Raw genomic sequence first — 61,023 nt, forward strand, 5'->3', positions numbered from 1 at the left:
TGTAAAGGCATATGTTACACCCAGGACGCTGCGCTCATCCAGTGAGCGTCGTCTGGCACTGCCCCCGGTGCAAGCAAGGCAATCCAGACTATTCTCAGTTGTAGTTCCACGTTGGTGGAACGACCTGCCTAGCACTACCAGAGCAGGAGCATCACTCTCTACCTTTAAGAAGCGCTTGAAGACCCAACTCTTCAAAGAGCACCTCCCTTCCTAACTGGCACCTTGGCTTAACCTGCACTTAAGCAGTAACAGGCCCACACTTCTTTTTTATTCTTTATATGTCGTTTTATAAGCAGTATTTTATTGTTACACCAGGTTTTTAATGCTCTTAGCTTTATTGTTCTCTCCCTTGTATGTCGCTTTGGACAAAAGCGTCTGCTAAATGAATAAATGTAAATGTAAATGCAAAAGAAATCTTCACTTAACAAAAGTCGCACTCAAAAACAGGAGTGGAACAAGGAAGGACAGGAAACAACTTACAGGGAACCGTGGCAAGAGGTGACGGGACACATGAACACGACTAAGGTATCTGATGACGAACAGGACATGACAAGAATTGACAACGTACCAACAATCACATGGGGGGAACACAAAGACTTAAATACACACTTGAACTAATGAGTAACTGGGGACAGGTGGCACAAGACAAACAGGTGAACATGATGAGGGCAGGAAGTCGAAGGGGGAAAACACACCGGGAGCAGGGACTACAAAATAAAACAGGAAACAGAGGAACACTGAACAAACTTAAAACATGAGTACAAAACGTAACAAAAACACTGTTGAGACATGAACTGAAAACTCTCTTCATAAACGAGAACAAAATACGATAACAAGACAGGGATGAACACAGGAGAAGCACAGGGTGAAACATACAGGAACACAGAAGGGAACATGAGAGAACACAGGATGAACATAGCGAGGGACAAGGAGAGGAACACAGGAGAGGGACACAGAGAACAACACAGGATGGAGCACAGAGGAGAGCAGAAGGGAACATGAGCGAGGGACACAGAGGGGACACAGAACAAACATGAATTCTAAACGTAACAATAATGCAATTTAAACTAGAATTGAAAACACTCTTTCTAAAAGAGGACAAAATACGATAGCCCGTGACAGAAAACAATACCAGTGACAGAAAACACCATACCGTGACAGAATACAATATCAGTGACAGAAAACACCAAAACGTGACAGAATACACTACCAGTGACAAAAACTCCGTAACCATGACAAAATAATACCATAACCGTGGTAGTATCGGAGTAAAAGTACACATTTTATTTAGGAAATGTAGTGGAGTAAAAGTGAAAGTTGTCTGAAATAAAAAATAACAAAGTAAAGTGAAATTTCTACTCAAGTAGAAATGTAAAGAAGTATTTGTACTTGGTTACATTACAACACTGGGTAAGGTCAGCTCAGGTGCTGTTGGATGGGCGCTGCTGACTACTTCCAACGCTGTGGCTTTCTCAACCCCAGAGCGTGGCGGATTCTCTTCCAGAGTGAAGTCTTCTTTGGTTTCTCAGGGAGAACACTGGAGAGAGACTTCTCCTCAGTGACATCATCCTTACTCTCTCCATTGAGCTCCCGACTGGAAACATCAGCTTCATGACAGTGGCAGACCACATTGTAAGAAGCTTTGAGCTTCATCAGCTCTTCTTGGAGAACCTTCTTCTCCTGGAGCTCAGTGTTGAACTTCTTCTGGTTGGTAGTCTGATTTTGACAGACCTCATGATAAGAAGCTCTGAGCTTCATCAGCTCTTCCTGGAGCGTTATTCTCATCAGAAGCTCATCGTTCTGTTTGAGCTTCTCTTTCAGAGCCTTAAACTCAGACTGCATTGTTCCACATGTCTGAAAAATAGAAACATGGAATTCATTATTAAAAGTCCACTCAACACAACCTGAACATACATTTCTAAAAAAAAATTATTCTTACCAGAATGTTCATTTTGGTAAAGGGGGATTTGTAGTTAAGAGAGCAGTGTCTTCTTGATGAATTTTTACTGAACAAATCAGCGGTTGTCTCAGTAGGCAGGATTGTTGTCTTCACTAATGAGGACTGTGGTCTTCTCAGTTGACAGTCTGTTATTTTCACAAGCTAATAACTTGAAGCAAGGGAACTTGTTATTTATACGTTTGGTAGTTCAGAGGACCAAAGAAATATCCTTTAATGTCTAGAGTTTTTGGTTCTTTGATTGGATTTGATAAGGATTTGCAGGCCAGCAATCCCTTTGATGGTTGCCCCCACATCAATCATCAAAGAAGATTTTAAGAAGCAACCGTTTCCATAGCGATTTTTATAACTGCACAACCTGGGGGTTTATCAGGTTGACTTCTATATGATGCACATCATTGCGGAGCATACACAAATCCTGAGCTAGGCAGCTACTATACACATGTTGCACTGATAGCTACAGTGATATGTGATATGCTTGAGGGAATTAATGAAATATGCTATGAAGTGTTGAATTAAGTATGTAGATCCTTTAAATTAGTAAAAGTACATAAGCATCAACAAAATATAAGTCTATGTGTCAGTAAGTACATAGTGTGAAATCTTAACAGCACAAGCATTATAAAATAAATGTAGTTGGATGAAAATAAAATCATGAAAATGGAAAACACTGTAATGCAACTGTAGTCAACTACTTTACCATCAGCAGGAAGTGGGTACATTTTTGCAAACTAATTGTTGCATTGTGTGTCACTGAGAGCATGGGGAATTGTGTGTTTGTGTAGCAAGTTTGGATTCATGTTTGTAAAAAATGTCTGTGTGTGTGTGAGGACCTTGATGCTGGCTGGATTCTAAAAGTGATGTGAAATAATTGAGAGGATGTGTATTTACATGTTGATCTATGTGATTTTAGTCTGTGAGAGCTATCGATGCACTGAGTTGATAACACAGGCACCGACATGTGCGACAATGTTGGTCAAATACGGTCTCTACAATTGTCAGTGCATCTACAGATGTGTTTGACTGTTTCCATTTCATTTCATTTACTATGTTCCACTTAATACTGGGCTCAAAGGATTGGTTTATGTAATATTTATGTCTTTGTTAAGCACATTATTGTCACGGTTATGGTTTTATTTGGTCATGGTTATGGTGTTTTCTGTCACTGGTATTGTATTCTGTCACGTTATGGTGTATTTTGTCACGGTTATGTATTTTACGTCCCTCTCTGTGTCCCTCTCCTGTGTTCCCCTCAATGTCCCTCGCCACGTTTCCTCTCATGCTCCCTCCTGTGTTCCTCTCATGTTCCCTTCTGCCTTCCCCTGCGATTCTCCTGTGTTCCCCTCAATGTCCCTCGCCACGTTTCCTCTCATGTTCCCTTCTGCCTTCCTCTGTGCTCCACCCTGTGATTCTCCTGTGTTGTTCTCTGTGTCCCTCTCCTGTGTTCCCCTCCTTGTAAATGGTAAATGGTTGTATTTATATAGCGCTTTTCTAGTCTTGAAGACCACTCAAAGCACTTTACACTACAGTTTTCCATTCACCCATTCACACACACATTCATACAGTGCTTCTATAGCTAGCACTTTTTTTGATGTTCTATTGGGCAGTTTTGGGGTTCAGTATCTTGCCCAAGGACACTTTGTGTGTGTGTGTGTGTGTTTCACCCTGTGCCTATCCCGTGTTCATCCCTGTCTTGGTTATTGTATTTTGTTCGCGTTGTTAAGTTTGTTCAGTGTTTCCTGTTTTATTTTGTAGTCCTTGCTCCCTGTGTGTTTTTACCTTTTGACTTCCTTCCCTCATCAGGTTCACCTGTTTGTCTTGTGCCACCTGTCCCCCGTTACTCATTAGTTCAAGTGTGTATTTAAGTCTTTGTGTTCCCCCCATGTGATTGTTGGTACGTCGTCTTTTCTTGTCATGTTCATGTGTCCCGTCACCTCTCGTCACGTTCCCCGTAAGTAGTTTCCTGTCCTTACTTGTTCCACTCCTGTTTTTTTGAGTGCGACTTTTGTTTGTTGAAGATTCCTTTCGTTACTTTTACCTTTTTTAAATAAAAGACACTTTATGTTAAACAATATTTAGTTTCTGCGTTTTGGTCCTTCCCTTCCCTTTTTCCTACCACGTTCGTTCCCTCCCCACACCCTCCAGCCTTGACAGTACCAACCAGATATGGACCAAGCAGAGCTTTATCTTTTTTGTAGCAAGGTTTTTTATTTAGACTCCTTAGTTGACGAGCTGAGCACCGCAGGCACAAAGCAGCGTTCAAAGCTCCTGGAGAGGATGGCACCTGTGCGGGATTGGCTTGAGGACAGACCCTGGGTCAGCCACTTTGTCCCACACCTGGTGACCTTAGAGAAGAGACTCAAGGACATCCTCTCACCCCCAACTCCCCCCGCTGATCACTACCTCGGCACCCGCCTGGCTTTTGGATTCTGTGTAGAATCGCTACGGTGCGGGGCGGACACCGGAGGGGAGCCCCCTCACTCTGTTTCCATCCATCTCCACCAGCTCACAAGCGGCAACCTCAAGTCAGGATATCATGGATTCTAGCAGAAGCCCCCCACGTTCCAGCGCCGGGGGTCCCGGCTGATGTCACTCACGTTCCGGCGTCGGGGGTCTCAGCAGACGCTACTCAAGTTCCAGTATCGGAGGTCCCGGCTGACGTCACTCACGTTCCGTCGTCAGGGATCCCGGCAGATGCTACTCACGTTCCAGCGTCGGGGGTCCCGGCTGACGTCACTCATGTTCCAGCGTTGGAGATCCCGGCAGATGCTACTCACGTTTCGGTCTCGGAGGTCGCCGCTCCAGTTCCTGCCCCACGGTCAGGGGTTCAAGCAGTCGTCTCACAAGTTCCTGCCCATCGGCTGGGGGTTTCGGCAGACGTCTCTCCAGTTCCTGTTCCTGCCCCACGGTCGGGGGTTCAAGCAGTTGTCTCGCCAGTTCCTGCCTGAAAGTGACAGAGTGGTGGTCAGACACAGTGAGTGGGGTAACAGAGAGTGCCGAGGTACTACAGGACCTTGTGAAGACAAGATCGTCAGGGGAGCATCTCAGGAGGGCATCCACCTCATCAAAGAAGTCACAGAGAGGACAAGGAGGGCGATAGATCACCACAATGTTCAGTTTGAAAGTGGGAAGTGTGACAGAGACAGCGTGGCAGAGACAGCAGATCTGGGAAGGTGGTCCAGGGGAAGGACCTGGTAGGACTACATGGGGGAGAAAAGGAAACCAGTTCCTCCTCTTCGATCGGTTTGTCTCAGGGGGTGTGAAAAGGAGTAGGCAGATGAGAAGGCAGCTGGAGTGGCAGTGTTTTCTGGAGTGATCCAGGTCTCAGTAAGGGCCAGGAAGTGGAGAGTCTGCAGGGAGGCATAGTAACATAATTGACAGATATGTATGTCTTAGGGAAAGTCTTTGCATTTTATATAGAATAACATCGATATCTGTGTTTTTCTGTTCCTGCTGCATACACAGTATAAAGTAGCGTGAGTTTAACTTAGCAACACCACGAAAAAACTTTACGGAAAGGTTATACAGTTAATGTTATTTCCATGGGACGTGAATGAAAGAACGAATGTAATAAACAAATGAATGAAATAATTAATAACAACTTAATAACAACACGGGGACACTTAATATGGTGATCTACAATGAGTTGTGCAAAGACAGTCCGTAGTAGCAGCAGATGATTGTTTCTGTGTGATATAAGTGAGCAAATGGCATAGTAGTGCAAAGACAGTCAGTATGTGGATCGTAGGCTTCAGAGTCCAGAGTGTGTGTGTTTGTGGGGGGGTTAGCTTCCTGACAGCCTGGTGGATAAAGCTGTTGGTGAGTCTGGTGGTGCGGGAACGGAGGCTCCTATACCTTCTCCGGGAGGGCAGGAGGCTGAACAGGTTGTGTGTGGGGTGGCTTGCATCGCTCACAATTGTGTTCGCTTTGCGGGTCAGGCGGGTGGTGTATATGTCTTGTAGGGAGGAGAGTGGGGCACCAATGATCCTTCCAGCTGTGTTTACTATGAGCTGCAGGGCTTTTTTTGTTGTAGTCAGTGCAGCTCCTGCCCCACACCGTGAAGCAACTGGAAAGGATGCTCTCAATGGTGCCCCGGTAGAATGTGCACATGATGGGTTGTGGTGCACTTGCTCGCTTCAGTTTGCGCAGGAAGTAGAGGCGCCGCTGGGCTTTCTTCGCCAGTGATGCGGTGTTGGTGGTCCAGGAGAGGTCCTCACTGATGTGCACCCCCAGGAATTTGGTGCTGCTCACTCTCTCCACAGCAGCACCATCGATGGTCAGTGGCAGGTGTTTGGTGTGGCCTCTCTGGAAGTTGACAACAATCTCCTTCGTCTTTCTGACATTTGCAACAGATAGCGTGGGCCAGAGTGTGCCACTATTATAAAATTAACATGACTTGATCAGGAGCAGTTTGTAGGTATTACTGGTCACACAGGCAGCCTGCATGAATGTAAAATAAAGATGAGGCAAACATGATGTTTCAGTTATTTTTTGAACATTTATTTAAATAAAATACTTGTTCATATTTCACCTTAGATAAAAATAAATGCAAATCATTCTCTTCCACACATCAAAACCAATCAGATATACTCAAAAGTTCACCGTCATAAAATTGAAATAAACACTATTTTAGCATAAATCATTAAATATATATAATATGATGATTGAACATCATCATTCAAATTATTCAACAAAACAATATGTAACAAAACAACAATATTTAGTTAACAATGAAAAATATGCATTTACAACACATTAACAGTGATATACTCTGTCACTGTTATCTGTGACTGTTGTGTTATTAACTGTATGTGAACAGTGTTGTGATACTTTCATTGTTTTTTAAAACGTGTTTTACTTCACTCCAGGTCAAGAAAAAGTAACAATCCTCATTTGATTTACCAATATTTTAACAAATATTTCATCAGAGGAAGGATCACATTTCTTATTTTTAACTAAAAGATCATATTTAACCAATGCCACCATTTATATTTCATATTTGTCAGTAGTTTTGATTTGAGTGATGAATAATCAGGGAACTCCCAGTGTAAGGGGGAGAATGTGGTGACACTGCTTCTTGTTCCAGTGCAAACGTCCATAAACCTAAAGTGAAAAAAAGAAAATGAAAGATTAAATGTTCAGTTCCACAAAGCCACGTATTTTATGTATTTACAGTATTGAGACCTAATATTTCCACGATTCCCTCATTTAACAGTGAAACCAAATTTTACTCAGAAAAAAAATTGTTTTATCAACATTTGAATTGTTGTGTCACTGCGTATATTTGAGTTTTAATTTCAACATTGAATCTGTTAACGTGAAATCTCAAATGATTGTTTTCTTTCTAATTAAAACAGAGGTTTTACACATGATCACACGTGTTACTTTGCACTTACTTTAAGTTTTGTTGAACATATGGAGCAACTCACTGTGTTCAGGAGGACGTCTCACTTGGAGGATTAGAAACTTGTCCATCTGGGTTCAGAGGGTTTAAGACGTTTGGATCATTTCCAGCTGTGAGGTCAGAAACACATCATGAGACTATCCTCCTCTGAACAGACACTTTTATTACAAACAACCAACACTGCAGGGAACATTCCTGAAAACTCTCTTCAGCAAAAAATGAAGCCTATTTAATCTAGGGAGCTTTTTCTAGAGTCCTGCACTGGGTCAGTTTCCTGTGGGGACCCTCAAATCCATTGAAATAAATAATGGCAGTAGTGTGGACAAGGCCTAAGTGAACATTTGTGGCAAATTTGAAGAAATTCCCTCAAAGCATTCTTGAGATATCGTGTTCACAAGATGGGGACGAACAGATGAACGGCCTGAAAAAATAACGCCTCCCTGACTGGCGCCGGTGTGGACCAATAAAAAGTGGAGCAAATAGGAGTTGGTGGTGTTTTATTAAACTGGACATGTTCGTACTTTCAGCTGCTCTGAAAACAGAGTAGAAATAGAAGTTTTACTTACGAGATGGGGGACTTTTGGCTGAAATAAAAAGAAAATACAAATAATTTCAGTTCTTACAGTTAAAAAAACAGCGCGTCCGGCAGGTAAAGCTTTTTCCCCTGCTTAGCCTCTTGGCGACTATACTGTTGTGAATTAGATAGTCGCTCTACAACAGTCTATGGTGCAGAATGAAGTTAGAAAACTTTGTGTGAACCCTTTGTGTGCAGCTCTTGAAACAGACGTTGGTGTGTGAGGAACTGAAGTTTGATCGGACGAAGCATTCGTTAAAAAAGTCTGAAATAAAAACACCAGAAAAATATTGGACAAAGCTTCTGTGTTGGTCTCTCACCATACTTCTTCCTGTACACGATGTATCCAATGACAGCGAGGACGACAGCGAGAGCGACCACTGCAGCGATGATGATGATGGTGGTCACGTCAGTGGGCTTCTCTGTTGAGTGGAATAAAAAAACAAAGCATCACAACCTGAACAGATGAAGCAGGTTAGATGACAATCTCCCTGAACCAGAATCCTGTACAATAGACACAACAAACACACACAGACAATCAACCTGTTTCTTTGTCCGGCTGTTGTTTTTAACACTGATCTAAATTTATTGATAAAGACTGATGAAAGAAAATGACCGAAAACCAACAGAGAGTAAACTTCTCCTGCTACACGTCAGCATACATGACCTGCAGGACTGTTAGTGGAAATGAAATGTGTGTTTCCCACAACATCACTGATTCAAGTTTCACCTCTGTTGGACTCCACTGAGTCTTTGTCCAGTCTTTTGACGATGTCCTCCTTCACACCAGAGATCTGGAACACACAGTCGTACCTCCTCCAGTCTTCAGGTGGGATTGATGAAACCTGCAGGTCAGTGCTCATCTGGAAGGTCCAGTCATGGTTGGGGAGGACCTCTCCAACGTACACGTCCTCATGAAGCTCCTCTCCGTCTTTCCTCCAGAACAACATGGCTGCGTCGGGGTAGAAACCTGTAGCGTGGCAGCTGACTGGAGAGGAGGGAGACTTCTGGAGGAGAGACATCAAGGGAAGCTCTGGGGAGAAAGAAGAAAGACAGTTTATGGGTTATTCTAATGTATTGTATACTAATAATACCATTCCTGTTTGATTCCATTGATTTAGCATTAGTCATGTCTGTTAATATACGAGACAAGTGAAGAACTGTGAGATGTGAGTGAGACAGAGGCTGAAGTGATGCAAAGACACTGGGGGGGACTATATGACGTCAGAGTAATATCACAGTATTTTTTGAAAGGTGACAGTTTTATATCAGGATATTTATTTTCTTTATACAAACAAAGTAAATCTCATGAACTGAACAGGTCTGATAACTTCTGGTTCATGTTGGTATTTTTTGTTAAAGTGCAAAGTGAGCGCAGGTCAGTCGGGGGGTGAGGAGGGAGGACACTCTGGCTGTGTCTCAATTCAGGGGCAATCTAACACATTCACAGTAACATGAGGTCACTGTGACCTTGACCTTTGACCTCCAGGCTCCAAAATCTAATCAATAACGAATCGATCTCTGAGTCCAAGTGAAAGTTTGTACCAAATCTGAAGTTGATCTGATGACATCATGTTCAAGAAAAACATAAACATACTTTGTGAGGCCACAGTGACCTTGACCTTTGACCTTTGACCACAAAAATGTAATCAGTTCATCTTTGACTCAAAGTGAATGTTTTTACTAAATCTGAAGAAGTTCCCTCAAGTTGATGTTAAGATATCATGTTCAAGAAAAATATATTTGTTTAGTCCACTGTGACCTTGACCTTTGACCTTTGTGAGTTAATCCTTGAGTCAAAGTGAATGTTTGCACCAAATGTGAGGAAATTCTCTAAAGACATTCTGGAGATATCATGTTCACAGTGATGGGACGGACAGACGACCCCAGAACATAATGCCAGTGGCCACTAGGTGTCGCCAGAGCAGAGGCATAAAAAGAGCAGAGAGAGAGAGAGAGAAAGGAGAGGGAGAGAGAGAGAAAGGAGGGAAAGAGAAGGAGAGGGAGCGAGAGCGATGATGATAGAAAGTGAACAAACTGAGTCACAGCAGGTGTCTGTGTATCTGCTCTCGTTCACTGTGATGCCACAGAGTAAGAAATGAAAGAGGAACATCATGTACATGGAGGTTATGTGATTTCACCTGTTCTCTGCAGAGAGCTTTTCCCATGCTCTATGAACTCTTTCAGCCAGTAAGGACACTCCTGGGTGTAGTAGTTCTTAAGATATGCAAGATCAGCTTTATCATTATCCCACTTCAGTTTGGTGATAACAGCCTGTGGTGTTGGAGCGATCCACGTCTCTGTCTCCAGGTCCAATGATATGAAGTCTTCTCCATCATAACCAAACTGACGATAACCTTTAACTTTTCCAGTCTCATCGTCCCATTCACAACCATACATCCGCTGGACAATGTGGACACCTGAGAGAGAGACAGAGATCTGAACCGTTATTATCACATCTTCATCACTCACAAACACACACACAGACACACACTCTCTCACACACACACTCACTCACACACACTCACAGACACACACTGTCACACACACACACTGTGGTCAGCACAGTGACATGAATCTGTTGCTCTACTGTTGATTTGATATATTTAAGGTTCAAACTAATCATTCTGCTTGTTGTTGATTCTGTATTTTGTTATGGCCCTGCTAGCATAGACAAGACCTTGCTCCCAGGTAAATTGAAACTGTGGTGCCTGCAGTTTGGATTACTCCCCCCGCCTGATGTCTACGAGATCCCCGTGACCAAAGTTGAGAAGCTGGAGAGAACAGTCAGCTCTTACATCAAGAGGTGGCTTGTTCTTCCTCGTTGCCTCAGCAATATCAGCCTGTATGGCCATGGGGCCCTGGAACTGCCTGTCTCTAGCCTGAGTATAAATGCACCAAATTGAGGCTGAACATGACCCTGACCGAGTCTCAGGACGAGGTGATCCGAGCGGCTGCTCCCAGACTGGCAACTGGGAGGAAATGGACCCCATCTGAGGCCATACAGCAAACAAAATCTGCTCTCAGACATGGAGACATTGTAGGACAGGTGTAGCATGGAAGATGTGGGTTTGGACTTGGAACAAGTTGACCCACATGGCACAAGGCAACATCAACCCAGAGGAGAAAACTAGTGGTTGCAGAGGTTCGACTGCAGGAAAAATGCACAAAGGCAGTCTCACAGTCCAAACAGGGCCAATGGACTAGCTGGGAAAACATGGAGCATCGTAAACTCACATCTTTGGGAGATGGAAGGAAGCCGACTCAGCTTCATCATCAGAGCCACCTATAATGTTCTTCCATCACCCAAGAACCTAAACCAGTGGCTAGGAGAGGATCCATCATGTCCTCTCTGCCAAACCCTGCAACATTCAGGCACATCCTCACCAACTGTAAAACCAGTTTGTCCCAAGGCCGCTACACCTGGAGACACAACCAGGTCCTACAACAATTGGCGAGCACCCTGGAAGGAAGGAGGACTACCAACAATGCCCTTCCTCCCCTGACTTCCAGACATCCAAACACCACCCCTTTCATAAGAGCAGGTCAACTCCCAGCAACAACATCTGCTAGAGTAAAATGCAGGTGGATCTAGACCAGAAGCTTGTTTTTCCACCGGAGATCATTACAACTAATCTCAGGCTGGACCTGGTCTTGTGGTCAACCATGCAGAAATCGCTCTTCATTGTGGAACTGACAATACCATGGGAGGCTGCATTCAGTGAAGCCTACGAACGCAAACACCTGAAGTACTCCGACATAGCAGCAGAGGCAGAACAACGTGGCTGGCGTGCCCAGGTGCTTCCTGTCGAATTCTGGGACGCCAGGTGTAAATGGTAAATGGTTGTATTTATATAGTGCTTTTCTAGTCTTGAAGACCACTCAAAGCGCTTTACACTACAGTTTTCCATTCGCCCATTCACACACACATTCATACAGTGCTTCTATAGCTAGCACTTTTTTTGATGTTCTATTGGGCAGTTTTGGGGTTCAGTATCTTGCCCAAGGACACTTTGGCATGCAGATGGGAAGACTGGGGATCGAGCTTCCGACCTTCTGGTTGGAGGACGACCGCTCTACCCCCTCAGCCACAGCCACCCCACAGGTGTTGCCGTTGATCCCTGTGGAGGTGTGTTGGGCCTTTCAATGAAACACCAGTGAAGCAGGGTGCCCACCTGAAGACCCCAGTGAAGCAATTACCATTATCCCTAACCCACCCATCACCAGTTGCTGATTAAACAAGGGATTGTACTATCAAGTCCTATGAGCTCAACTGTATTTTGATAATGAATCAATCACTTGTTTAAACTGAAGCAAATAAAGAAAGTAGTTAAAATGTCTGTCACTGTATTTAATTCATCAAAAAGTAAGAGAAGCAACAAACTCTAATATTGAAGAAACTTCACAAAACATTTGAGATTTTTACTTGTTAAAAAAATTAAAATATATTGATCACATGTTTGATTAATTAGTAAATATTTGAGATCAAATCAAATAAATGAAAATGTGAGTTTGTGTCTGTGTGTGTGAGAGTGTATGTATGTGTTTCTGTTAGTGTGATTGTGTATGTTTGTAGATATGTTTTGTGTGTGTGTGTGTGTGTGTGTGTTGTTATTATTAGAGAGTGAAACATAAACTAGAAAATCTCTCCTGCCGAGACATTTTGAATGGGTGCCTTGTGCTCGTCGATGCCGGCGTTGCTTCGAACACAGAGATGCATATTATCCAGGTTTACATGAAATCCAATTTTAGAGAGACATTACGTTTAAAAGAGAGAGAGAGAGAGACGGTGAGAGCGAAAGACATTTCCAAAAGCTGCTTGATTTTATAAACATACATGATCCAGGTCAGTGACAGACTTGACCAATTTCAGAGAGACAGAGAGAAACCATGATGTAAGGTCTTATCACCATCCATGGCATTTAATTTTTAAAATTCCACCTCCTTCAGGCTTCCTGGGAACATTCTGTAACTATTTGGGGGTTTTATTTTGAAAATCCAGCGTCTTTCAGGCTTCCTGGGAACATTCTGTAACTATTTGGGAGTTTTATTTTGAAAGTCCACTCTTTTTCCAGCTCCCTGGGAACATCCTGTAACTATTTGGGCATTTTATTTTGAAAGTCCAGCTTTTTTTAGGCTTCTTAGAAACATTCCTTAACAATCTGGGGATTTTATTTTGAAAGTCTAGCTTTTTTTACTCTTCCTAGGAACATCCTGTAACTATTTGGGAGTTTTATTTTGAAAGTCCACTCTTTTTCCGTCTCCCTGGGAACATCCTGTAGCCATCTGGGGGTTTTATTTTGAAAAACCAGGCTCTGTACAGCTTTCCTGGTAACATTCTATTACAATGGGTGGGGCTATTTTCAAAATAAAGGCTCATTACCTGTTTCCTGGTAATATCCAGTTACTATGGGGGGGATGGGGGGGCTTATTTATATGCTTAAACATAGGCTCTGTACATGTTTCCTTGTAATATGGGGGGTGGGGGGGCTTATTTTCAAAATAAAGGCTTTGTACAGTCTTCCTTGTGACATTCTATTACAATGGGGGAGGGTTGTTTATTTTTATATTCAAAATAAAGGCTCTGTATAGACTTCCTAGTAACATTCTGTTATAATGGGGGGGGGGGGGGTTATTTTCAAAATAAAGGCCCATAACATGTTCCTGGTAATATCTAGTTACTATGGGGGGGGTGGGGGGGCTTATTTTTACTTTTATTTATATGCTCCAAAAATTAGCAAAAACCACCACCCTCACCCGGATTCGAACCCAGACTCACGTCACATGATCCGAGTGCCTTAACCACTGGGCCAAAGCGGATGGTGGCAAAAACTTTGAATCTAGTAAATTTATAGAGGAGACTTGACCTCTGACAGTCTATGGGGTTGCTATGGTTACTCACTGATTAGATGAGGAACACCTGCTGCGCGCACACTTTGGAGACAAAAACTGGTTTCAGACCAACCCTCAAACAAAAGCTTCTAACTCAAAATCTATAAGTCGTATCTGAGAAATGAACACATTGTGAGAATCACAAGACTTTGGCCGACGTCCACATATGTTTATATCTCATAAGAGTTAAGAAATGAGACCGTAAGAGCGATTTAGAAATTTAGTTTTCTCATGAGGAATCTTTTTTGGTGATCTCCATTGAAGTCAATGAAAACGGTAGAGGGCGCTGCTCTAGCGCCACTCTTCAAACAAAAGCTTGTAACTCAAAAACTATAAGTCCTATCTGAGAAATGAAAACATTTTGAGAATCCCAAGACTTCCACGAACGTACAGATATGTTTTGGTGCGAGAGAGTTCAGAAATGAGACCGTGGGAGCGAGTTAGAAATTTTTCTTCGTATTTCTCCTTTTCGGACTTTTTTCCAAAAATTAACATGGGAGTCAATGGAGACGTGAGACCGGAAAAGATTTCTCGGTAAATTGACTCAGCCTAAACTACTGGACCGAGAGATGTCAGAGTGGCATGTGTGCGTAGGAAACAAACTCTACTTTCACCAGATGTAAAAATCATGTCTGTCGGACTCCGTTTGTGGCTAGGAGAAGTGTTTAAAGACAAAAAAAGTGGCTGAAAAACGCCCATTTTTGCCGATTCTCTCTTTAGGGCGAGAGACCTTGAGTCCCATTCGTCGGTTTTGGCCGCGTTTCCGCGATTTTTGAGCGAATTATTGGACGAAATTCTTAGAAAAGTCATAGCACACCATTCGACGTAATTCCGCATGTTTTTTTATAGGTCTCGAGTATGTGCGACGAAATCTGTGGGAGGAGTAGCGGGACGAAAATTTACGGAAGAAGAACTAAGAATAACTAGAAAATCTCTCCTGCCGAGACATTTTGAATGGGTGCCTTGTGCTCGTCGATGCCGGCGTTGCTTCGAACACAGAGACGCATATTATCCAGGTTTACATGAGAGACGGTGAGAGCGAAAGACATTTCCAAATGTTGCTTGGTTTTATAATCATGCATGAATCCAGGTCAGTGACAGAGAGACTGTACCAATTTCAGAGACAGAGAGAAACCATGTTATAAGGTCTGATCACCATCCATGGCATTTAATCTTAAAAATTCAGCCACTTTCAGGCTTCCTGGGAACATTCTGTAACTATTTGTGGATTTTATTTTGAAAATCCAGACTCCTTCAAGCATCCTGACAACATCCCGCAACTATCTGGGGTTTTTATTTTGAAAATCCAGCATCTCTTAGGCTTCCTGGAAACATTCTGTAACTATTTGGGGGTTTTATTTTGAAAGTCCAGTGTCTTTCAGGCTTCCTGGAAACATTCTGTAACCATCTGGGGTTTTTATTTTGAAAATCCAGTGTCTTTCAGGCTTCCTGGGAACATTCTGTATCTATTTGGGAGTTTTATTTTGAAAGTCCACTCTTTTTCCGGCTCCCTGGGAGCATCCTGTAACCATCTGGGGGTTTTATTTTGAAAATCCAGTGTCTTTCAGGCTTCCTGGAAACATTCTGTAACTATTTGGGAGTTTTATTTTGAAAGTCCACTCTTTTTCCGGCTCCCTCGGAACATCCTGTAACTATTTGGGAGTTTTATTTTGAAAGTCCACTCTTTTTCCGGCTCCCTGGGACCATCCTGTAACCATCAAGGGGTTTTATTTTGAAAGTCCAGCTTTTTTTAGGCTTCTTAGAAACATTCCTTAACAATCTGGGGATTTTATTTGGAAATTCTAGCTTTTTTTACTCTTCCTAGGAACATCCTGTAACTATTTGAGAGTTTTATTTTGAAAATCCACTATTTTTCCAGCTCCCTGGGAACATCCTGTAACCATCTGGGGGTTTTATTTTGAAAAACCAGGCTCATTACATGTTTCCTAGTAACATTCTATTACTATGGGGGGGCTTATTTTCAAAATAAAGGCTCATTACATGTTTTCTGGTAATATCCAGTTACTATGGGGGGGGGGATGGGGGGGCTTATTTATACACTCAAACATAGGCTCTGTACATGTTTCCTTGTAATATGGGGGGTGGGGGGGCTTATTTTCAAAATAAAGGCTTTGTACAGACTTCCTGATAACATTCTATTACAATGGGTGGGGCTATTTTCAAAATAAAGGCTCATTACATGTTTCCTGGTAATATCCAGTTACTATGGGGGGGATGGGGGGGCTTATTTATACACTCAAACATAGGCTCTGTACATGTTTCCTTGTAATATGGGGGGTGGGGGGGCTTATTTTCAAAATAAAGGCTTTGTACAGTCTTCCTTGTGACATTCTATTACAATGGGGGAGGGTTGTTTATTTTTATATTCAAAATATAGGCTCTGTGTAGACTTCCTAGTAACATTCTGTTATAATGGGGGGGGGGCTTATTTTCAAAATAAAGGCCCCTTACATGTTCCTGGTAACATCCAGTTACTATGGGGGGGGTGGGGGGGCTTATTTTTACTTTTATTTATATGCTCCAAAATTTAGCAAAAACCACCACCCTCACCCGGATTCGAACCCAGACTCACGTCACATGATCCGAGTGCCTTAACCACTGGGCCAAAGCGGATGGTGGCAAAAACTTTGAATCTAGTAAATTTATAGAGGAGACTTGACCTCTGACAGTCTATGGGGTTGCTATGGTTACTCACTGATTAGATGAGGAACACCTGCTGCGCGCACACTTTGGAGACAAAAACTGGTTTCACACCAACCCTCAAACAAAAGCTTCTAACTCAAAATCTATAAGTCGTATCTGAGAAATGAACACATTGTGAGAATCCCAAGACTTTGGCCGACGTCCACATATGTTTATATTTAATAAGAGTTAAGAAATGAGACCGTAAGAGCGATTTAGAAATTTAGTTTTCTCATCAGGAATCTTTTTTGGTGATCTCCATTGAAGTCAATGAAAACGGTAGAGGGTGCTGCTCTAGCGCCACTCTTCAAACAAAAGCTTGTAACTCAAAAACTATAGGTCCTATCTAAGAAATGAAAACATTGTGAGAATCCCAAGACTTCCACGAACGTACAGATATGTTTTGGTGCGAGAGAGTTCAGAAATGAGACCGTGGGAGCGAGTTAGAAATTTTTCTTCGTATTTCTCCTTTTCTGACTTTTTTCCAGAAATTAACATGGGAGTCAATGGAGAGGTGAGACCGGAAAAGATTTTTCAAAAAAATGTTCAAGCCTAAACTACTGAACCGACAGATGTCAGAGTGGCATGTGTGCGTAGGAAACAAACTCTACTTTCACCAGATGTAAAAATCATGTCTGTCGGACTCCGTTTGTGGCTAGGAGAAGTGTTTAAAGACAAAAAAAGTGGCTGAAAAACGCCCGTTTTTGGCCACTCGCTCTTTTGAGAAAGCGAGCTTTAGTCCCATTCGTCGATTTTGGCCACGTTTTCGCGATTTTTGAGCGAACTACTGGACGAAATTCTTAGAAAAGTCATAGCACAGCATTCGACGTAATTCCGCATCGTATTTTATAGGTCTCGAGTATGTGCGATGAAATCTGTGGGAGGAGTAGCGGGACGAAATTTTGGGAAGAAGAAATAAGAATAATAAACCCGAGGAATAATAATATAAGTGCCAATGCATTGCATGGGGCTTCGCCCCATGCAATGCATTGCCAGCTGGGGGCGGAGCCCCCAGCTGGCAAGGCACCCATAACTAGAAAATCTCTCCTGCCGAGACATTTTGAATGGGTGCCTTGTCCTCGTCGCCGACGCTCGCGTACAGAGAGACATTTCCTTTAAGACGAAGGACAGAGACCCTGAGAGGGACAGACATGTATAAAAGCTGCATTTTGATCACACGATCCAGGTTGGCAACGGAGAGACTGTACCAATTTCAGAGAGAGAGAGAAACCATGTTGTAAGGTTGTAAGGTCTTATCACCATCCATGGCATTTAATCTTAAAAATCCAGCCACTTTCAGGCTTCCTGGCAACATTCTGTAACTATTTGTGGATTTTTATTTTGAAAGTCCAGACTTTTTTAGGCTTCTTAGGAACATCCCTTAACCATCTGGGGATTTTATTTTAAAAATCCAGCATCTCTTAGGCTTCCTGGGAACATTCTGTAACTATTTGGGAGTTTTATTTTGAAATTCCACTCTTTTACCGGCTCCCTGGGAACATCCTGAAACTATTTGGGGGTTTTATTTTGAAAATCCAGTGTCTTTCAGGCTTCCTGAAAACATTCTGTAACTATTTGGGGGGTTTATTTTGAAAATCCAGCGTCTTTCAGGCTTCCTGGGAACATTCTGTAACTATTTGGGAGTTTTATTTTGAAAGTCCACGTTTTTTCCAGGCTCCCTGGGAACATCCTGTAACTATTTGGACATTTTATTTTGAAAGTCCAGCTTTTTTTAGGCTTCTTAGAAACATTCCTTGACAATTTGGGGATTTTATTTTGAATTTCTAGCTTTTTTTTACTCTTCCTAGGAACATCCTGTAACTATTTGGGAGTTTTATTTTGAAAATCCACTATTTTTCCAGCTCCCTGGGAACATCCTGTAACCATCTGGGGGTTTTATTTTGAAAAAACCAGGCTCTGTACAGCTTTCCTGGTAGCATTCTATTACTATGGGGGGGCTTATTTCAAAATAAAGGCCATGTACAGACTTTCTGGTAATATCCAGTTACTATTGGGGGGGCTATTTTCAAAATAAAGGCTCATTACATGTGTCCTGGTAATATCCAGTTACTATGGGGGGGGGATGGGGGGGCTCATTCATACGCTTAAACATAAGCTCTGTACATGTTTCTTTGTAATATGGGGGGTGGGGGGGCTTATTTTCAAAATAAAGGCTTTGTACAGACTTCCTGATAACATTCTATTACAATGGGGGAGGATTGTTTATTTTTATATTCAAAATAAAGACTCTGTATAGACTTCCTAGTAACATTCTGTTATAATGGGGGGGGGGCTTATTTTCAAAATAAAGGCCCATTACATGTTCCTGGTAATATCCAGTTACTATGGGGGGGGTGGGGGGGCTTATTTTTACTTTTATTTATATGCTCCAAAAATTAGCAAAAACCACCACCCTCACCCGGATTCGAACCCAGACTCACGTCACATGATCCGAGTGCCTTAACCACTGGGCCAAAGCGGATGGTGGCAAAAACTTTGAATCTAGTAAATTTATAGAGGAGACTTGACCTCTGACAGTCTATGGGGTTGCTATGGTTACTCACTGATTAGATGAGGAACACCTGCTGCGCGCACACTTTGGAGACAAAAACTGGTTTCAGACCAACCCTCAAACAAAAGCTTCTAACTCAAAATCTATAAGTCGTATCTGAGAAATGAACACATTGTGAGAATCACAAGACTTTGGCCGACGTCCACATATGTTTATATTTCATTAGAGTTAAGAAATGAGACCGTAAGAGCGATTTAGAAATTTAGTTTTCTCATCAGGAATCTTTTTTGGTGATCTCCATTGAAGTCAATGAAAACGGTAGAGGGCGCTGCTCTAGCGCCACTCTTCAAACAAATGTTTGTAACTCAAAAACTATAGGTCCTATCTAAGAAATGAAAACATTGTGAGAATCCCAAGACTTCCACGAACGTACAGATATGTTTTGGCGGGAGAGAGTTCAGAAATGAGGCCGTGGGAGCGAGTTAGAAATTTTTCTTCGTATTTCTCCTTTTCAGACTTTTTTTCCCAAAATTAACATGGGAGTCAATGGAGAGGTGAGACCGGAAAAGATTTCTCGGTAAATTGACTCAGCCTAAACTACTGGACCGAGAGATGTCAGAGTGGCATGTGTGCGAAGGAAACAAACTCTACTTTCACCAGATGTAAAAATCATGTCTGTCGGACTCCGTTTGTGGCTAGGAGAAGTGTTTAAAGACAAAAAAAGTGGCTGAAAAACGCCCGTTTTTGGCCACTCGCTCTTTTGAGAAAGCGAGCTTTAGTCCCATTCGTCGATTTTGGCCACGTTTTCGCGATTTTTGAGCGAACTACTGGACGAAATTCTTAGAAAAGTCATAGCACAGCATTCGACGTAATTCCGCATCGTATTTTATAGGTCTCGAGTATGTGCGATGAAATCTGTGGGAGGAGTAGCGGGACGAAATTTTGGGAAGAAGAAATAAGAATAATAAACCCGAGGAATAATAATATAAGTGCCAATGCATTGCATGGGGCGAATGCAATGCATTGCCAGCTGGGGGCGGAGCCCCCAGCTGGCAAGGCACCCATAACTAGAAAATCTCTCCTGCCGAGACATTTTGAATGGGTGCCTTGTGCTCGTCGATGCCGGCGTTGCTTCGAACACAGAGACGCATATTATCCAGGTTTACGTGAAATCCAATTTCAGAGAGACATTACGTTTTGGTGGGAGAGAGAGAGAGAGAGACGGTGAGAGCGAAAGACATTTCCAAAAGCTGCTTGATTTTATAAACATGCATGATCCAGGTCGGTGAGAGACTTGACCAATTTCAGAGAGACAGAGAGAAACCATGTTTTAAGGTCTTATCACCATCCAAATTCCCCCTCCTTCAGGCTTCTTCGGAACATCCTGTAACTATTTGGGGTTTTTATTTTGAAAATCTAGCATCTTTCAGGCTTCCTGGGAACATTTTGTAAATAATTGGTGTTTTTATTTAGAAAATCCAGACTCCTTCGTGCTTCCTGGTAAGGTCTTGTCGCCATCCAGGACTTTTATTTTGAAATACCAACGTCTTTTAGGCTTCCTGGAAACATTCTGTAACTATTTGGGTGTTTTATTTTGAAAATCCAGCGTCTTTCAGGCTTCCTCGGAACATTCTATAACTATTTGGGAGTTTTATTTTGAAAGTCCAGTGTCTTTCAGGCTTCCTGGAAACATTCTGTAACTATTTGGGGGTTTTATTTTGAAAATCCAGTGTCTTTCAGGCTTCCTGGGAACATTCTGTATCTATTTGGGAGTTTTATTTTGAAAGTCCACTCTTTTTCCATCTCCCTGGGAACATCCTGTAACTATTTGGGCATTTTATTTTGAAAGTCCAGCCTTTTTAGGCTTCTTAGAAACATTCCTTAACAATCTGGGGATTTTATTTCGAAATTCTAGCTTTTTTTTACTCTTCATAGGAACATCCTGTAACTATTTGGGAGTTTTATTTTGAAAATCCACTATTTTTCCAGCTCCCTGGGAACATCCTGTAACCATCTGGGGGTTTTATTTTGAAAAACCAGGCTCTGTACAGCTTTCCTGGTAGCTTTCTATTACTATGGGGGGGCTTATTTCAAAATAAAGGCTATGTACAGACTTCCTGGTAACATTCTATTACAATGGGTGGGGCTATTTTCAAAATAAAGGCTCATTACATGTTTCCTGGTAATATCCAGTTACTATGGGGGGGATGGGGGGGCTTATTTATACACTCAAACATAGGCTCTGTACATGTTTCCTTGTAATATGGTGGGGTGGGGGGGCTTATTTTCAAAATAAAGGCTTTGTACAGTCTTCCTTGTGACATTCTATTACAATGGGGGAGGGTTGTTTATTTTTATATTCAAAATATAGGCTCTGTATAGACTTCCTAGTAACATTCTATTATAATGGGGGGGGGGGGGTTATTTTCAAAATAAAGGCCCATTACATGTTCCTGGTAACATCCAGGTACTATGGGGGGGGGTGGGGGGGCTTATTTTTACTTTTATTTATATGCTCCAAAAATTAGCAAAAACCACCACCCTCACCCGGATTCGAACCCAGACTTACGTCACATGATCCGAGTGCCTTAACCACTGGGCCAAAGCGGATGGTGGCAAAAACTTTGAATCTAGAAAATTTATAGAGGAGACTTGACCTCTGACAGTCTATGGGGTTGCTATGGTTACTCACTGATTAGATGAGGAACACCTGCTGCGCGCACACTTTGGAGACAAAAACTGGTTTCAGACCAACCCTCAAACAAAAGCTTCTAACTCAAAATCTATAAGTCGTATCTGAGAAATGAACACATTGTGAGAATCACAAGACTTTGGCCGACGTCCACATATGTTTATATTTCATAAAAGTTAAGAAATGAGACCGTAAGAGCGATTTAGAAATTTAGTTTTCTCATCAGGAATCTTTTTTGGTGATCTCCATTGAAGTCAATGAAAACGGTAGAGGGCGCTGCTCTAGCGCCACTCTTCAAACAAAAGCTTGTAACTCAAAAACTATAAGTCCTATCTAAGAAATGAAAACATTTTGAGAATCCCAAGACTTCCACGAACGTACAGATATGTTTTGGCGAGAAAGGGTTCAGAAATGAGACCGTGGGAGCAAGTTAGAAATTTTTCTTCGTATTTCTCCTTTTCGGACTTTTTTCCAGAAATTAACATGGGAGTCAATGGAGAGGTGAGACCGGAAAAGATTTCTCGGTAAATTGACTCAGCCTAAACTACTGGACCGAGAGATGTCAGAGTGGCATGTGTGCGTAGGAAACAAACTCTACTTTCACCAGATGTAAAAATCATGTCTGTCGGACTCCGTTTGTGGCTAGGAGAAGTGTTTAAACAGAGAAAAAGTGGCTGAAAAACGCCCGTTTTTGCCCTCTCGCTCTTTTGGGCGTTAGACCTTGAGTCCCATTCGTCGGTTTTGGCCGCGTTTTCGCGATTTTTGAGCAAATTATTGGACGAAATTCTTAGAAAAGTCATAGCACACCATTCGACGTAATTCCGCATGTATTTTTATAGGTCTCGAGTATGTGCGACGAAATCTGTGGGAGGAGTAGCGGGACGAAAAAATGACGGAATAAGAACGAAGAATAATATCCCTAAATTCCTCGAGGAATAATAATATAAGTGCCAATGCATTGCATGGGGCTTTGCCGGAGCCCCCAGCTGGCAAGGCACCCATAATAACTAGAAAATCTCTCCTGCCGAGACATTTTGAATGGGTGCCTTGTGCTCGTCGATGCCCGCGTTGCTTCGAACACAGAGACATTTCCTTTAAGACGAAGGACAGAGACCCTGACAGTTGACCAATTTCAGAGAGAGAGAGAGAGGGAGAGAGAGAGGGACTGTAATAGTTCGAGAGGAAGGAGAGAGACCCTGGGAGAGAGAGTGAGACAGTGAGAGATAAAGACATGTATAAAAGCTGCATTTTGATCACATGATCCAGAGTGGTGACTGAGAGACTTTACCAATTTCAGAGACAGAGAGAAACCATGTTATAAGGTCTGATCACCATCCATGGCATTTAATCTTAAAAAATCAGCCACTTTCAGGCTTCCTGGGAACATTCTGTAACTATTTGTGGATTTTATTTTGAAAATCCAGACTCCTTCAAGCATCCTGACAACATCCCGCAACTATCTGGGGTTTTTATTTTGAAAGTCCAGACTTTTTTGGGCTTCTTAGGAACATCCCTTAACCATCTGGGGATTTTATTTTGAAAATCCAGCATCTCTTAGGCTTCCCGGAAACATTCTGTAACTATTTGGGAGTTTTATTTTGAAAATCCAGCATCTTTCAGGCTTCCTGGGAACATTGTGTTACTATCTGGGGGTTTTATTTTGAAAATCCAGTGTCTTTCAGGATTCCTGGAAACATTCTGTAACTATTTGGGGGTTTTATTTTGAAAATCCAGCATCTTTCAGGCTTCCTGGGAACATTCTGTAACTATTTGGGAGTTTTATTTTGAAAGTCCACTCTTTTTCCGGCTCCCTGGGAACATTCTGTAACTATTTGGGCATTTTATTTTGAAAGTCCCGCTTTTTTTAGGCTTCTTAGAAACATTCCTTAACAATTTGGGGATTTTATTTTGAAATTCTAGCTTTTTTTTACTCTTCCTAGGAACATCCTGTAACTATTTGGGAGTTTTATTTTGAAAATCCACTATTTTTCCAGCTCCCTGGGAACATCCTGTAACCATCATGGGGTTTTATTTTGAAAAACCAGGCTCTGTACAGCTTTCCTGGTAGCATTCTTTTACTATGGGGGGGCTTATTTCAAAATAAAGGCTATGTACAGACTTCCTGGTAACATTCTATTACAATGGGTGGGGCTATTTTCAAAATAAAGGCTCATTACATGTTTCCTGGTAATATCCAGTTACTATTGGGGGGTGGGGGTGGGGGGGCTTATTTTATACACTCAAACATAGGCTCTGTCCATGTTTCCTTGTAATATGGTGGGGTGGGGGGGCTTATTTTCAAAATAAAGGCTTTGTACAGTCTTCCTTGTGACATTCTATTACAATGGGGGAGGGTTGTTTATTTTTATATTCAAAATAAAGGCTCTGTATAGACTTCCTAGTAACATTCTGTTATAATGGGGGGGGGGGCTTATTTTCAAAATAAAGGCCCCTTACATGTTCCTGGTAATATCCAGTTACTATGGGGGGGTGGGGGGGCTTATTTTTACTTTTATTTATATGCTCCAAAAATTAGCAAAAACAACCAGCCACACCCGGATTCGAACCCAGACTCACGTCACATGATCCGAGTGCCTTAACCACTGGGCCAAAGCGGATGGTGGCAAAAACTTTGAATCTAGTAAATTTATAGAGGAGACTTGACCTCTGACAGTCTATGGGGTTGCTATGGTTACTCACTGATTAGATGAGGAACACCTGCTGCGCGCACACTTTGGAGACAAAAACTGGTTTCAGACCAACCCTCAAACAAAAGCTTCTATCTCAAAATCTATAAGTCGTATCTGAGAAATGAACACATTGTGAGAATCACAAGACTTTGGCCGACGTCCACATATGTTTATATTTAATAAGAGTTAAGAAATGAAACCGTAAGAGCGATTTAGAAATTTAGTTTTCTCATCAGGAATCTTTTTTGGTGATCTCCATTGAAGTCAATGAAAACGGTAGAGGGCGCTGCTCTAGCGCCACTCTTCAAACAAATGCTTGTAACTCAAAAACTATAGGTCCTATCTAAGAAATGAAAACATTGTGAGAATCCCAAGACTTCCCCGAACGTACAGATATGTTTTGGCGGGAGAGAGTTCAGAAATGAGGCCGTGGGAGCGAGTTAGAAATTTTTCTTCGTATTTCTCCTTTTCGGACTTTTTTCCAAAAATTAACATGGGAGTCAATGGAGACGTGAGACCGGAAAAGATTTCTCGGTAAATTGACTCAGCCTAAACTACTGGACCGAGAGATGTCAGAGTGGCATGTGTGCGTAGGAAACAAACTCTACTTTCACCAGATGTAAAAATCATGTCTGTCGGACTCCGTTTGTGGCTAGGAGAAGTGTTTAAACAGAGAAAAAGTGGCTGAAAAACGCCCGTTTTGGCCGATTCTCTCTTTAGGGCGAGAGACCTTGAGTCCCATTCGTCGATTTCGGCCACGTTTTCGCGATTTTTGAGCGAATTATTGGACGAAATTCTTAGAAAAGTCATAGCACACGATTCGACGTATTTCCGCATGTATTTTTATAGGTCTCGAGTATGTGCGATGAAATCTGTGGGAGGAGTAGCAGGACAAAAAAACGGCGGAAGAAGAACGAAGAATAACTAGAAAATCTCTCCTGCCGAGACATTTTGAATGGGTGCCTTGTGCTCGTCGCCGATGATCGCGTACAGAGACGCATATTATCCAGGTTTACATGAGAGACGGTGAGAGCGAAAGATATTTCCAAATGTTGCTTGATTTTATAATCATGCATGAATCCAGGTCGGTGACAGAGAGACTGTACCAATTTCAGAGACAGAGAGAAACCATGTTATCAGGTCTGATCACCATCCATGGCATTTAATCTTAAAAAATCAGCCACTTTCAGGCTTCCTGGGAACATTCTGTAACTATTTGTGGATTTTATTTTGAAAATCCAGACTCCTTCAAGCATCCTGACAACATCCCGTAACTATCTGGGGTTTTTATTTTGAAAGTCCAGACTTTTTTGGGCTTCTTAGGAACATCCCTTAACCATCTGGGGATTTTATTTTGAAAATCCAGCATCTCTTAGGCTTCCCGGGAACATTCTGTTACTATTTGGGAGTTTTATTTTGAAAGTCCACTCTTTTTCAGGCTTCCTGGAAACATTCTATAACTATTTGGGGGTTTTATTTTGAAAATCCAGTGTCTTTCCGGCTCCCTGGGAACATTCTGTAACTATTTGGGCATTTTATTTTGAAAGTCCAGCTTTTTTAAGGCTTCTTAGAAACATTCCTTAACAATCTGGGGATTTTATTTTGAAATTCTAGCTTTTTTTTACTCTTCCTAGGAACATCCTGTAACTATTTTGGAGTTTTATTTTGAAAATCCACTCTTTTTCCATCTCCCTGGGAATTTCCTGTAACCATCTGGGGGGTTTATTTTGAAAAACCAGGCTCTGTACAGCTTTCCTGGTAGCATTCTATTACTATGGGGGGGCTTATTTCAAAATAAAGGCTCTGTATAGACTTCCTAGTAACATTCTGTTATATTGGGGGGGGGGGGGGCTTATTTTCAAAATAAAGGCTCATTACATGTTTCCTGGTAATATCTAGTTACTATGGGGGGGTGGGGGGGCTTATTTTTACTTTTATTTATATGCTCCAAAAATTAGCAAAAACCACCACCCTCACCCGGATTCGAACCCAGACTCACGTCACATGATCCGAGTGCCTTAACCACTGGGCCAAAGCGGATGGTGGCAAAAACTTTCTTTACTGCCGAGACATTTTGAATGGGTGCCTTGCGCTCGTCGCCGATGCTCGCGTACAGAGAGACATTTCCTTGAAGACGAAGGACAGAGACCCTGAGAGTTGACCAATTTCAGAGAGAGAGAGACTGTAACAGTTCGAGAGGAAGGAGAGAGACCCTGGGAGAGAGAGTGAGACAGTGAGAGAGAAAGACATGTATAAAAGCTGCATTTTGATCACATGATCCAGAGGGGTGACTGAGAGACTTTACCAATTTCAGAGACAGAGAGAAACCATGTTATAAGGTCTAATCACCATCCATGGGATTTCATTTTAAAAATTCAGCCTCCTTCAGGCTTGCTGGGAACATCCTGTAACTATTTGTGGATTTTATTTTGAAAATCCACTCTTTTTCCGGCTCCCTGGGAACATTCTGTAACTATTTGGGCATTTTATTTTGAAAGTCTAGCTTCTTTTAGGCTTCTTAGAAACATTCCTTAACAATCTCGGGATTTTATTTTGAAATTCTAGCTTTTTTTACTCTTCCTAGGAACATCCTGTAACTATTTGGGAGTTTTATTTTGAAAATCCACTATTTTTCCAGCACCCTGGGAACATCCTGTAACCATCTGGGTGTTTTATTTTGAAAAACCAGGCTCTGTACAGCTTTCCTGGTAGCATTCTATGACTATGGGGGGGCTTATTTTCAAAATAAAGGCTCATTACATGTTTTCTGGTAATATCCAGTTACTATGGGGGGGATGGGGGGGCTCATTTATACACTCAAACATAAGCTCTGTACATGTTTCATTGTAATATAGGGGGGTGGGGGGGGCTTATTTTCAAAATAAAGGCTTTGTACAGTCTTCCTTGTGACATTCTATTACAATGGGGGAGGGTTGTTTATTTTTATATTCAAAATAAAGGCTCATTACATGTTTGCTGGTAACATTCTATTATAATGGGGGGGGGGCTTATTTTCAAAATAAAGGCCCATTACATGTTCCTGGTAATATCTAGTTACTATGGGGGGGGTGGGGGGGCTTATTTTTACTTTTATTTATATGCTCAAAAAATTAGCAAAAACCACCACCCTCACCCGGATTCGAACCCAGACTTACGTCACATGATCCAAGTGCCTTAACCACTGGGCCAAAGCGGATGGTGGCAAAAACTTTGAATCTAGTAAATTTATAGAGGAGACTTGACCTCTGACAGTCTATGGGGTTGCTATGGTTACTCACTGATTAGATGAGGAACACCTGCTGCGCGCACACTTTGGAGACAAAAACTGGTTTCAGACCAACCCTCAAACAAAAGCTTCTAACTCAAAATCTATAAGTCGTATCTGAGAAATGAACACATTGTGAGAATCACAAGACTTTGGCCGACGTCCACATATGTTTATATTTAATAAGAGTTAAGAAATGAGACTGTAAGAGCGATTTAGAAATTTAGTTTTCTCATCAGGAATCTTTTTTGGTGATCTCCATTGAAGTCCATTCAAAAGTTAGAGGGTGCTGCTCTAGCACCACTCTTCAAACAAATGCTTGTAACTCAAAAACTATAGGTCCTATCTAAGAAATGAAAACATTGTGAGAATCCCAAGACTTCCCCGAACGTACAGATATGTTTTGGCGGGAGAGAGTTCAGAAATGAGGCCGTGGGAGCGAGTTAGAAATTTTTTTCTGTATTTCTCCTTTCTGACTTTTTTTCCCAAAATTAACATGGGAGTCTATGGAGAGGTGAGACCGGAAAAGATTTCTCGGTAAATTGACTCAGCCTAAACTACTGGACCGAGAGATGTCAGAGTGGCATGTGTGCGTAGGAAACAAACTCTACTTTCACCAGATGTAAAAATCATGTCTGTCGGACTCTGTTTGTGGCTAGGAGAAGTGTTTAAACAGAGAAAAAGTAGCTGAAAAACGCCCGTTTTGGCCGATTCTCTCTTTAGGGCGAGAGACCTTGAGTCCCATTCGTCGATTTCGGCCACGTTTTCGCGATTTTTGAGCGAATTATTGGACGAAATTCTTAGAAAAGTCATAGCACAGGATTCGACGTAATTCCGCATGTTTTTTTATAGGTCTCGAGTATGTGCGATGAAATCTGTGGGAGGAGTAGCGGGACGAAAATTTACGGAAGAAGAACTAAGAAAAACTAGAAAATCTCTCCTGCCGAGACATTTTGAATGGGTGCCTTGTGCTCGTCGCCGATGCTCGCGTACAGAGAAACATATTATCCAGGTTTACATGAGAGACGGTGAGAGCGAAAGACATTTCCAAATGTTGCTTGATTTTATAATCATGCATGAATCCAGGTCGGTGACAAAGAGACTGTACCAATTTCAGAGACAGAGAGAAACCATGTTATAAGGTCTGATCACCATCCATGGCATTTAATCTTAAATATTCAGCCACTTTCAGGCTTCCTGGGAACATTCTGTAACTATTTGTGGATTTTATGTTGAAAATCCAGTCTCCTTCAAGCATCCTGACAACATCCCGCAACTATCTGGGGTTTTTATTTTGAAAGTCCAGACTTTTTTGGGCTTCTTAGGAACATCCCTTAACCATCTGGGGATTTTATTTTGAAAATCCAGCATCTCTTAGGCTTCCTGGGAACATTCTGTAACTATTTGGGAGTTTTATTTTGAAAATCCAGCATCTTTCAGGCTTCCTGGGAACATTCTGTAACTATTTGGGAGTTTTATTTTGAAAGTCCACTCTTTTTCCGGCTCCCTGGGAACATCCTGTAACTATTTGGGCATTTTATTTTGAAAGTCCAGCTTTTTTAGGCTTCTTAGAAGCATTCCTTAACAATCTGGGGATTTTATTTTGAAATTCTAGCTTTTTTTTACTCTTCCTAGGAACATCCTGTAACTATTGGGGAGTTTTATTTTGAAAATCCACTATTTTTCCAGCTCCCAGAGAACATCCTGTAACCATCTGGGGGTTTTATTTTGAAAAACCAGGCTCTGTACAGCTTTCCTGGTAGCATTCTATTACTATGGGGGGGCTTATTTCAAAATAAAGGCTATGTACAGACTTCCTGGTAACATTCTATTACAATGGGTGGGGCTATTTTCAAAATAAAGGCTCATTACATGTTTCCTGGTAATAACCAGTTACTATGGGGGGGGATGGGGGGGCTTATTTGTACCATCAAACATAAGCTCTGTACATGTTTCCTTGTAATATGGGGGGATGGGGGGGCTTATTTTCAAAATAAAGGCTTTGTACAGACTTCCTGATAACATTCTATTAAAATGGGCGAGGGTTGTTTATTTTTATATTCAAAATAAAGGCCCATTACATGTTTGCTGGTAACATTCTGTTATAATGGGGGGGGGGGGGGCTTATTTTCAAAATAAAGGCTCTGTACAGACTTCCTGGTAACATTCTATTACAATGGGGGAGGGTTGTTTATTTTTATATTCAAAATAAAGGCTCATTACATGTTTGCTGGTAACATTCTATTATAATGGGGGGGGGGGGTGGTTATTTTCAAAATAAAGGCCCATTACATGTTTTCTGGTAATATCCAGTTACTATTGGGGGGGTGTGGGGGCTTATTTATACACTCAAACATAGGCTCTGTACATGTTTCCTTGTAATATGGGGGGTGGGGGGGCTTATTTTCAAAATAAAGGCTTTGTACAGTCTTCCTTGTGACATTCTATTACAATGGGGGAGGGTTGTTTATTTTTATATTCAAAATAAAGGCTCTGTATAGACTTCCTAGTAACATTCTGTTATAATGGGGGGGGGGGCTTATTTTCAAAATAAAGGCCCATTACATGTTCCTGGTAACATCCAGTTACTATGGGGGGGTGGGGGGGGCTTATTTTTACTTTTATTTATATGCTCCAAAAATTAGCAAAAACCACCACCCTCACCCGGATTCGAACCCAGACTCACGTCACATGATCCAAGTGCCTTAACCACTGGGCCAAAGCGGATGGTGGCAAAAACTTTGAATCTAGTAAATTTATAGAGGAGACTTGACCTCTGACAGTCTATGGGGTTGCTATGGTTACTCACTGATTAGATGAGGAACACCTGCTGCGCACACACTTTGGAGACAAAAACTGGTTTCAGACCAACCCTCAAACAAAAGCTTCTAACTCAAAATCTATAAGTCGTATCTGAGAAATGAACACATTGTGAGAATCACAAGACTTTGGCCGCCGTCCACATATGTTTATATTTAATAAGAGTTAAGAAATGAAACCGTAAGCGCGATTTAGAAATTTAGTTTTCTCATCAGGAATCTTTTTTGGTGATCTCCATTGAAGTCCATTCAAAAGTTAGAGGGTGCTGCTCTAGCGCCACTCTTCAAACAAATGCTTGTAACTCAAAAACTATAGGTCCTATCTAAGAAATGAAAACATTGTGAGAATCCCAAGACTTCCACGAACGTACAGATATGTTTTGGCGGGAGAGAGTTCAGAAATGAGACCGTGGGAGCGAGTTAGAAATTTTTTCCTGTATTTCTCCTTTCTGACTTTTTTTCCCAAAATTAACATGGGAGTCAATGGAGAGGTGAGACCGGAAAAGATTTCTCGGTAAATTGACTCAGCCTAAACTACTGGACCGAGAGATGTCAGAGTGGCATGTGTGCGTAGGAAACAAACTCTACTTTCACCAGATGTAAAAATCATGTCTGTCGGACTCCGTTTGTGGCTAGGAGAAGTGTTTAAACAGAGAAAAAGCGGCTGAAAAACGCCCGTTTTTGCCGATTCTCTCTTTAGGGCGAGAGACCTTGAGTCCCATTCGTCGATTTCGGCCACGTTTTCGCGATTTTTGAGCGAATTATTGGACGAAATTCTTAGAAAAGTCATAGCACACGATTCGACGTAATTCCGCATGTTTTTTTATAGGTCTCGAGTATGTGCGACGAAATCTGTGGGAGGAGTAGCGGGACGAAAATTTACGGAAGAAGAACTAAGAAAAACTAGAAAATCTCTCCTGCCGAGACATTTTGAATGGGTGCCTTGTGCTCGTCGATGCCGGCGTTGCTTCGAACACAGAGACGCATATTATCCAGGTTTACGTGAAATCCAATTTCAGAGAGACATTACGTTTTGGTTGGAGAGAGAGAGAGAGAGAGATGGTGAGAGCGAAAGACATTTCCAAAAGCTGCTTGATTTTATAAACATGCATGATCCAGGTCGGTGAGAGACTTGACCAATTTCAGCGAGACAGAGAGAAACCATGTTGTAAGGTCTTATCACCATCCATGGCATTTAAATTTTAAAATTCAGCCTCCTTCAGTCTTTCTGTGAACATCCTGTAACTATTTGGGGGTATTATTTTGAAAATCTAGCATCTTTCAGGCTTCCTGGGAACATTTTGTAAATAATTGGGGTTTTTATTTTGAAAATCCAGACTCCTTCGGGCTTCCTGGTAAGGTCTTGTCATTATCCAGGACTTTTATTTTGAAATACTGGCATCTTTTAGGCTTCCTGGAAACATTCAGTAACTATTTGGGCGTTTTATTTTGAAAATCCAGCATCTTTTAGGCTTCCTGGAAACATTCTGTAACTATTTGGGCATTTTATTTTGAAAATCCACTCTCTTTCCGACTCACTGGGAACATCCTGTAACAATCTGGGGGTTTTATTTTGAAAATCCAGCATCTTTCAGGCTTGCTTGGAACATTCTGTAACTATTTGGGGGTTTTATTTTGAAAATCCAGCATCTCTTAGGCTTTCTGGGAACATTCTGTAATTATTTGGGGGTTTTATTTTGAAAATCCACCATCTTTCAGGCTTCCTGGGAACATTCTGTTACTATTTGGGAGTTTTATTTTGAAAATCCACTCTTTTTCTGGCTCCCTGGGAACATCCTGTAACCATCTGGGGGTTATATTTTTAAAAACCAGGCTCATTACATGTTTCCTAGTAACATTCTATTATGATGGGGGGGGCTTATTTTCAAAGTAAAGGCTCTGTACAGACTTCCTGGTAACATCCAGTTACTATTGGGGGGGCTTATTTTCAAAATAAAGGCTCTGTACAGCTTTCCTGGTAACATTCTATTACAATGGGGGGGGGCTATTTTCAAAATAAAGGCTCATTACCTGTTTCCTGGTAATATCCAGTTACTATGGGGGGGGATGGGGGGGCTTATTTATACACTTAAACATAGGCTCTGTACATGTTTCCTTGTAATATGGGGGGGTGGGGGGGCTTATTTTCAAAATAAAGGCTTTGTACAGACTTCCTGATAACATTCTATTACAATGGGGGAGGGTTGTTTATTTTTATATTCAAAATATAGGCTCTGTATAGACTTCCTAGTAACATTCTGTTATAATGGGGGGGGGGCTTATTTTCAAAATAAAGGCCCATTACATGTTCCTGGTAATATCTAGTTACTATGGGGGGGTGGGGGGGCTTATTTTTACTTTTATTTATATGTTCGAAAATTTAGCAAAAACCACCAGCCACACCCGGATTCGAACCCAGACTTACGTCACATGATCCGAGTGCCTTAACCACTGGGCCAAAGCGGATGGTGGCAAAAACTTTGAATCTAGTAAATTTATAGAGGAGACTTGACCTCTGACAGTCTATGGGGTTGCTATGGTTACTCACTGATTAGATGAGGAACACCTGCTGCGCGCACACTTTGGAGACAAAAACTGGTTTCAGACCAACCCTCAAACAAAAGCTCCTAACTCAAAATCTATAAGTCGTATCTGAGAAATGAACACATTGTGAGAATCACAAGACTTTGGCCGACGTCCACATATGTTTATATTTCATAAGAGTTAAGAAATGAAACCGTAAGAGCGATTTAGAAATTGAGTTTTCTCATCAGGAATCTTTTTTGGTGATCTCCATTGAAGTCCATTCAAAAGTTAGAGGGTGCTGCTCTAGCGCCACTCTTCAAACAAATGTTTGTAACTCAAAAACTATAAGTCCTATCTAAGAAATGAAAACATTTTGAGAATCTCAAGACTTCCACGAACGTACAGATATGTTTTGGCGGGAGAGAGTTCAGAAATGAGACCGTGGGAGCGAGTTAGAAATTTTTCTTCGTATTTCTCCTTTTCTGACTTTTTTTCCCAAAATTAACATGGGAGTCAATGGAGAGGTGAGACCGGAAAAGATTTCTCGGTAAATTGACTCAGCCTAAACTACTGGACCGAGAGATGCCAGAGTGGCATGTGTGCGTAGGAAACAAACTCTACTTTCACCAGATGTAAAAATCATGTCTGTCGGACTCCGTTTGTGGCTAGGAGAAGTGTTTAAAGAGAAAAAAAGTGGCTGAAAAACGCCCGTTTTTGGCCACTCGCTCTTTTGAGAAAGCGAGCTTTAGTCCCATTCGTCGATTTTGGCCACGTTTTCGCGATTTTTGAGCGAACTACTGGACGAAATTCTTAGAAAAGTCATAGCACAGGATTCGACGTAATTCCGCATCGTATTTTATAGGTCTCGAGTATGTGCGATGAAATCTGTGGGAGGAGTAGCGGGACGAAATTTTGGGAAGAAGAAATAAGAATAATAAACCCGAGGAACTAGAAAATCTCTCCTGCCGAGACATTTTGAATGGGTGCCTTGTGCTCGTCGATGCCGGCGTTGCTTCGAACACAGAGACGCATATTATCCACATTTACGTGAAATCCAATTTCAGAGAGACATTACGTTTTGGTGGGAGAGAGAGAGAGAGAGAGATGGTGAGAGCGAAAGACATTTCCAAAAGCTGCTTGATTTTATAAACATGCATGATCCAGGTCGGTGAGAGACTTGACCAATTTCAGAGAGACAGAGAGAAACCATGTTGTAAGGTCTTATCACCATCCATGGCATTTAAATTTTAAAATTCAGCCTCCTTCAGTCTTCCTGTGAACATCCTGTAACTATCTGGGGTTTTTGATTTGAAAATCCAGACTCCTTCGGGCTTCCTGATAAGGTCTTGTCATCATCCAGGACTTTTATTTTGAAAAACCAGCACCTTCCTGGCTTCCTGGAAACATTCTGTAACTATTTGGGGTTTTTATTTTGAAAATCCAGCATCTTTCAGGCTTCCTGGGAACATTCTGTAACTATTTGGGAGTTTTATTTTGAAAGTCCACTCTTTTTCCGGCTCCCTGGGAACATTCTGTAACTATTTGGGCATTTTATTTTGAAAGTCCAGCTTTTTTTAGGCTTCTTAGAAACATTCCTTAACAATCTGGGGATTTTATTTTGAAATTCTAGCTTTTTTCACTCTTCCTAGGAACATTCTGTAACTATTTGGGAGTTTTATTTTGAAAATCCACTCTTTTTCCATCTCCCTGGGAACATCCTGTAACCATCTGGGGGTTTTATTTTGAAAAACCAGGCTCTGTACAGCTTTCCATGTAGCATTCTATTACTATGGGGGGGCTTATTTCAAAATAAAGTCTCTGTACAGACTTCCTGGTAACATTCTATTACAATGGGGGGGGCTATTTTCAAAATAAAGGCTCATTACATGTTTCCTGGTAATATCCAGTTACTATGGGGGGGGGTGGGGGGGGCTTATTTATACGCTTAAACATAAGCTCTGTACATGTTTCCTTGTAATATGGGGGGTGGGGGGGCTTATTTTCAAAATAAAGGCTTTGTACAGACTTCCTGATATGACAATGGGGGAGGGTTGTTTATTTTTATATTCAAAATAAAGGCTCATTACATGTTTGCTGGTAACATTCTATTACAATGGGCGGGGGGCTTATTTTCAAAATAAAGGCCTCTTACATGTTCCTGGTAATATCCAGTTACTATGGGGGGGTGGGGGGGCTTATTTTTACTTTTATTTATATGCTCCAAAAATTAGCAAAAACCACCACCCTCACCCGGATTCGAACCCAGACTTACGTCACATGATCCGAGTGCCTTAACCACTGGGCCAAAGCGGATGGTGGCAAAAACTTTGAATCTAGTAAATTTATAGAGGAGACTTGACCTCTGACAGTCTATGGGGTTGCTATGGTTACTCACTGATTAGATGAGGAACACCTGCTGCGCGCACACTTTGGAGACAAAAACTGGTTTCAGACCAACCCTCAAACAAAAGCTTCTAACTCAAAATCTATAGGTCGTATCTGAGAAATGAACACATTGTGAGAATCACAAGACTTTGGCCGCCGTCCACATATGTTTATATTTAATAAGAGTTAAGAAATGAAACCGTAAGAGCGATTTAGAAATTTAGTTTTCTCATCAGGAATCTTTTTTGGTGATCTCCATTGAAGTCCATTCAAAAGTTAGAGGGTGATGCTCTAGCGCCACTCTTCAAACAAATGCTTGTAACTCAAAAACTATAGGTCCTATCTAAGAAATGAAAACATTGTGAGAATCCCAAGACTTCCACGAACGTACAGATATGTTTTGGCGGGAGAGAGTTCAGAAATGAGACCGTGGGAGCGAGTTAGAAATTTTTCTTCGTATTTCTCCTTTTCTGACTTTTTTTCCCAAAATTAACATGGGAGTCAATGGAGAGGTGAGACCGGAAAAGATTTTTCAAAAAAATGTTCAAGCCTAAACTACTGAACCGACAGATGTCAGAGTGGCATGTGTGCGTAGGAAACAATCTCTATTTTCACCTGATGTGAAAATCATGTCTGTCGGACTCCGTTTGTGGCTAGGAGAAGTGTTTAAACAGAGAAAAAGTGGCTGAAAAACGCCCGTTTTTGGAAACTCGCTCTTTAGGACGAGAGACCTTGAGTCCCATTCGTCGGTTTTGGCCGCGTTTCCGCGATTTTTGAGCAAATTATTGGACGAAATTCTTAGAAAAGTCATAGCACACGATTCGACGTATTTCCGCATGTATTTTTATAGGTCTCGAGTATGTGCGACGAAATCTGTGGGAGGAGTAGCGGGACGAAAATTTACGGAAGAAGAACTAAGAACTAGAAAATCTCTCCTGCCGAGACATTTTGAATGGGTGCCTTGTGCTCGTCCATGCCGGCGTTGCTTCGAACACAGAGACATTTCCTTTAAGACGAAGGACAGAGACCCTGAGAGAGAGAGTGAGACAGTGAGAGAGAAAGACATGTATAAAAGCTGCATTTTGATCACATGATCCAGAGTGGTGACTGATTGGCTTGACCAATTTCAGAGACAGAGATAAACCATGTTATAAGGTCTAATCACCATCCATGGGATTTCATTTTAAAAATTCAGCCTCCTTCAGGCTTCCTGGGAACATCCTGTAACTATTTGGGGGTTTTATTTAGAAAATCCAGCGTCTTTCAGGCTTCCTGGGAACATTCTGTAACTATTTGGGGGTTGTATTTTGAAAATCTAGCTTTTTTTTACGCTTCCTAGGAACATACTGTAACTATTTGGGAGTTTTATTTTGAAAATCCACTCTTTTTCCGTCTCACTGGGAACATCCTGTAACTATTTGGGGGTTTTATTTTGAAAATCCAGCATCTTTCAGGCTTCCTGGGAACATTCTGTAACTATTTTGGAGTTTTATTTTGAAAATCCAGCATCTCTTAGGCTTCCTGGGAACATTCTGTAATTATTTGGGGGTTTTATTTTGAAAATCCAGCATCTTTCAGGCTTCCTGGAAACATTCAGTAACTATTGGGGCATTTTATTTTGAAAATCCAGCATCTTTCAGGCTTCCTGGAAACATTCTGTAACTATTTGGGCATTTTATTTTGAAAATCCACTCTCTTTCCGACTCCCTGGGAACATCCTGTAACCATCTGGTGGTTTTATTTCGAAAATCCAGTGTCTTTCAGGCTTCCTGGAAACATTCTGTAACTATTTGGGGGTTTTATTTTGAAAATCCAGCGTCTTTTAGGCTTCTTCGGAACATTCTGTAACTATTTGGGAGTTTTATTTTGAAAGTCCACTCTTTTTCCGGCTCCCTGGGACCATCCTGTAACAATCTGGGGATTTTATTTTGAAATTCTAGCTTTTTTTACTCTTCCTAGGAACATCCTGTAACTATTTGGGAGTTTTATTTTGAAAATCCACTATTTTTCCAGCTCCCTGGGAACATCCTGTAACCATCTTGGTGTTTTATTTTGAGAAACCAGGCTCATTAGATGTTTCCTAGTAACATTCTATTACAATGGGGGGGGGGCTTATTTTCAAAATAAAGGCCCATTACATGTTCCTGGTAACATCCAGTTACTATGAGGGGGTGGGGGGGCTTATTTTTACTTTTATTTAAATGCTCCAAAATTTAGCAAAAACCACCACCCTCACCCAGATTCGAACCCAGACTTACGTCACATGATCCGAGTGCCTTAACCACTGGGCCAAAGCGGATGGTGGCAAAAACTTTGAATCTAGTAAATTTATAGAGGAGACTTGACCTCTGACAGTCTATGGGGTTGCTATGGTTACTCACTGATTAGATGAGGAACACCTGCTGCGCGCACACTTTGGAGACAAAAACTGGTTTCAGACCAACCCTCAAACAAAAGCTTCTAACTCAAAATCTATAAGTCGTATCTGAGAAATGAACACATTGTGAGAATCACAAGACTTTGGCCGACGTCCACATATGTTTATATTTCATAAGAGTTAAGAAATGAGACCGTAAGAGCGATTTAGAAATTTAGTTTTCTCATCAGGAATCTTTTTTGGTGATCTCCATTGAAGTCAATGAAAACGGTAGAGGGCGCTGCTCTAGCGCCACTCTTCAAACAAATGCTTGTAACTCAAAAACTATAGGTCCTATCTAAGAAATGAAAACAATTTGAGAATCCCAAGACTTCCACGAACGTACAGATATGTTTTGGCGGGAGAGAGTTCAGAAATGAGGCCGTGGGAGCGAGTTAGAAATTTTTCTTCGTATTTCTCCTTTTCGGACTTTTTTCCAAAAATTAACATGGGAGTCAATGGAGAGGTGAGACCGGAAAAGATTTCTCGGTAAATTGACTCAGCCTAAACTACTGGACCGAGAGATGTCAGAGTGGCATGTGTGCGTAGGAAACAAACTCTACTTTCACCAGATGTAAAAATCATGTCTGTCGGACTCCGTTTGTGGCTAGGAGAAGTGTTTAAACAGAGAAAAAGTGGCTCAAAAACGCCCATTTTTGCCGATTCTCTCTTTAGGGCGAGAGACCTTGAGTCCCATTCGTCGGTTTTGGCCGCGTTTCTGCGATTTTTGAGCGAATTATTGGACGAAATTCTTAGAAAAGTCATAGCACACCATTCGACGTAATACCGCATGTTTTTTTATAGGTCTCGAGTATGTGCGACGAAATCTGTGGGAGGAGTAGCGGGACGAAAATTTACGGAAGAAGAACTAAGAATAATAAACCTGGAATGTTCGAGGAATAATAATATAAGTGCCAATGCATTGCATGGCACTTGCCTTGGCAAGGCACCCATAATAACTAGAAAATCTCTCCTGCCGAGACATTTTGAATGGGTGCCTTGTGCTCGTCCATGCCGGCGTTGCTTCGAACACAGAGACGCATATTATCCAGGTTTACGTGAAATCCAATTTCAGAGAGACATTACGTTTTGGTGGGAAAGAGAGAGAGAGAGAGATGGTGAGAGCGAAAGACATTTCCAAAAGCTGCTTGATTTTATGAACATGCATGATCCAGGTCGGTGAGACACTTGACCAATTTCGGAGAGACAGAGAGAAACCATGTTTTAAGGTCTTATCACCATCCTTGGCATTTAAATTTTAAAATTCAGCCTCCTTCAGTCTTCCTGTGAACATCCTGTAACTATTTGGGGGTATTATTTTGAAAATCTAGCATCTTTCAGGCTTCGTGGGAACATTTTGTAAATAATTGGGGTTTTTATTTTGAAAATCCAGACTCCTTCGGGCTTCCTGGTAAGGTCTTGTCATCATCCAGGACTTTTATTTTGAAATACCAGCATCTTTTAGGCTTCCTGGAAACATTCAGTAACTATTTGGGCGTTTTATTTTGAAAATCCAGCATCTTTCAGGCTTCCTGGAAACATTCTGTAACTATTTGGGCATTTTATTTTGAAAATCCACTCTCTTTCCGACTCACTGGGAACATCCTGTAATAATCTGGGGGTTTTATTTTGAAAATCCAGCATCTTTCAGGCTTGCTTGGAACATTCTATAACTATTTGGGGGTTTTATTTTGAAAATCAAGCATCTCTTAGGCTTTCTGGGAACATTCTGTAATTATTTGGGGGTTTTATTTTGAAGGTACAGCATCTTTTAGACTTCCTGGGAATATTTTGTAACTATTTGGGGTTTATATTGTGAAAATCCAGCATCTCACAGGCGTCCTGGGAACATTCTGTTACTATTCGGGGGTTTTATTTTGAAAATCCACTCTTTTTCCGGCTCCCTGGGAGCATTCTATAACTATTTGGGCATTTTATTTTGAAAGTCCAGCTTTTTTTAGGCGTCTTAGAAGCATTCCTTAACAATCTGGGGATTTTATTTTGAAATTCTAGCTTTTTTTACTCTTCCTAGGAACATCCTGTAACTATTTGGGAGTTTTATTTTGAAAATCTACTATTTTTCCAGCTCCCTGGGAACATCCTGTAACCATCTGGGGGTTTTATTTTGAAAAACCAGGCTCTGTACACCTTTCCTGGTAGCATTCTATTACTATGGGGGGGCTTATTTCAAAATAAAGGCTCTGTACAGACTTCCTGGTAACATTCTATTACAATGGGGGGGGCTATTTTCAAAATAAAGGCTCATTATATGTTTCCTGTTAACATTCTATTACAATGGGGGGGGGGGGGGGCTTATTTATACGCTTAAACATAGGCTCTGTACATGTTTCCTTGTAATATGGGGGGTGGGGGGGCTTATTTTCAAAATAAAGGCTTTGTACAGACTTCCTGATAACATTCTATTACAATGGGGGAGGGTTGTTTATTTTTATATTCAAAATAAAGGCTCATTACATGTTTGCTGGTAACATTCTGTTATAATGGGGGGGGGAGCTTATTTTCAAAATAAAGGCCCATTACATGTTCCTGGTAATATCTAGTTACTATGGGGGGGGTAGGGGGGCTTATTTTTACTTTTATTTATATGCTCCAAAATTTAGCAAAAACCACCAGCCTCACCCGGATTCGAACCCAGACTCACGTCACATGATCCGAGTGCCTTAACCACTGGGCCAAAGCGGATGGTGGCAAAAACTTTGAATCTAGTAAATTTATAGAGGAGACTTGACCTCTGACAGTCTATGGGGTTGCTATGGTTACTCACTGATTAGATGAGGAACACCTGCTGCGCGCACACTTTGGAGACAAAAACTGGTTTCAGACCAACCCTCAAACAAAAGCTTCTAACTCAAGATCTATAAGTCGTATCTGAGAAATGAACACATTGTGAGAATCACAAGACTTTGGCCGACGTCCACATATGTTTATACTTAATAAGAGTTAAGAAATGAGACCGTAAGAGCGATTTAGAAATTTAGTTTTCTCATCAGGAATCTTTTTTGGTGATCTCCATTGAAGTCCATTCAAAAGTTAGAGTGTGCTGCTCTAGCACCACTCTTCAAACAAATGCTTGTAACTCAAAAACTATAGGTCCTATCTGAAAAATGAAAACATTGTGAGAATCCCAAGACTTCCACGAACGTACAGATATGTTTTGGCGAGAAAGGGTTCAGAAATGAGACCGTGGGAGCGAGTTAGACATTTTTCTTCGTATTTCTCCTTTTCTGACTTTTTTCCAAAAATTAACATGGGAGTCAATGGAGAGGGGAGACCGGAAAAGATTTCTCGGTAAATTGACTCAGCCTAAACTACTGAACCGACAGATGTCAGAGTGGCATGTGTGCGTAGGAAACAAACTCTACTTTCACCAGATGTAAAAATCATGTCTGTCGGACTCCGTTTGTGGCTAGGAGAAGTGTTTAAACAGAGAAAAAGTGGCTGAAAAACGCCCGTTTTGGCCGATTCTCTCTTTAGGGCGAGAGACCTTGAGTCCCATTCGTCGATTTCGGCCACGTTTTCGCGATTTTTGAGCGAATTATTGGACGAAATTCTTAGAAAAGTCATAGCACACGATTCGACGTATTTCCGCATGTATTTTTATAGGTCTCGAGTATGTGCGACGAAATCTGTGGGAGGAGTAGCGGGACGAAAATTTACGGAAGAAGAACTAAGAAAAATAAACGCAAAATGTTCGAGGAATAATAATATAAGTGCCAATGCATTGCATGGGGCTTCGCCCCATGCAATGCATTGCCAGCTGGGGGCGGAGCCCCCAGCTGGCAAGGCACCCATAACTAGAAAATCTCTCCTGCCGAGACATTTTGAATGGGTGCCTTGTGCTCGTCGATGCCGGCGTTGCTTCGAACACAGAGACGCATATTATCCAGGTTTACGTGAAATCCAATTTCAGAGAGACATTATGTTTTGGTGGGGGAGAGAGAGAGAGAGAGATGGTGAGAGCGAAAGACATTTCCAAAAGCTGCTTGATTTTATGAACATGCATGATCCAGGTCAGTGAGAGACCAATTTCAGAGAGACAGAGAGAAACCATGTTGTAAGGTCTTATCACCATCCATGGCATTTAAATTTTAAAATTCAGCCTCCTTCAGTCTTCCTGTGAACATCCTGTAACTATTTGGGGGTATTATTTTGAAAATCTAGCATCTTTCAGGCTTCCTGGGAACATTTTGTAAATATTTGGGGTTTTTATTTTAAAAATCCAGACTCCTTCGGGCTTCCTGGTAAGGTCCTGTCATCATCCAGTACTTTTATTTTGAAAATCCAGCATCTTTCAGGCTTCCTGGAAACATTCTGTAACTATTTGGGCATTTTATTTTGAAAATCCACTCTCTTTCCGACTCCCTGGGAACACCCTGTAACCATCTGGGGGTTTTATTTTGAAAATCCAGCATCTTTCAGGCTTGCTTGGAACATTCTGTAACTATTTGGGAGTTTTATTTTGAAAATCCAGCATCTCTCAGGTGTCCTGGGAACATCCTGTAACCATCTTGGGGTTTTATTTTGAAAACCAGGCTCATTACATGTTTCCTAGTAACATTCTATTACTATGGGGGGGCTTATTTTCAAAATAAAGGCTTTGTACAGACTTCCTGGTAACATCCAGTTACTATTGGGGGGGGCTTATTTTCAAAATAAAGGCTTTGTACAGTCTTCCTTGTGACATTCTATTACAATGGGGGAGGGTTGTTTATTTTTATATTCAAAATATTGGCTCTGTATAGACTTCCTAGTGACATTCTGTTATAATGGGCGGGGGGCTTATTTTCAAAATAAAGGCCTCTTACATGTTCCTGGTAATATCCAGTTACTATGGGGGGGGTAGGGGGGCTTATTTTTACTTTTATTCATATGCTCCAAAAATTAGCAAAAACCACCACCCTCACCCGGATTCGAACCCAGACTCACGTCACATGATCCGAGTGCCTTAACCACTGGGCCAAAGCGGATGGTGGCAAAAACTTTGAATCTAGTAAATTTATAGAGGAGACTTGACCTCTGACAGTCTATGGGGTTGCTATGGTTACTCACTGATTAGATGAGGAACACCTGCTGCGCGCACACTTTGGAGACAAAAACTGGTTTCAGACCAACCCTCAAACAAAAGCTTCTAACTCAAAATCTATAAGTCGTATCTGAGAAATGAACACATTGTGAGAATCACAAGACTTTGGCCGACGTCCACATATGTTTTTATTTAATAAGAGTTAAGAAATGAGACCGTAAGAGCGATTTAGAAATTTAGTTTTCTCATCAGGAATCTTTTTTGGTGATCTCCATTGAAGTCAATGAAAACGGTAGAGGGTGCTGCTCTAGCGCCACTCTTCAAACAAAAGCTTGTAACTCAAAAACTATAGGTCCTATCTAAGAAATGAAAACATTGTGAGAATCCCAAGACTTCCACGAACGTACAGATATGTTTTGGTGCGAGAGAGTTCAGAAATGAGACCGTGGGAGCGAGTTAGAAATTTTTCTTCGTATTTCTCCTTTTCTGACTTTTTTCCAGAAATTAACATGGGAGTCAATGGAGAGGTGAGACCGGAAAAGATTTTTCAAAAAAATGTTCAAGCCTAAACTACTGAACCGACAGATGTCAGAGTGGCATGTGTGCGTAGGAAACAAACTCTACTTTCACCAGATGTAAAAATCATGTCTGTCGGACTCCGTTTGTGGCTAGGAGAAGTGTTTAAAGACAAAAAAAGTGGCTGAAAAACGCCCGTTTTTGGCCACTCGCTCTTTTGAGAAAGCGAGCTTTAGTCCCATTCGTCGATTTTGGCCACGTTTTCGCGATTTTTGAGCGAACTACTGGACGAAATTCTTAGAAAAGTCATAGCACAGCATTCGACGTAATTCCGCATCGTATTTTATAGGTCTCGAGTATGTGCGATGAAATCTGTGGGAGGAGTAGCGGGACGAAATTTTGGGAAGAAGAAATAAGAATAATAAACCCGAGGAATAATAATATAAGTGCCAATGCATTGCATGGGGCTTCGCCCCATGCAATGCATTGCCAGCTGGGGGCGGAGCCCCCAGCTGGCAAGGCACCCATAACTAGAAAATCTCTCCTGCCGAGACATTTTGAATGGGTGCCTTGTGCTCGTCGCCGATGCTCGCGTACCGAGAAACATATTATCCAGGTTTACATGAGAGACGGTGAGAGCGAAAGACATTTCCAAATGTTGCTTGATTTTATAATCATGCATGAATCCAGGTCGGTGACAAAGAGACTGTACCAATTTCAGAGACAGAGAGAAACCATGTTATAAGGTCTGATCACCATCCATGGCATTTAATCTTAAATATTCAGCCACTTTCAGGCTTCCTGGGAACATTCTGTAACTATTTGTGGATTTTATGTTGAAAATCCAGTCTCCTTCAAGCATCCTGACAACATCCCGCAACTATCTGGGGTTTTTATTTTGAAAGTCCAGACTTTTTTGGGCTTCTTAGGAACATCCCTTAACCATCTGGGGATTTTATTTTGAAAATCCAGCATCTCTTAGGCTTCCTGGGAACATTCTGTAACTATTTGGGAGTTTTATTTTGAAAATCCAGCATCTTTCAGGCTTCCTGGGAACATTCTGTAACTATTTGGGAGTTTTATTTTGAAAGTCCACTCTTTTTCCGGCTCCCTGGGAACATCCTGTAACTATTTGGGCATTTTATTTTGAAAGTCCAGCTTTTTTTAGGCTTCTTAGAAGCATTCCTTAACAATCTGGGGATTTTATTTTGAAATTCTAGCTTTTTTTTACTCTTCCTAGGAACATCCTGTAACTATTGGGGAGTTTTATTTTGAAAATCCACTATTTTTCCAGCTCCCAGAGAACATCCTGTAACCATCTGGGGGTTTTATTTTGAAAAACCAGGCTCTGTACAGCTTTCCTGGTAGCATTCTATTACTATGGGGGGGCTTATTTCAAAATAAAGGCTATGTACAGACTTCCTGGTAACATTCTATTACAATGGGTGGGGCTATTTTCAAAATAAAGGCTCATTACATGTTTCCTGGTAATAACCAGTTACTATGGGGGGGGATGGGGGGGCTTATTTGTACCATCAAACATAAGCTCTGTACATGTTTCCTTGTAATATGGGGGGATGGGGGGGCTTATTTTCAAAATAAAGGCTTTGTACAGACTTCCTGATAACATTCTATTAAAATGGGCGAGGGTTGTTTATTTTTATATTCAAAATAAAGGCCCATTACATGTTTGCTGGTAACATTCTGTTATAATGGGGGGGGGGGGCTTATTTTCAAAATAAAGGCTCTGTACAGACTTCCTGGTAACATTCTATTACAATGGGGGAGGGTTGTTTATTTTTATATTCAAAATAAAGGCTCATTACATGTTTGCTGGTAACATTCTATTATAATGGGGGGGGGGGGGGGTTATTTTCAAAATAAAGGCCCATTACATGTTTTCTGGTAATATCCAGTTACTATTGGGGGGGTGTGGGGGCTTATTTATACACTCAAACATAGGCTCTGTACATGTTTCCTTGTAATATGGGGGATGGGGGGGCTTATTTTCAAAATAAAGGCTTTGTACAGACTTCCTGATAACATTCTATTAAAATGGGCGAGGGTTGTTTATTTTTATATTCAAAATAAAGGCCCATTACATGTTTGCTGGTAACATTCTGTTATAATGGGGGGGGGGGGGCTTATTTTCAAAATAAAGGCTCTGTACAGACTTCCTGGTAACATTCTATTACAATGGGGGAGGGTTGTTTATTTTTATATTCAAAATAAAGGCTCATTACATGTTTGCTGGTAACATTCTATTATAATGGGGGGGGGGGGGGGGGGGGGGGGGTTATTTTCTAAATAAAGGCCCATTACATGTTTTCTGGTAATATCCAGTTACTATTGGGGGGGTGTGGGGGCTTATTTATACACTCAAACATAGGCTCTGTACATGTTTCCTTGTAATATGGGGGGTGGGGGGGCTTATTTTCAAAATAAAGGCTTTGTACAGTCTTCCTTGTGACATTCTATTACAATGGGGGAGGGTTGTTTATTTTTATATTCAAAATAAAGGCTCTGTATAGACTTCCTAGTAACATTCTATTATAATGGAGGGGGGGGCTTATTTTCAAAATAAAGGCCCATTACATGTTCCTGGTAATATCTAGTTACTATGGGGGGGTGGGGGGGCTTATTTTTACTTTGATTTAAATGCTCCAAAATTTAGCAAAAACCACTGCCCACACCCGGATTCGAACCCAGACTTACGTCACATGATCCGAGTGCCTTAACCACTGGGCCAAAGCGGATGGTGGCAAAAACTTTGAATCTAGTAAATTTATAGAGGAGACTTGACCTCTGACAGTCTATGGGGTTGCTATGGTTACTCACTGATTAGATGAGGAACACCTGCTGCGCGCACACTTTGGAGACAAAAACTGGTTTCAGACCAACCCTCAAACAAAAGCTTCTAACTCAAAATCTATAAGTCGTATCTGAGAAATGAACACATTGTGAGAATCCCAAGACTTTGGCCGACGTCCACATATGTTTATATTTAATTAGAGTTAAGAAATGAGACCGTAAGAGCGATTTAGAAATTTAGTTTTTTCCCTCCAAAATCTTCTCTTCAACTTTACATTGAATCCAATGGGGAACAGTGAGCTCTGTGCTCTAGCGCCACTCTTCAAACAAAAGCTTGTAACTAAAAAACTATAAGTCCTATCTGTGAAATGAACACACCGTGAGAATCCCAAGACTTCCCCGAACATACAGATCTCTTTTTTATTGCTGAGAGTTAAGAAATGAGACCGTAAGAGCGAGTTAGAAATTTTTTTCTGCATTTCTCCTTTCTGACTTTTTTTCCCAAAATTAACATGGGAGTCAATGGAGAGGTGAGACCGGAAAACTTTTCTCGGTAAATTGACTCAGCCTAAACTACTGGACCGAGAGATGTCAGAGTGGCACGTGTGCGTAGGAAACAAACTCTACTTTCACCAGATGTAAAAATCATGTCTGTCGGACTCCGTTTGTGGCTAGGAGAAGTGTTTAAAGACAAAAAATGTGGCTGAAAATCCGATCGTCTACACTCTCGTTTTGGGGGGCGAGAGACCTTGACTCCCATTCATTTGAAAATGACGCGTTTTCGCGATTTTTGAGCGAAATATCGGACGAAATCCTTAGAAAAGTCATAGCACAGGATTCGACGTATTTCCGCATGTTTTTTTATAGGTCTCGAGTATGTGCGATGAAATCTCTGGGAGGAGTAGGCGGACGAAAATTTACGGAAGAAGAATAAGAATAAAAATAAGTTGGAATGTTCGAGGAATAATAATATAAGTGCCAATGCATTGCATGGGGCTTCGCCCCATGCAATGCATTGCCAGCTGGGGGCGGAGCCCCCAGCTGGCAAGGCACCCATAATAATAATATAAGTGCCAATGCATTGCATGGGGCTTCGCTCCGCCCCCAGCTGGCAAGGCACCCATAATAAACCCGAGGAATAATAATATAAGTGCCAATGCATTGCATGGGGCTTCGCCCCATGCAATGCATTGCCAGCTGGGGGCGGAGCCCCCAGCTGGCAAGGCACCCATAATAACTAGAAAATCTCTCCTGCCGAGACATTTTGAATGGGTGCCTTGTGCTCGTCGATGCCGGCGTTGCTTCGAACACAGAGACATTTCCTTTAAGACGAAGGACAGAGACCCTGAGAGTTGACCAATTTCAGAGAGAGAGAGAGAGAGAGACTGTAATAGTTCGAGAGGAAGGAGAGAGACCCTGGGAGAGAGAGTGAGACAGTGAGAGATAAAGACATGTATAAAAGCTGCATTTTGATCACATGATCCAGAGTGGTGACTGAGAGACTTTACCAATTTCAGAGACAGAGAGAAACCATGTTATAAGGTCTGATCACCATCCATGGCATTTAATCTTAAAAATTCAGCCACTTTCAGGCTTCCTGGGAACATTGTGTAACTATTTGTGGATTTTATTTCGAAAATCCAGACTCCTTCAAGCATCCTGACAACATCCCGCAACTATCTGGGGTTTTTATTTTGAAAGTCCAGACTTTTTTGGGCTTCTTAGGAACATCCCTTGACCATCTGGGGATTTTATTTTGAAAATCTAGCATCTTTTAGGCTTCCTCGGAATATTCTGTGACTATTTGGACATTTTATTTTGAAGGTCCAGCGTTTTTTAGACTTCCTAGGGACATCCTGTAACTATTTGGGGGTTTTATTTTGAAAATCCAGTGTCTTTTAGGCTTCCTCGGAATATTCTGTAACTATTTGGGCGTTTTATTTTGAAGGTACAGCATCTTTTAGACTTCCTGGGAATATTTTGTCACTATTTGGGGTTTTTATTTTGAAAATCCAGCATCTCACAGGCGTCCTGGGAACATTCTGTTACTATTTGGGGGTTTTATTTTGAAAATCCACTCTTTTTCCGGCTCCCTGGGAACATTCTATAACTATTTGGGCATTTTATTTTGAAAGTCCAGCTTTTTTTAGGCGTCTTAGAAGCATTCCTTAACAATCTGGGGATTTTATTTTGAAATTCTAGCTTTTTTTACTCTTCCAAGGAACATCCTGTAACTATTTGGGAGTTTTATTTTGAAAATCCACAATTTTTCCAGCTCCCTGGGAACATCCTGTAACCATCTGGGGGTTTTATTTTGAAAAACCAGGCTCTGTACAGCTTTCCTGGTAGCATTCTATTACTATGGGGGGGCTTATTTCAAAATAAAGGCTCTGTACAGACTTCCTGGTAACATTCTATTACAATGGGGGGGGCTATTTTCAAAATAAAGGCTCATTACATGTTTCCTGGTAATATCCAGTTACTATGGGGGGGATGGGGGGGGTTATTTATACACTCAAACATAGGCTCTGTACATGTTTCCTTGTAATATGGGGGGGTGGGGGGGCTTATTTTCAAAATAAAGGCTTTGTAAAGTCTTCCTTGTGACATTCTATTACAATGGGGGAGGGTTGTTTATTTTTATATTCAAAATAAAGGCTCATTATAAGTTTGCTGGTAACATTCTATTATAATGGGGGGGAGGGCTTATTTTCAAAATAAAGGCCCATTACATGTTCCTGGTAATATCCAGTTACTATGGGGGGTGTGGGGGGGCTTATTTTTACTTTTATTCATATGCTCCAAAAATTAGCAAAAACCACCACCCTCACCCGGATTCGAACCCAGACTCATGTCACATGATCCGAGTGCCTTAACCACTGGGCCAAAGCGGATGGTGGCAAAAACTTTGAATCTAGTAAATTTATAGAGGAGACTTGACCTCTGACAGTCTATGGGGTTGCTATGGTTACTCACTGATTAGATGAGGAACACCTGCTGCGCGCACACTTTGGAGACAAAAACTGGTTTCAGACCACCCCTCAAACAAAAGCTTCTAACTCAAGATCTATAAGTCGTATCTGAGAAATGAACACATTGTGAGAATCACAAGACTTTGGCCGACGTCCACATATGTTTATATTTCATAAGAGTTAAGAAATGAGACCGTAAGAGCGATTTAGAAATTTAGTTTTCTCATCAGGAATCTTTTTTGGCCCTTGCCATTGAAGTCCATTCAAAAGTTAGAGTGTGCTGCTCTAGCGCCACTCTTCAAACAAATGCTTGTAACTCAAAAACTATAAGTCCTATCTAAGAAATGAAAACATTTTGAGAATCCCAAGACTTCCACGAACGTACAGATATGTTTTGGCGAGAAAGGGTTCAGAAATGAGACCGTGGGAGCGAGTTAGAAATTTTTCTTCGTATTTCTCCTTTTCGGACTTTTTTCCAAAAATTAACATTGGAGTCAATGGAGAGGTGAGACCGGAAAAGATTTCTCGGTAAATTGACTCAGCCTAAACTACTGGACCGAGAGATGTCAGAGTGGCATGTGTGCGTAGGAAACAAACTCTACTTTCACCAGATGTAAAAATCATGTCTGTCGGATTCCGTTTGTGGCTAGGAGAAGTGTTTAAAGACAAAAAAAGTGGCTGAAAAACGCACATTTTTGCCGATTCTCTCTTTAGGGCGAGAGACCTTGAGTCCCATTCGTCGGTTTTGGCCGCGTTTCTGCGATTTTTGAGCGAATTATTGGACGAAATTCTTAGAAAAGTCATAGCACACCATTCGACGTAATTCCGCATGTTTTTTTATAGGTCTCGAGTATGTGCGACAAAATCTGTGGGAGGAGTAGCGGGACGAAAATTTACGGAAGAAGAACTAAGAATAATAAACCTGGAATGTTCGAGGAATAATAATATAAGTGCCAATGCATTGCATGGGGCTTCGCCCCATGCAATGCATTGCCAGCTGGGGGCGGAGCCCCCAGCTGGCAAGGCACCCATAATAAACCCGAGGAATAATAATATAAGTGCCAATGCATTGCATGGGGCTTCGCCCCATGCAATGCATTGCCAGCTGGGGGCGGAGCCCCCAGCTGGCAAGGCACCCATAACAAACCTTCAGTCTGGTTGAAGCGTTCCTTTGCGATTTCAATGTTGACCTTGAAGATCTGCTGTTCACTCAAAAAGTATTTAGTGTTCCTCTCCCAGTACTGTGAATCTGTTGTCTTCAACATCCAGCCCTGTTTGGGTTCTACTTTCATTGTGTTGCTGTCATAGTGATCGATCTGAACTTCATCAACATAACCAACAGACACAAACTCTGGAAAGTTTGGGACTTGAGAGGACCCAGTGTGGAAATACTTCAGAGAATGAGTCCCTGCAAGAAAAAGTTAAAGTGACTTTAGTTTCAGAATGTTTAATAAATCACTGCACTCAGAGTCAAGAAGACATGAAGTACATTCAACACAACTTCAGCATCTCTGTTGTGTGGTAAACAAACACAAAAATACATTGAGAGATAAAACGTCTGCTCCAGAGTCCAGACACTCTTTACTTTGAATTCTACGTCTTAAACATTTATTCAATCTAACAACTCAAATATTTAATATTAGAAAATAATATTTTCTACTGCAGAGTATTTAATGTAAAGTGAAAACAACTTCAATTTCCAGTTACTACATGAGACATTGATTCTGAAAGTCCTCATTATCATATTAACAATTCAAATTGTGAAATCATGAACATTTTGAACACAACATATGAGCTGTTAGTGCTTTCTCTCAGTCTATATATAAATATATATATATATTCCTCCGTATATACACATATAAATTTATACTGAACCCAGCTAACAAAACAAAGTGTGACGTTAATATGTATGTTTGGCACTGATTCCAAAGTTAAACCATAAGATTAATTATAAATAACTAGAACTGTAATAATAATACAAAGAAAACACAAATATGACCAAACAGAACTTGAATGAAGAAAATAAACATGTATGTTTTTTATCCATGTTTTAAATTGTAAAGATAAATGCACATCTTCTTTGTTTATTGTGCACAAATAAAATTGGTGCATATGGACAAACACAAACACTGATAACTTTATATCTGTGACAGACTCATATCAAGCAGTCAGGCTTTAGTGCAGATGTTATCACATTAGAAAGTATTAACAGACATCTGTCATTTCTTCATTATGGAGGCAGCCTTATCATCATGAGGTGCCCGTCTACTCGCTGCTTTACGGTAAGCGTATTCTGCCACTTCCGGTTGTCGGTGTCACTGCCACGGTGCTCTCTGCTGCTCACCTAAACAGATTTTCGTATATTTCTCACATCAGCGATTATCTGCATATTTTTAGACCATCCTTAGACTTGTTCTGTTTGCGGACTAACAGGTCTCTTAACTTTAGCAACACTTTAAATCTGATAGTTTTACTAGTGTGTTAGTTACACTAGCTAGCCTAGCTATAGAAATGGCTTCTCTCTGCTCTCCTGCTCTCTCCTCTCCTGCTCTCTCCTGCCCACTGTGCCACATGTTTAGCTACTCCTCGTCCTCCTTTAGCGATAATGGTACTTGTAATAAATGTAGTTTATTTGTTGCCTTGGAAGCGAGGCTCAGTGATTTTGAGGCACGGTATCGCACCACTGAACAGTCAGTAGCTGCTATAGTTAGCAAGTCACCTGTAGCCGGTGCGGTACCACCGAAGGTAGCTTCAGCTAGCTGTCCCCCAGCAACCTCCGAGCAGCTGGGAGGCTGGGTGACTGTTCGAAAAAGGCATAGCCCCAAACTGAAGCCCACGGTGCACCACCAACCACTCCACGTTTCTAACAGATTTTCCCCGCTCAGCGACACACCCGCTGAGAGGCCAACTCTGGTTATAGGCAGCTCCATTTTACAAAACGTGAAGTTAGCGACACCAGGGCCCATAGTTTTCTCTGGACCCCTGCCCAACCCAATGTGATGACATGTATAGCCGCATGTAGTCATTGACCGCTGGCTGTCGAGGTGGTGTCCAGCAAACGACATGGGCTTCATAGATAACTGGACACCTTTCTGGGGAAAACCTAGTCTGATTAGGAGAGACGGCATCCATCCCACTTTGGATGGAGCAGCTCTCATATCTAGAAATATGGCCAAGTTTATTTGTCGACCAAAACCGTGACAACCCAGAGTTGAGACCAGGAAGCAGAACTGCAGTCTTACACGTTCCTCTGCGCCTCCATTAGAGCAGCTGCCCACCCAAACCTTTCGTATAGAGACGGTGTCTGTCCCCCGTCCACCTACATGATTTAAAGATAAAATAAACAGAAGAGGAGTTCATCATAACAACTTAAAAATTAAATCAACATCTCCAGCAGTCCAAAATAAGAGAATTAAATGTGGACTCTTGATCATCAGGTCCTTATCCTCCAAAGCTGTTTTAGTCAATGAATCAATATCTGATAATGATATTGATTTATTTAGTCTTAATGAAACCTGGCTGCAGGAGGATGACTATGTTAGCTTAAATGAATTCACTCCTCCCAGTCACTGTAATACTCATATTCCTCGAAGCACTGGTCGAGGTGGTGGAGTTGGAGCCATATTTGACTCAAGTCTATTAATAAATCCTAAGCCTAAACTAAATTATGATTCATTTGAAAGTCTTGTTCTTAGCCTTACTCATCCAACCTGGAAAACATTACAGCCAATTCTATTTGTTATAGTAGATAGATAGATAGATAGATAGATAGATAGAGTACTTTATTCATCCCCGGAGGGAAATTAAGGTGTCATAGCAGCTTGTGTATCGGAACACAACAAAACACAATGCAATAGAACAAAACAAAACAAAACATTTAGGTAAAAAGAACAGAAACAGAAACACAAGATGAATAGGCAGACAAATAGTGCAGTGGCAATATAATAGTAATAATGATATGATGGTAATGTTATTGTTAGACAGTATATAAGAATATTAGTACAGTATATATTTATATATATATATATAGTATACAATATAACATAATATATATTTATATAGACAGTAATTATACCAATATAATAGCAGTATATAGTAATAATGGCAGCAATAGTATATATAATAATAATAATAGTAGTAGTAGTAGTGATAATAATAATATAATAATAGCATGTACACATGTATAAATATGTGTATATAGACTTGTAAATCCGAAGAATATACAGAGAATATGCAGAGTATGATATAATATGATATGATATATAATATATAGTAGGGTATAATTATAAGTACTTGACTATACAATATACTGGCAGTGTAAGAATACGTGGACTGGATGTGCAAAAGACAATATTATTCTATAAAAAGGTCTGTAATATTAAAGTGGTTTAAATTAACACACGTAGTGTAGTGCAGGGTACATGGTGCAAGGGTGACAGGTATATTAGTGCAGTTCTGTGATGGTGGCTCTGACAGAGGTAGATGAGTTGTAGAGTCTTATTGCGGTTGGGAGGAACGATTTCCTGTATCGCTCCTTAGAGCAGCGGGGTTGGATGAGCCTGTGGCTGAAGCTGCTCTTTAGCTTGTCCAGTGTTTTGTGGAGGGGGTGAGAGGGATTGTCCATGATTGCCAGCAGTTTTGCCAGCATCCTGTTCTCCACCACCTCCTCCAGGGTGACAAGCTTAGAGCCAACCACAGACTCGGCTTTTCTGATGATTTTGTTCAGTCTGTTGGCGTCCTTTGCCTTGATGCCCGCACCCCAGGACACCGCAGCAAAGAAGATGGTGCTCGCCACAACAGACTGATAGAACATCTGCAGCATCTTGTTGCAGACATTGAAGGACCCGAGCCTCCTCAGGAAGTAAAGCCGGCTCAGGCCCTTCTAGTATATCGAGCTCCTGGTCCTTACTCACATTTGCAGAGTTTGCATCAGGCTTGATCCTTAAAACAGATAAAGTCATTATTGTAGGTGATTTTAATATTCATGTAGACAACCACAATGATAGTCTTAGTGCTGTGTTTATCCCTCTATTACAACTAAACAAAAATATAAATGCCCCATGTCAAATATAAGAGTTATATAAGAGTTATTAACATTTGGGTTACGCAATATATAGAAAAATTCAAAATTTATTTTCAGTAATTACTAATCTTCATATCGGCGTTGATAACATCGTGGTATGGCCATTTGTAATGTATTGACAGTCCTTTGAACATGATAGGGGTCAGGTTGAGGAATTTGATTGTTCAATATCTTGTGTGTCCACGAGCTGCGTCTCTCAGACCAACACATCTTCTTCGGATGGAGTTGATCAAATTGCCTATGGTGGCCTGTGGAATCCCAAAGATGCTCTATCGAGGACATGTCTGTCAGAAACGAACTCTCAAACGGCCTATGGTCCGATAATGGACATTGAGCCGCGCAGCTACTACTCTGGTGGACATCCCTGCATCCAACATGCCAATGCCACGTTCCTGCATAACTTGCGACATCTGAGGCATTATGACTTGTAACAAAATTTGACATTTTGGGGTGGCCTTTTATTGTCCCCAGTCAAAGGATTGTCCAGCTGTTGCTCATTTTGTCTGATCACTCACTGGACACGCCCCACCCATGCACTGAGTAAAAAAACAACTCACTGAGTAATGCTCACTGACAGCGTATTGGATTAAAAATTATACACAAATCAAGAGAAATATCACTTTTGTACAATAAAATGTCAGCAAATGCTCATTTACAGTTGTTACCCCACATGGCAACAATATTTTACATGGGGCATTTATATTTTTGTTCAGTATAGATTCAATTGGCTTCTGTCAGAGTGTCAAGGAACCGACTCATTGTCTGAACCACACTCTTGATCTTGTGATCTCATATGGCATTGAAATTGATCACCTAACAGTCTTTCCACAGAATCCTCTTCTGTCTGACCATTTTTTAATAACCTTTGAGTTCATATTACTGGACTATAAGCCTTTTGGCAGAAACTCCTATAGCAGATGTTTATCTGATAGTGCTGTAGCCAAATTTAAGGAAGTGATTCCTTCAGTATTGAATTCAATGCCATGTCTCAATGTAGCAGAGGAATTGTCTGCTTCCTTTAGCCCCTCACAAATAGGTCATCTTGTTGATAGTACTACAAGCTCTTTACAAACAACTCTTGATGATGAATGATAAAATTATATCTATTCGAGACAAAATTCATCACCTCTTGCCCTCAACAGGCACTGATCTGCACTCGTACAGAGCAAGTTTGAAAACAGCTGTAAAACCCGATATATTTTCAGACTGTTTTTCCCCCATCGACCTTCATCAAATAACTTCATTAATTTCTTTATCAAAGCCGTCTACCTGTCTCTTAGACCCCATTCCAACCAGGCTGCTCAAGGATGTTCTACCTCTAGTTAGCCCTTCTTTTTTGACTATGATTAATCTGTCTTTATTATCAGGATTTGTACCACAGTCCTTTAAAGTAGCTGTAATTCAACCTCTACTTAAAAAGCCCACTCTAGATCCAGAGGTTTTAGCCAATTACAGACCAATATAAAATCTTCCCTTTCTCTCGAAGATCCTTGAGAAAGCTGTAGCCAATCAGCTGCGTGACTTTCTCCATAAGAACAGTTTATTTGAGGATTTTCAGTCAGGATTTAGAGTGCATCATAGCACAGAGACTGCACTAGTCAAAGTTACAAATGACCTCCTAATGGCTTCAGACAAAGGAGTAATCTCTGTACTTGTCTTGTGAGATCTCAGTGCTGCTTTCGACACCAATGACCATCAAATTCTTTTACAGAGACTGGAACATCATATTGGCATCAAAGGAACTGCCATAAGCTGATTTAAGTCCTATTTTTTTGATCGATCCCAGTTTGTTCATATCAATGATGAAACCTCCGTACATACCAAAGTTTGTCACGGAGTCCCACAAGGTTCTGAGCTAGGACCACTTCTATTCAGTTTCTATATGATTCCTTTAGGGAACACTATTAGGAATCACTCCATTAATTTTCATTTTTATGCTGATGACACCCAATTATACTTATCGATCAAGCCTGATGAAACCAATCAGTTAATTAAACTTCAAGAATGTCTTAAGGATATAAAAAGTTGGATGACCAAGATGACAAGACTGAAGTTCTTGTAATTGGACCCAAAAACCTCAGAAACTCTCTTTCTAGAGACTTAGTTACTTTAGACGGGATCACCCTGGCCTCCAGCTCCACCGTTAAAAATCTCGGAGTTGTCATATAAAACAAATTTCAAAGACTGCTTTCGCTTTCTTCCACTTACGTAACATCGCCAAAATTAGACACATTGTATCTCAAGCAGATGCAGAAAAACTAGTCCACGCATTTGTTACTTCAAGGCTGGACTATTGCAACTCTTTGTTATCAGGTTGCTCCAATAAGTCTCTTAGGACTTTGCAGCTAATTCAGAATGCTGCTGCACGTGTTCTAACAGGAACCAAGATCAGAGATCACATCTCTCCCATTTTGGCTTCTTTACATTGGCTACCGGTTAAATCCAGAATAGAATTTAAAATTATCCTCCTTACATACAAAGCTCTTCATGGGCAAGCACCATCATATCTTAAAGAGCTCATAGTACCCTACTACCCCTCCAGAACACTATGCTCTCAGAATGCTGGGTTCCTTGTGGTTCCCATAGTCTCCAAAAGTAGATTGGGAGCCAGAGCTTTCAGTTATCAAGCTCCTCTTCTGTGGAACAAACTACCATTTTGGGTTCGGGAGGCAGACACGGTCAACACTTTTAAGAGTAGACTTAAGACTTTCCTCTTTGATAGAGCTTATAGTTAGGGCTGGCTCAGGTCAGCCCTTAGTTATGCTGCTATAGGATAAGACTGCCGGGGGACCCCCCCACCCCCCCTCTCTCTCTCTCTCTATTATCGTCCCCATCTCTAAACATACATGTCTCATTAATGCATGTTACTAACTAAACTTCTTCCCTGGAGTTTCTGTGCTCTCTCGTCCAGGAGGTTCTCATGGATCATGGCTGCTCCCTGTATTGGATCGTGGTTCCCACTACTGCCATGGCCCTATTATTATTAGTCATAATTCCATGACATTAATATTAACTTGTTTATTATTGTAGCATTGTTACATATTACCACCACTGCTACTGTAATCATTGTTTTTCATTGTAATTGTACAATATGTTTCTGTTGCTTTGTTCTGTACATGTGACACCCATTGCACGTCTGTCCGTCCTGGGAGAGGGATCCCTCCTCTGTGGCTCTCCCTGAGGTTTCTTCCACCTTCTTTTCCCTGTTAAAAGGGTTTTTGTGGGCAAGTTTTACCTCACTCGAACAGAGTGTCTACGGACAGAGGGTGTCACTACCTGTACAGATTGTAAAGCCCTCTGAGGCAAAATGTGTTTTGTGAATTTGGGCTATACAAATAAAATTTGATTTGATTTGATTTGATTTGATGAGTCTTTGTCTCCCTGCTTCTTTTCACTTTTATCATTTACATTCTAGATTAATTTGTGTTGTGTGTTAGTAATAATTTGTGTTGATTGTATTGGAGTAGGAGGTCAAATCGATAACAGATCATTCATTAGTAATATGTCATGTCAGTCATGTTACTTACGGTCTTTATCAGCCTAAATGAGGTTGAATATTGAACCAACAAAGCAGGAAGCTGTTTGTCCTCAGCACTCTCTGTATCTATGGAAACAGCGCCACCAACTGACTACAATAAAAACCAAAACTGAGTCATCGCCTTATTTGTCAGTTGACACAGTTTAGATGAATAATTGAGGTGTTTGAGGCGATGGGAAATGAATCATCAATCATTAAAAATTTGTTCAAATATATGTATTTCCATCAATAACAGTCTTAATTCATATCAACAGACTGAACCTGTTATTTCTTCAACATGAAACACGAGACACGTCATGAAGAACTAAGTGTGAAATAATCAAGTTCATAATGTTTAGAACAGACAAGAAACTCTTTGTTTTATCGCTGAGTTGAAATGTTGCTTCGTTTTTCTGTTTGTCTGTTGGACTTTTTCGCTGCAGAATCGTTGTGTCATTTTGTCCAGAACCAGCTCGGACTGTGTCAACCTTAATGGTTCTGATCAAAGGACGAAATCAACTAATGGTCCGGATCAGAAGAAAGAAAAAGAAAAGTCACTTTTCAGTTGACCTTTCAGAAAGAGAACAGAAGCTTTCCTTCTTACATGAGATCCACGACATTTACTAACATGAACTTTTAAATCAGGTCTTTGAAACTTTATTCAACTTATAAAATCTGAAGGAACCAAACATCAAACATTACACAGACCTTCAAATCATTGAAATGTCTTTTAAATACACGGAGCATTTGTCTTTCATTTAAAATCCACCAAATCAAGTCAAATCAAGTAGAAACTAGAACTCACTTGCCGTCGCGCTGTGTGTTCCTGCCAGTAGAAGCAGGAAAAGTAAAGTGTGCATTGTGAGCGGTGGTATATTTCTCTTTGCTGGACTGAAGGTAGATGAGGTCTTTAGTCCACAGAGAGACGGACTGTGGCTCCAGAGACAAAAACAACGAGATGAGGACACACAGAGAGGAGGTGACATCATCTGAGCCAATGAGAATTCAGGATCAGCCTCTACGTCACTTAAATCCGGGTGAAACTCACCAAACTAGGTTGTGAACGAAAGTGAAAGTAAAGATCTGGTCGTCAGCCCAGTCAACCTAACCCAGCCCAAGTCAACCCTGGATAATACATAATAAAACTGTAATAAACTGTATTTGTATAGCACTTATCTAAACAAAGTTACAAAGTGCTTCACAAGTAAAATAATTAAATCCATGTGTAACCAGATGGTTGTTTACAGTATATATATATATATTGCATTTCCCTCAGTCTTATTTATTATTTATTACCCGCTGTGGTTCAGTCTCTCTCTCTCTCTCTCTCTCTCTCTCTCTCTCTCTCTCAATTCAATTCAATTCAATAAGCTTTATTGGCATGACTGTGTATTACAATATTGCCAAAGCATTATTATATAATAATAAATTATTTAAAACAATGTATTATTTTAACAAAATAATAAATTAAACATCAATAAGACTATACTTTACATCAATTAAAACTATACTATATATCATTAAAACTATACTATACATCAATTAAAACTATACTAAACATCAATGAAAACTATACTATACATCAATACAACTATACTATACATCAATAAAACTATATTATACAACATTAAAACTATACTATACATCAATTTAAAAAAAGGTGTGTACCATACAGAGGTAATTATTACCGAACAATATCTATCTAATGATCAGTATGTTCATCAGTGAGCAGGTTGTTGTGCAGCTTTTCTCTTCTCCTGTGACAGACACTCACATATTTTACTGCTTCTACAGTGCAGCACCAGTGATCCCGATGCAAGCCAGGCGGTCCAGGAGCAGAGGGTGGGAGATGGTATCGAACGCTGCGCTGAGGTCGAGGAGGATGAGAATGGTGAGTAGTCCAGAGTCAGCTGCACAGAGGAGGTCGTTGGTGATTCTGACCAGGGCTGTTTCAATTCTATGTTTCGGACGGAAGGCGGATTGGAACGGTTCATGGAGGTTGTTTGTGTCGAGGTGGGACTGTAATTGTTTGGCAACCACCCTTTCAAGTGTTTGGAGATGAAGGGGAGATTAGAGATGGGCCGGTAATGGTTAAGGACAGCTGGATCAGAAACGGGGCTTATCCAACTGGACGTCATTGCTCCGACCAGGTTTCTCATTTACCTGATCAGAAGTCGTTGGTCTGACCAGATTCTTTCATTCATCCTTCCTTTTCTTTAGTACCACATCTTTTGTCCAATCACACACACTTTATCCAACCAAAAAGAAAACCTGGCATTCTGCCAATAACCAAGATAGTTTATCTCCCATACAATTTTTTTTGTTACACAAAAACAAGACAGAAGCTGAGAAGTGCCTGAGGGGAGCTCTTTTGAGAAGTTGCAGACGACGGATGACTCAGCAGGCCCCAACGCATCATATTACATACAACGACATAGAATCCAACACGCATGTCTCATTGTTATAATGGTTTATTTATTACAGGTCATTTATACTATTGTGTTATGTACAATGAATGTGCTATTCTCACAAAATGTACAAAGAAATACAATAAAGCGCTTCCATAACCTCAAGGATTTCACCTCTGACTCTTCATGCTGATGTTGATGGAAACAGCTTTCGAAGTTCTGTGATTGGCTGATCACAGACAACACATCTGCTGCTGTTGCATGTGCATGTTACATGTCCACACTTGATGAGCCAAACTTTTACCTTGCCGCACGCCTGACATTCAGGATTCAGTTCTTGGGACCCCTTGATGTCAAACCACTTGAGCTTTTTGGTTCTGCAAACACTGCACATGACTGAACCTGGGTCTTCCAGGCTGTTCACACAAGACAGACAACACAAATGTCCACACGACAGGCAACAGTCAGAAATCTGGTAGCAGCAGAAACAGGCGAAGGGGTGGACAGCTTCCTCAGTTTCATCGTCCGTCTAATCTTCGTCACGCGTTGGACTTATGAGAAAACATTATAAAACAAAATGACTTTTACAATTCTACACTGATGTCTGTGACATTACCGTTTGCAATTCAAGTACGCAGAATCACATTACCTGGAAGGATGACGTTGCTCTGTTCCACCTCTACGATGTATCTATTGTAATTCCTTTTTTCTGCTGTGTCAAAACAAGATGGAACAAATCGACCGTCAGCCTTGACCACATCGCTCAGTCTGATCATGGGATCCTGGTAGTAAAGGGCAACTGGTATTAGGTCCTCCGTCGATTCATCCCCTTTGAGC

General features: G+C 41.1%; 1 protein-coding gene and 1 pseudogene across 3 annotated transcripts; one reads left to right on the plus strand and one right to left on the minus strand.

Annotated features, from left to right (window-relative positions):
* Positions 1-6,792: 6,792 nt before the first annotated feature.
* Positions 6,793-58,735, minus strand: LOC138407079 (major histocompatibility complex class I-related gene protein-like). Of its 3 annotated transcripts, none has more exons than XM_069521424.1 (8): positions 58,584-58,735; positions 50,326-50,586; positions 10,077-10,355; positions 8,666-8,968; positions 8,256-8,357; positions 7,928-7,945; positions 7,387-7,471; positions 6,793-7,060 (listed from the first exon to the last, which is right to left on the minus strand). In XM_069521424.1, exons 1-7 carry the CDS (start codon positions 58,636-58,638, stop codon positions 7,392-7,394), a joined length of 1,098 nt encoding a protein of 365 aa, XP_069377525.1. In that variant the 5' UTR covers positions 58,639-58,735; the 3' UTR covers positions 6,793-7,060; positions 7,387-7,391. The 3 variants fall into 3 exon arrangements, with proteins under 3 accessions (XP_069377525.1, XP_069377526.1, XP_069377524.1); XM_069521425.1 differs by having other exon boundaries at positions 7,354-7,471; XM_069521423.1 differs by lacking the exon at positions 7,387-7,471.
* On the plus strand, positions 54,585-58,424 carry LOC138407112 (uncharacterized; annotated as a pseudogene).
* Positions 58,736-61,023: the final 2,288 nt, after the last annotated feature.

Source organism: Paralichthys olivaceus, chromosome 24, assembly GCF_024713975.1.
Source record: "Paralichthys olivaceus isolate ysfri-2021 chromosome 24, ASM2471397v2, whole genome shotgun sequence".
Classification (NCBI taxonomy): domain Eukaryota; kingdom Metazoa; phylum Chordata; class Actinopteri; order Pleuronectiformes; family Paralichthyidae; genus Paralichthys; species Paralichthys olivaceus.

Excerpts from the sequence above, each read along its gene's own strand:
- LOC138407079 (XM_069521423.1), bottom strand. The coding sequence starts at position 58,638 with ATGCACACTTTACTTTTCCTGCTTCTACTGGCAGGAACACACAGCGCG. Across the intron at positions 8,969-10,076 it reads AAGCTCTCTGCAGAGAACAG|AGCTTCCCTTGATGTCTCTC; the intron begins GTGAAATCACAT and ends CTTTCTCCCCAG. Across the intron at positions 8,358-8,665 it reads CTCAGTGGAGTCCAACAGAG|AGAAGCCCACTGACGTGACC; the intron begins GTGAAACTTGAA and ends TCCACTCAACAG.